The following is a 72089-nucleotide window of genomic DNA, read 5'->3' on the forward strand; positions in this document are numbered from 1 at the left end:
CCTCCTCTGATCCTGCTACAAGCGCAGTGTCGTCAGCAAACAACAACTGGCTCATTTCCCACTTTTCTCCATTTTCTTTAACCATCTCCAATCCCTGACCCACTACCCTTGCATTCACCTCTCGCACCACCCCATCCATGTATAGATTGAACAGCCAGGGCGACATAACACATCCCTGATGAAGTCCCACCTTTACCTCAAACCATTCACTCTCTCCATTTCCAATCCTAACACAAGCTCTACTACTCTCGTAAAAACTCTTGACTGCTCTTAACAGCTTTCCTCCTATCCCATATATCTGCAGTACCTCCCACAGTGCGTTCATGTCTACCCTGTTGTTAGCCTTTTCCAGATCCATAAAAGCCCAAAAAACATCCTTACCTTTTCCTATAGCTTTCTCACATATCTGTCTTACCACAAAAATCTGATCTACACAACCCCTACCTATCCTAAAACCACACTGTTCCTCACCAATTACTCCCTCTGTTCCTCTCCTAATCCTCTCAATCAAGACCCTCCCATAAGCCTTCCCAACTACACTCAACAAGCTGATCCCTCCGAAATTACTACTCACACTTGTCCCCCTTTTCCTTCTACATACATACATCTACCACGGCTTTTTCCCCTTCCAAGGGAGGTAGCCAAAAAGGGAAAGACATAAAAACACTCCCACCCATTTCATCCCTAAATACCCTCCACACCCCTCCCACCCTTCCTCTCATCTGAGCACCTTTTCCTTGTAATAATAATAATTGTTGCCCAAAGTTACCTAATAAGAAATCTGCATCCCTACAGTTTTAGGTCAGTCCTTAAGCCATCCTAAAGATATCCTCAAGAGGATACTTTGGACTGCCATTTGTTTCTGTTATTGGCTCAACATAGGAGCGGAACAATTTTAAATGGTCAACTCTCTATAAACGACAATGTGGGAAAAAACCACCAATGTTAAGAGAGAAAGATCTCATGCCCAGTCTGGAGACCAAGTATCAGGCCCTCATGCCTACATCTGGCTAGAGAAAGGGGAAAATATATACTTCTCTCCAGGTGATTAGGAAAGAGCCTTACATCCATATTTGGATCAAGAGGCCTTATATAATTCTATTAACCTCTTCAATACAAGTCAAATTCTCATGGGCAGCATCAGTTGCCAGATGTACAATGATGCATCACAATATTCGTGTTATAAAATATAAAGTTACAGCTGTATTACTCATTCTCTTTCACTCTCAATATTAATAACCAAAGAAAATATGATCAAGCCAGTTCATTCAGCTACAACTACAAAATGAATATAATCAAGACACCAATGCTGGCATCTTCATATACCCATTTGCACTTCATGACGCTTACGTAGGTGCCACTATATGGAAGGGGTTAACTTCCTGTGTTAAGTAGAAGAGAATGAAAAGGGCAGCCATGAGCCAATTGAGTTAGGTTGGTCTTGATTCATCAGCCTTGGGTACCATTGTTGAAGCAAGAAGAAGGTAAGGTTAGTACCGGTAGTTAGAAGAAAAGGGACAAATGGTTCATCAAGAGTAGAGACAGGGGTCTTTCAACAACACCCAATCTTTCAACAGGCTATCTCATCTTGTGTTATATGGGTGTGGAATATGAAAAGTTTTCACTGGTGTAGGGTTTTTGTTTGCATATTAGCCCAGGTTTAGCAGCTAAGAATAAGAGACATGATTCCAGCATCACAGATCCTTTCCTGTGTACTACAATTAGGTAAATGCATCACCGCATTAGCATTTCCTGTAAATTACAATTAGGCAAATACATTGTTTTCTTGAAAAATAATGTATTTACCTGATTGTAAGGAGACAGGGATGACCCTTTATCCCTGAGGAGCTAAGATGAGAGGAATACAATTGGGTCGTGGATTGGGGTGAAACAGGTGAAAGTCTGTGTGTGCCTTGGCTGACTACCTTGATGTGTGTGTGTGTGTATATATATATATATATATATATAAATACATAGTTACTTATCAAAGTATTTAAGTAACAAAGATCACAATCTTCCTTATAATGGGGTAGTCAAATGAAAACACACCAAGCCACCAAAATTCTTACTCTCATGACCCCTCCCATATTAGTACCCAGGGAATAATGGGATGCCTGCCCTTGTCACAATGTGTAGGTCAACTGCAGTGGAGTGAAGACAAATCAATGATGAGGTGGTTGGTATACAGGAAAACTGAACAAGGAATGACTAACAGTGTGGAAAACAGAAATAGAGTGAACCAAAAGGAAGACCTAGAATTGACGTATGGATGGGGTGGAAAGAACTTCAGATGTAACTAATCTGTGAATGGTTCCTTCTTCTCTTCTACAACCTTCTTTGCTTCCTCATCCCACCATTCACTACCCTTCCATCCTCCTTATTCCACACACCATCTCTGCACACCTTGCGACTCCCTCCTTGAAACATCCCCATTCCTCCTCCACTCCTAGTTCTACTTTATCCTTCACTCCCACTCCTCTCTCAGCTTCTTATTGTACTCCTTTTTTTTTCATTTAATCAGTTCCCTTTAAGCACCTCCCAACCTTCTGTTCTTTTCCTCTTTCTCCATCTATCCTCCACTCTCAACTTACCTTCCAGCAAAAAATTATCTGATATTCCCCCACTCTCTCCCCTTAGAATATGCACATCCTTAATTTTTCCTACTGTTCTCCTCATCACCACTATATAGTCCATTAATGCTCTATTTACCACCCTCTCCCATGTATACTTATGCTTGACTTCCTAAACACTGTATTTGCTATCATCAACTCTCTAGACACATCTCCAACTCTCCACTATGAATTTTTCCTGGAACTCCACACTTCCCAACCACTCCATCTATTGGTTCATTTCCTACCCTAGCATTAAATATCCACACAACTGACTTACAAGTGCCTTCAATACAGTATAAGGTCTTAATAATAAAAACAACTTGCCTGAAATTTCATACATATATACATATACCAAGGCTTTTTCCCCCTTACAAGGGGGGTAGCCAAAAAGAAAAAGGCATAAAATCATTCCCACCCATTCCATCCCTGAATACACTCCACACCCCTGCCTCCCCATATATTTCTCTGGACTTTGCCTCTTGTATTAATATGGGACAATTTCTCTTATCAGCTTACTGTTGTAGAAGGGAACCAACAGCCAACTGTCAGCTCTTTATGTGAAAAGATAGAGGAAATACAGTTTGAACTGAGGGAGGAGCGGTTAGACCTGGCCTTGGGACAGTGTCTACCCTTTTGAGCGACAGCACCAGATTGAGGAGAGGATATGGATAGATTTTCATGATGGGTGGCAGGGAAATGATGCTTTCTGATTTTTAAGGATCATCCCTAGAAGATACTGTACCTGTCATCAAAAGGTTCAAAAGCTAGAATTAATTCCTTAAAGTAAGAAACTCACAAGAAGATAATATGATTTGTGTAGGGCTAACAACCTACCAACTTGGCCTCAGCCAATTACTGTGATTGGCAGTTCACCCCATTTTCGATTACTAACCAGCTCCAACCCACTTTTTAAGAATGATTGATTTATGGTATTTTTGGCTCGAAGGCCAAGCACCGGAGCCGGTAGGCCATTCAGCGCACTTTTTAAGAATGGACAGAATCAAACTTTACTTTCAGAGACTGCCTGTGATTTCATGCCAGTCTGTGAAGAATAACTTGTGAGCCATGGATTTATTACTGTACAGTCTTACCTATATGGCAAAACTGAAATAGATAGCCATGTACACAAGTATGGACTGGTTTGGCCATGATTTTGCAAACGTTTCATTTGCATTTTCTTATAATTCTGTTTTTCAGTCCTTTTGGCAGTACTTTATGTGATACGACACAGCAAATAAGAATCAGACCGGGGATTTAGAGATGATTAATTCTAATACATCTGAAATTAAGGTGGGGAATAATATGAACAAAGTCACATTTTTTTTCATGATCCAAAGAGTTTACTATAGTAATTTCTATATACTGTCCTAGACTGATAACTTCATAAAGGATTGGAACAAGACAATTATATATACAATAACAAAGCACCAAAGATAATATACAAGACAATTATATATACAATAACAAAGCACCAAAGATAAGATATAAAAAGTTCCACTTGGTCACTGTAAAAATCCAGAATGTCCATGTCAATCCATCTGGATCACAAAGATGAAAAATATTCCGAGTAAGCACCATGTCCATTTTGATCCCGATAGAATACAAATATGATAGAATTATAGACCAAGCAGCTGACCAAGTCAGTAAGAAAACAGGCAGAGTTGGCCTGTGAAGATACGATTCTGCCTCAGCCTAGTAAAACTAGTCAGGGGTATTTGGAGCACAGAGGAAAAGAGCAGGTTTAGAAATGCAGAGGATGTGTGGAACTCAGGTTCAACTTGAAGCAAATAAGCTAGTAGTACAAATAAGGAGGGTAAAAGACTTAAGTGATACCTGTGGACTTTGAAAAGAAAGTAAACAGGAATGATGTGAACAGTTTTCGAGATGCATAATGAGAAGAAAGCTGTATTTACCTAGTTGTACCCAATTGTATTATACTGAAAGGGAGCTATGCTCATGATGACCTGTCTTTGTATCTTTCAGCATCAAGTTTTTTCTTAAAATCTTGAATAGTAATTGCACACAGTTTCTTTATCTAATTTGTTCCAGGTATCTGTCGCTCTGTGGATGTGCTGTGTCATGTGACACTGCTTCTGACCCAGGGCAGTGGACAGGACGCAGGGATGACCCGTCATCCAGGAGGTGCCATGATAGGAGGGAGGGAGAAGGGTGGAGGGGAGTGGAATATATGGGAAATGAAATGGGTGGGAGTGATTTCTATGCCTTTTTCTTTTTGGCTACCCCCCGTGTAAGGGGGAAAAAGCCTTTGGTATATGTATGTATGTATCTGTCACTCTGTGTGGGAAGCTTTTTTCCTCTTCCAGATCTCTTCTGTAATTGTCTTTTTTGAGTTTCTTTTTGTGTCCTCTTGTTTTTTCATTGTCCCATTTCAATAAATCATTCTTATCTAAGATTTCCATTCCTTTCATAATTCTATAGATAGTAGGTCTCCTTTTTCCCTTCTTTGTTCCAGAGTTGGTAATTCTAATTTGGACAGTCTTTGTTCATATGTCATTTTGGAAAGAGTTGGTGCCAGTTTTGTTGTTGCTCTTTGTATTCTTTCTAATTTTTTTATATTCTTTTTGGTACTGGGTGTCCATAGTGTTGCTGCATACTCGAGTTTTGGTCTTATTAGTGTAGTTAAGATTTTTTTTATCATTTCCTCATCCAAATAGACAAATGCCACTTTTATTGACCTCAATAAATTGTAGGTTTCTCTGACTATTTTATTAATATGTTTGTCCAGAGTCATGTCTTTGCTGATCATCACTCCAAGGTCTTTTTCCGAGTTTACTTTTTTTTACCTCTTCTTTACCAATTTTGTTAATCTCTTGATATTTGATTTTTACTTTTTTCCAAATTCCATTATACTACATTTCTTGATAATGAATTTAACTTTCCACTTTTGAGTCCATTTCCAGATCTTGTCCAAGTCTTGTTGTAATGAGTTGCAATCCTCCTCTGTTCTTAATTACTTTAGTATTTTTGCGTCGAAACCACTCCCACCCATTCCATTTCCTATATATTCCACTCCCCTCCCTCCCTCTTATCTTGGCACCTCCTGGATGATGGGTCATCCTTGCATCCTGTCCACTGCTCCCAAGACACAGCACATCCACAGCAAGGCTGCTTCATAAATTCGGCAACCACCCCCTCTTCATCCCCTCATCCAGAAAAGGAGAAGACAGGGAGAAATCCCTTCAGGCTGCATCAAATTATTTCTCATACATACTTCCTCACTCCTCATCCTCCACCCACTCTCCCTTATGCATCACAGCCTCATCTATACACAACCCTTCTCCATTCACCCATCTTCTGTCCTCTCCCATCCTTCCTCAACAGACATTCCTCTCTTTTGTAAAGCCCCTTTCACCCCATCCATCCATCTCATCCTAGGATGCCTCCTCATATTCACTCCTTCCACATTTCTTTACTAATCTTTCTTCACTTATTCTTTCCATGTGTCTAAACCATCCTAACACTCTTTCATCAACCCTATCTCCCACCTCCCTTTCCATCCCTGTTCTCCTCCTCACCTCCTCATTTCTCACTCTATCTAGCCTAGTAACCCCTATCATACTTCTCAGACACCTCATCTCAAACGCATTCAAACTCCTCTCTTCCTCTCTCATGTTCCATGTTTCTGCCCTGTACAGTCCTGTTGGTATAATCACTCCTTCATATAGCCTCCTCTTAGCATCCATTCCCAGATGTCTATTTCTCATTACACTTTTAATCCGCCAAGGCATTTATTCGCTTCTCTCAATCTACATTCTACCTCCACCCCCACTCCTCCCTTTCCTGCCACATTGGCACCCAAGTATCTAAAACTATCCACTTCCTCCAGTCTCTCACACTTAATGCTCACTTCCAGCCTGCTGTCACTCTCTCCCCTTGTACATCTCATCACCTTACTTTTGCCCACATTTATCTTCAGCTTCCTTCTTTCACACACCTTCTCAAACTGTCACTAACTTCCTCAATCCCTCCTCTCATCCTGCTCCTTTTAATTTATTTAATTCCTTTTTTAAGTCATCTATCCCCCTATAATTATTCTCATTGGCTTCCCTTAGCATAGCTACTTCTTTGTACATTATTTTATACTCACTTTTGAGCTCTATTAATTCATCCAAAATGTCATTAATATCTCTACTTCTCGATATATTTCTATACCTGGGCTCTCTATCCATTTCTAACCCTCTATGCATAATATTTCCTTCACCTTCAACCCCTCCCCCACCAAAAAAAACCTCATTCAAACTTTTGTTACTCCCTTGGTGTTTGAGAAAGACACGTCTTCTTTCGAAGGACACCAAGTGGAGTCTCTATTCTGCTTTCTTCCAAGCATCTTTTTGCTGGTTCTTTCCATTTTTTATATAAATAAATAAATAAATAAATAAATAAAAAAAATAAAATAAAATGGAGATACACAAGATGTCTACATTCTGGTCACAGCGAATACATTTCTCCCTTTACCTTATCTTTGTAAACAACTAGGCCTGCTTTCAAATTCGTTCGTTTGTGAATCGCTAAACAGCAGGTTCAGTGTGTTTGTTCTGGCACGTCTTGCTTTGACTGCGGTTGCCGATTGTGTGGAGGGCAATGTTTGCTATCATGAGGATGGAGGTATATGATTGGGTATGTAAAGAACAGATTGAATAGTTCAGAGTGGTGAAAAGGTCAAGACAAAGATGTGTTGTGTCACCATGTATACATGGTGACACTGTTCAACATGTACATGGATTTACTTCTAAACCCTACTAAACAAACAAATTAATTAAATAGTTTCAATATTAATCATCACAGTACAACTACTGGGAAAGACTGCAACTACTGGGACTCTACTCTCTCCAGCAAAGACGCGAAAGATACATAATAATATACGTCTGGAAGATTCTGGAGCATCTGGTACCAAATGTGGGCCTGAAGGTGAACTACCACCCAAGAAGAGGTCGCCTGTGCTATGTGAGGAGAACTGAGGGGACGTCACAAAGGGTGAAGAACATAGTACACCACAGCTTCACCTATATTGGGGCACACCTCTTCAACTCTGTCCCACAGAAATTGCGAAACCAGACAGGCACTTCACCAGAGAGTTTCAAAAACAAACTGGATAAGTGGCTGGCCACAATTATGGACCAACCACCTACACCGGGATACACCAGCTCCAATAACAACTCCCTCCATTCACTGACCTGTAACTCAGAGTGGAGGAGCTGCCTGAGTACAGCAGACGTCCACGTTAGCTGAATCGGTCAAGATGAAATCGGACAAAGGTAGACAAAGGTAGGTAAGGTCACTGTGAGAAAGCTTTATCATGAACATGTTATTATCTACTTGGATATTGGGCAAAACTGCAATGTGAAACCATTTACTTACTTTTGTGTCATGCTTGAAGTTTGGATCCTGATCTTCACATTCAACCCATAAATACCAGTAGAAATAATTTGCAAGAGATGAATTTTCACATGCCCTCTGGATTAAGAATGATGCCAAATCACATTCTTCTGATGGATCTGAAGGTAGTTTAAGTTCTCCAAGAAGTTCAGGAGAAGTTATATTTTCATTCTGGTCCTGTGAAGTAGATTCTTCTAAACCCTCTTCAATTCCACTACCAATTACAGATGACATGGGAGATCGCTTTAAGGTTGGTGCTTCACTTTGGTCCTGTGATGAAGAGTTTGACCGGGTCAGATCTTGACCAGATGATGTCATGGATCCTGTCAGTGGTGTTGGGATATTGGCATTGGTATCTGGTTGGTCACTTAGGGAAGTGTTGTGGGTATCACTAGGGTCAGTACTTAGATCACTTTCTGAGGAATAATGGGAGACTGCAAGAAGGCTCATGTTATCTTCATCCCATGATTCATATCTTAAGGCTTGAACTAGCTGTAGTAAATACAAGACCAAGTCTTCATCAGGAGCTTGTTTGAGCCTAGTAACTGCATAGCGTCTCACTGCAGGATGTATGGAGCCTGGACCTAAGAGTTCTAAGGCATCACCAACATCTGGTGGTGTCCAGCGACTCAACAAGTCTAAAGCTTGTTTAGTTTCGCCAGGAAGCTTCCAGTTGACACACTTCAAGAACTTTGTTAAGGCCTTTTTCTGTGTGCTCAGATAGAACCTGTATTTCCAAACTTGATCCTGTTCATCACTTGTAAGTTGTTTGGTGGGTGGATATTCTATGATTGTATGCAGGGCATCTCGTACTGCAGCATTGGGCTTAAGGTCACGATCGGTTACACCAGACCGTAATGATCTGGCTAGACGATGATGTTTACTTTCTTGAAGATTCTCGAGGGCAATTTCAGTGTCTGGCAACCGAACCACTTGGCCATGTGTGCAGCACTCGTGTATAATGTGTCCATCTCTTTCCCAGTATACTATGGAGTAAATTACTCCTTCATACTCAACACGAGGAAACTCAACCATCAAATACATAAAATTTGAGGTTCTCTTCTCTCTTTCATTTATCATTTCAATTTCACGAAAAGTGAGACGATCTAGCCAGTCCACCTTAACCATGTGACCATTCCGATGTTTCTTGGCAAGCTTACCAAGACGCTGCATTTGATCCTTTCCATCATCATGTCCCTTACCAGGTGTACTTGAGGGGTTGTTCACGCCGTCAGCTGCTCGGTTTGTCCACACACGAAGGTCATGCATACCTTGGCGAAACACTCCATGTTTACCGAAGAAGGATACTGTCGTGCCACCAATTGGCTCAGTTCGGCGAGGTCCGAAACAATCATAAATAGTGAGAGCTAAAACGGCGTTCCCTGGGAGATCACAGAAGCGTATCGGCAAAGTTAGCCACTCATTCCAACTCCAACGTTTATCGAAAGGCTTGTACGATGTTCTGACCGGCAGTGTATGAGGTCTGCCATCGGCATATACTTGACAGGTTACGTACAAATCGGAGCAGTCTTTCTGGTGCAAGCCAGAATACTTTAACAATGGGTCTTTCAATAAAGCTTCGTAATTCAGCTTCTCGCGTTTTCCATCCAAAGTTCCTATCTTGACTTGAATATTCACATCTAAATCACAACTATGAACATACCAAAACTTATCATAATTAGGCTCCATTGCAGGATTAAGGGAAGTCACATACTACCCATGAATTCCCATTGGGGTCCTATGTGCGTCTTCCACCTATTTCAACGATTGACTGTCAGTGTTTTCCCAAGTCAGCTGATACGACATCAACAGTGCATTTCAAAGATACACGGAGATAAATTTTCTTACCATACTCTTAATGTATGTCATATATAAAGATATAAAAATATTACAATTAAAATTTCAATATTTGATTTTGATTAATAAATAGTTTTATGTTTTGAAATGTGTCAACAACATGCTCAAAAAACTGATGCCGAAGACCGTGCTGTAAGGAAATTTGGGTACCGAGTTGTCACAATTACTTATGGAAACGCTGTCTTGTTTGATGATATATTTTCATTAGGGTTCTCAGTATTTCATTAGGAAACTCAGAAAGTGTATCCAGAACTTGTGGTTTTGATATCAGCCCAAACAATTTTGAAGAATCGGAATGAATCGTGGAAAACATTCAGTAGGATGTTGATTTTATAGGATAGGATATTCCATTGGAATGGACAATACATTTGATAAGAAATATATACGCATTCTTTGAATACCTTGATCAGATTTTATGAATCCCTGTAGTAGCAATATACAACTATTTTTCAGATCTGGTGTACATTATGGCCGTTGTCCTGCAAAGTAAGTATAATTATAACTATAATTATAATATATAATTAATATGCAATGGACACTTTGATTTTTTCTGGCCACTGCCAGGTGATTTAACTTAACCTAGGGAAATCTCCAGTACAGTGAAAAGCTTAGCCTTAGAATTATCTCTGTAATATCTGTCATTAAGTGGTTCAAGCTGTAGGAAATGTGATATTTTTTCAGTTTTATTCCATTATTACACACATTTTTCACTACTCTGATAATTGTGAAGTTTCATTTCACCTACTTGTACAGTTATTTGTATATTTTATAAATCTATATCACAACAAATTTAAAAAAATTCATAGTAAGTAAGTAGTAATGTTTCTTATGCAAATTAATATATATTAACCACTTCAATACAAGTCAAATTCTCACACACAGTATTGGCTGCCACATGTACGATACATCACACTATTCATATTATAAAATATAAAGTCACTGCTGTATTAATGAGCCTCTTTTACTCTGAGTAATAATAAATAGAAAATGTGATCAAACCAGTACACAGAATCCAGGGGTAACTCATGTACAAGTACAAAAAATATATGATCAAGATACCGATGCCAGCTTCCTTGTGTACCCACTTGCACCTCATGATGCCTGTGTAGGCGTCATTGTACTAAAGTGGTGAAAGGATAATAAAAAACAACTGTAACTTTCATAATACATGCCATTTTGTCTCACCTGCTTGTACAGTAATTTGTATATTTTTTGCATTTAAGGAGAGAGAGTGGGGGATTATCAGAATAATGTAAGTGGAGTATGAATATTTTTTGGTGGAAGGTAAATTGACAGAGTATAGATAAAGAAAGAGGAAAAGGATAGAAGGTAGGGAGGTGCTTAGAGTAAAAGGCTTAAATGAGCAAGAAAAGGAGAAGTACAAGAAGTTAAAAGAAGATTGGGAGGGAGTGAAGGATAAAGTTAAACTTGGAGTGGAGGAGGAATGAGGATGTTTCAAGGAGGGAGTCACAAAGTGTGCAAAGATATGTGGAACAAGGAGGATGGGAGGAAACGGAGGGAAGGTTAGTGAGTGGTGGAATTATGAAGCAAAGAAGTTTGTAGAAGAGAAGAAATGAGCATTCTCAGATTGGTTACTAATTAGGACAAGAGAATTATATGTGAAGGACAAAGAAAAGAGAAGAGCAAGCATAGGAAATAGACACAAAGAGGAGAGCAGATGTGAAATGGGTTAAGAGTATGACAGAAAATTTTGAAAGTAATAAAAAGATGTTTTGGAAGGAAATTAAGAGAGAAAGAGGAGGCAAATCAAGTAGAGAAGACAAGGTAAAAGGTGCAGATGGAGAGATGATAATGGAAGAGATGGGCAGAGTATTTTAGGGAGTTGTTAAATGTAAAGGAGAATAGGGAAGGAAAGGTAATTGCAGTGGGAAATGCTAAAAAAAATGACTGATGAATGAGGAAAATGGAAGAGAAATAAAGAAACATGTAGTGAAAGCAGTCATTAAAATCGTAAGAGCAGTTAAGGCACCTGGGTTAGATGGGTTTCATGTGGAGTGTCTAAAAAAGGGAGGTATAGTGATGGTGGAGTGGCTGGTGTGATTGTTTAATGTCTAAAAGAGGGTAGAGTGCCAAAGGACTGGAAGAGTGCCTGTATAGTTCCACTTGCAAGGGAAAAGGGGAAAGGTGTGAGTGTAGTAGTTTCAGAGGGATAGGTTTGTTGAGTGTAGTTGGGAAGGCTTATGGGTGGGTTTTGATTGAGAAGATTAGGAGAGGATCAGAGGGAGTAATTGGTGAGGAACAGTGTGGGATTAGGACAGGTAGGGGTTGTGTGAATTAGATTTTTGTGATATGGCCGATGTGTGAGAAAGCTTTAGGAAAAGGTAAGGATGTTTTTTGGATTTGGAAAAGGCTTATGTCAGAGTAGATAGGAAGGCACTGTGGAAGGTATTGCAGATATATGGGATAAGAGGAAAGCTGGTAAGAGTAGTCAAGAGTTTTTATGAGAGTAGTAGAGCCTGTGTTAGAATTAGAAATGGAGAAAGTGGTTTCAGGTAAAGGTGGGACTTCGCAAGGGATGTGTAATGTTGCCTTGGCTGTTCAATTTATACATGGATGGGGTGGTGCGAGAGGTAAATGCAAGGGTAATGTGCCATGGATTGGAGATGGTTAGAGAAAATGGGAGATAATCCAGTTGTTGTTTGCTGACAACACTGCTTGTAGCAGGATTGGAGGAGGTATTAAGAATGTTAGTGACAGAGTTTGGGAAGAGATGTGGAAGAAGGGAGTTGAAGATAAATGTGAGTAAAAGTAAGGTGATAAGATGTACAAGGGGAGATCATGGTAGCAAATTGGAAGTGAGTATCAAGGGAGAGAGACTGGAGGAAGTAGGTAACTTTAAATACTTGGGTGCAAATGTGGCAGGAAAGGGAGGATTAAAGGTGGAGGTAGAATGTATGTTGAGAGAAACAAGTAAATGCCTTTGAAGATTAAAAAGTGTAATGAGAAATAGACATTTGGGAATGGATGCTAAGAGGAGATTGTAGGAGTGATTGTGCTGACAGCACTGTATGGGGGCAGAAACATGGAACATAAGAGAAGAAGAAATAGTTTAAATGTGAGATGAAATGCATTAGAAGTATTGTAGGGGTTACTAGGCTGGATAGAATGAGAAACATGGAGGTGAGGAGGAGAGTAGGGATGGAAAGGGAATTGAGAGATAGGGTTGATGAAAGAGTATTGGGGTGGTTTGGGCACATGGTGGAAAGAATGAGTGAAGAAAGGTAAGTAAAAGAGGTGTGGAAGGCAGAGGTAAAAAGAGTGAAGATGAGGGGGCGATCAAGGATGAGATTAATGGTTGGGGTAAAAGGGGCATTGGGAAGGAGAGGAATATCTGTTGAGGAAGGACGGGAGAGGACAGAAGATAGGGGTGAATGGAGAATGGTTGTGTATGGAAGATGCTGTGATGCATGAGGAGGAGTGGGCTGGGGATGAGGGAGTATGTGTGAATGATATTTTGATGCAGCCTGAAGGGATTTCTCCTCATCTTTTCTTTTTCTGCATTAGGGGACAGAGATTGTGGTTGCTAATGAAGTGAAGTGGCCTTGCTGTGGATGTGCTGTGTCTTGCTGCATTGCTTTTGACCCAGGGGTGTGGGAGAGATGCAGGAATGACCCATTATCCAGGTGGAGCCAAGAAAAGAGGGAGGGAGGGATGGTGAATGGGAGTGGAGTAATGGAGATGAAATGGGTGGGAGTGCATTTATGCCTTTGACTGGCTACCTCCCTTTTAAGGGTGAAAAAGCCATTGTTATATGTATGTATATTATGAGAAGTCCAACAACTTTTCTTAGTAATGTTTTTCCCTCAAATTTATATTAAGGGATAATGAAAAAACAATTCTCATAACCTCCCTGCCACCCACATGTCAGAGTGGTGTTACAGCCATCCAAAGTGCAAAATGTATATATAAATGACATGGATGAAGGTGTGGAATGTTATATGAACTTTGCAGATGAAGCAAAAATACTAAAGAAAGTAAGTACAGAGGAAGATTGTGAATCACTACTGAAAGACCTAGATAAAATCTGAAAATGGGAGTCAAAAGTGGGAAGTGAACTTTAAGATCAAGAAATGTAGTATAATGGAGTTTGGAAAAAGTAAAAATAGAATATCAAGGAAATATGAAATTGGTGAAGAAGTAAAAAAAAAATGAGCTCAGAAAGGGACCTAGTAGTAATTATGAGCAAAGACATGTCACCAGACAAGCATATCAATAAAATAGTTGGAGAAACCTTCAATTTACTAGGGTCAATGAAAGTGGCTTTTGACTATTTGGATGAGGAAGTGGTAAAGAAAATATTAGTTACACTAATAAGACCAAGATTGGAGTACACTGCAACACTATGGACACCCAGTACTAAAAAGAATATAAAAAAATTAGAATACAAAGAGCAATGACAAAGATGACCAACACACTCCAAATTGATATAAGAACAAAGATTGTCTAAACTGGAACTACCAACCCTGAAACAAAAGAAGAGAAAGAGGAGATCTACTGGCTATTTACAGAATCATGGAAGTCCTTGACAGAGAAGACTTATTAAAGTGGGATAAAAGAAAAACAAGAGGACATGAAAAGAAACTCAAAAAGGATAGTTATAGAAGAGATATGAAAAAGAATAGCTTTACACACAGAGTGGTGGATATCTTGAATAAATTAGATGAGGCAACATTGTGTGCAAATACTATTCAAGAATTTAAGAACAAACATAATGCTGAAAGATACAAAGACGGGTCACTGCGAGCATAGCTCCCTTCCCTTTTAATACTAGGTAAAAAAGCCTCCCTTTCCTTGACACTTCTCACTACCAGATCCATATACACTTACAAAGACCTACATCTCCCTAGTTTCATCTTCATCCAAATTAACCTTGAAAAAAAAAAAAAGACAAAAAACATATTTAGCAAAAAGTTGTAGAAAGATAATTATTGAAAAAACAAAACAAAAAACACATGTACAGTGAGGTGATAGGCCGGATGAACTGACCTCTTGGGCTGACTCTGGCCCAAGGGCCATAGTTTGGTGACATTTAAAGACTTTCCTTCAGCTCTATTTAATTTTAAACCATGTGACTCTAAATCCACAAATAACTTACTACCAGGTATTGTTGAATAGGATGTAAAAATTAAGGATTTGCTGTACTTTAATGATATGCTCCCTCATCTTGCCTATGATAAACAGCATCAACCAATGCACAGGTGTCTTAATAACCATCGTATTTTAAAGGGAATGATATGTATTGTATTAAGTTGAGAGATGCAGATCGAATTATGTAAATAATTCTTCAGAAATGTTATTATTTTCTCAGTGTCTATTTATTCTAATATTTTATTTCATTGGCAGAATTACTCTAAATTCTACATTGTTTTTGATTTCAGATGCCATATTAAAGAGTCTAACTCATAAATGTTTGGTGCCATTGGTGTGTGTGCGTGCAGGATTAGAGACATCATCTGTACTTGAAGCTGCCAGAAAGGGAACTCGTGCTAAAGCAGAGGCTAAGAAGAAGGCTGCCAAAAAGGAAGCAGTAAAGAAAGAATTTATTCCATACAGGGAGCGACTTGAGCAGAGGTAGAAAATATTGTATTAAAAAGTTGGGTGACTTGTGACATGACTACCTCCCTTCTAAGGGGCAATAAGCCCTTGATATAAAGATAAATAGGAAAAGTTGTGTGAAATTAACTGTAAATAAAGTTTTTATTGCAGCTTGTTAATTGCATTGATTACTTTATTGTTAGACGAACAGGTATCAAGTCCCCTAGGCGAGTGGAGGACCATTTAAAAACACCCATTGATGATGTTTGGATAACCAAATTCTACAAATGGAAGGTATATGACAAATTTGCTAACTTTTCACACTCAAATAGGATTTAACCCTAATAGATTTGTTTATTAGTCTTAACAAGTTAATTATTCCATGAATGTTGGGATAGAAATAACTGTATACTTTATTTTTTATATTTGTGTATATAATATTCAATTTGCAGGTTTATGAGGCTGCAGAAGCGATAGCTATGCATCGAGAATCTCATCACCCAACAATTCTGAACAGTTTTGATTCATTGATTACAGCCAAGGTGGAACTTGATATATCACTTGATAAAAAGGTATTTGATTTTTTACAATATTGCTATTTCTCCCTGTCTGTGGTATTGGCTGCATGTTATTATGGGGTTAAAAGCTGTTCAGTAGCAAGCAGAGCTGATACTTTAGGGTCTATATGGGGTGCCCCTACAGACTAGAGCTACACATCATTTTGCCTATGATAGAGGAAATATCTATTCACACACAAATTTGCTACTTTATTATACTGTGACTGCCCCTCTGTTATGCTGTCCCCCACTTTTAATACTGTCCATTACCACTTTTCTGAATATTCATTTCCTTTTTTGCCAAACCCTGTGATAAGGGAGAAAGAATACTGCCACTCAGTTTCCCAATTGAGTCATAAAAGGTGACAAAAACAGGACAGGGATAAAACTAGGTATCCTACTCTCTGTAGCTGTGAAGGGGACATTCCTTAATCCATATGTCGCTGGGCAAATGTTGTATATACTAAACCCCCCCCCCCCCAAACGTTGGAGCCTAATTTTTTTTTTTTTTTTTTTTTATTGCTTAAATCAACTCAAAATGATGTAAAACCAACAAATCTTGCTTATTTTAATTCACCTTAGCCTAGAAGTGGAGAAAATGTGTCGATTTTGTCCAGATATGTATGTGAAAGCTTGGTAGACACTCTATAGACTTTCTATCGCTCCTCACGCATGTTGAACGAGGTCATATTTTTTCGGGGAAACTTTGTTAGAATTTCAGAGTGAAGGAATTTGACATTTATGATGTTTCAAGTCAATGTACAGTTGCCCATAATAGTCTGGCACTTACGGAAAACATTTTTACAAATAGTTTTTGTGGATTTTTTGGCAAATATTTATCACTTTGTTATGTGGTAAATTTTTTTTTTTTTTTCATTTGTTTTTTTATTTCTATTTTTTTTTATAATTTCATGGAGGATAGATGATTGTGGTGTTTCTTATTGTATAGGTAAATGTTTTAGTAAGCATCCATCACACCATTATTGATCGGCCACATTACGCATATTACGCATTTATTATGAAAATTGGCAGTGTGAAATTGCCAGTTCTATACATCTGAAAACGTACTAAATAGCACCTGTCTAACTGTCGAAATACAACTTCACCTCCTTGTACTTCATTTTGTATACCACAATCGCCTAAATTATGTCCTGAAGGCCGATTTTATACCCCAAGTTACCCACGAAAAATTGCTGACAGAGTTGCCAGTTTTGTCAGTAAATGAAAATTTTTGGGTGTCTTTTATATAAACCCAATGGATAGGGCTACTTGGTCATTACCACAGATTTGACCCTCAATGTAATGCCTATTTTTGACAATTTTTTTAAATTGCAGTATACAATGTATATAGCTGATGCTCAATCCATAAAACAATTGCGGCATATGACGTATGCCGCTGACACTGTAGGGGTTAAAAAAGCAAAGGCATAAGGGTGTGGGGGGAGTTTTCTAACCAGAACCCTAAGGTTTGGGTCTTTTAATGTGTGTGTATGTGGTACAGATGAGAGTAAAAGGGAAGAAATAGGCAGTTTGTGAGAACAAAGATGGATGTGTTGGCACTGAATGAAACAAAGTTGAAAGGGAGGGGTGATTTTGAGTTTGGGAGGATGTCAGAAATAAAGAGAGGATGAGGGAGAGAAGGGATGGCTATACTAGTAAGTAAAGAGAAGGTAAGTGTGTGGTGGAGTGGAATGAGGATTCTTCAAGGTGAATGTAGATGAAGGTGAAACTGGGAAGAAAGATGTATTTACCTAGTTGTATTATACGGGAAGGGGAGCTATGCTTGTAGTGATCCGTCTTTGTATCTCTCAGTATCTAGTTTGTTCTTAAATTCTTGTATGTTTTTTTTTCATACAATTGCTTTGTCCAATTTGTTCCTGACATCCACCACTCTGTGTGGATTTTATTTATTTTTTTATTTTTTATTTTTTTGCAGGTCTTCAAACTATCCTATTTGAGTTTCTTTTCATGTCCTCTTGTTTTTCTTTTTATCCCACTTTAACCCCTACAGTGTCAGTGGCATACATTGTATGCCACAAATGAAAAAATTCACCAAAAATAGGCATTATGTCTATGGTCAAATATGTGGTAATGACCAAGTAGCCCTATCCATTGGCTGTAAAATAAAATAAATAGAATAAATGCATAGGGGTAGTTAAATAATAAACAAACATGTAAAGAGTAAATAATAAATTGACAGATAACTAATGATAAATGAAAATCAAGCAAATAATAATAGACGGACAATAACTGGTAAGGGGGAAAAAGCCTTGGTATATGTATGTATGTATAAACTAAATGGCAGTCATTACAGCATCTTGCTTAGGTGTTTATGTAAACAAATCTTAAAACTTTGAACTGAACTACATTGCACTGCCTCTGCAGGAATTTTATTCCATTCATTAAATACACAGTTGGCGAAGTTATTTCTACCCACTTCCAAATTAAATCTATTTCCTGACAGTTTGAGACCATTATTTTTTGTCAGATTCTCATTCATTGTGAAAATTGTGTCTTTTTTTATGTCGGTAATAAAATCTTAAAGACTTGTATCAAGTCACCTCTGAGTCTACACTTTTTTTAGGGAAAACAGATTCATATGTTTTAGTTGATTTTTGTATGATTTATAGTTGGTTTTTGTATGATTTATAGTCAATTTTTGTATGATTAAAGAAATTTTCCCAATTCACTTTTGAAATAATTTTCTAAGTTTCTCAAAATCCGTTTTGTTGTACATTAGTCTTCCCTTTCTGTCTTCCTCATTTCTTCACAAATAAATTTCCTTTTAGTTTGAGCTCAATTAGTATGTGGTCACTCTTTCCATTTGGCGTCTTGTATTACATTTTATCCACAATTTCAGGCTCCAACATAAATATCAAGTCTAGTCTCAACAGTACCTCATTATTTCTATGTCTAGTATTTTCTTTTACCCATTGAGTCATTGTGTATTCAATGGTCATATGCATATGGGCCTGGTAGTGAGAAGAGTGTAGAGGAAAGGGAGGCTTTTTGGATAGATTTAAATGAATGCATAGAGGGTTTAGGGAGAAATGTCAATGCAGTGGTATTGGGAGATCTCAATGCTAGGGTAGATGAACCAATAGACAGAGTGGTTGGTAAGTGTGGAGTTCCAGGAAAAAATCATAGTGGAGAGATGATGGTGGAGATGTGTCAAGAGAGTTGATGATAGCAAATACAGTGTTTAGGAAGGTCAAGCATAAGTACACATGGTAGAGAGTGGTGGATAGAAGGGTGATAGATAGGGAATGGACTATGTAGTGGTAACAAGGAAAAAAGTAGGAAGAGTTTTGGATGTCCATGTTCTTAGTGGAGAGAGTGGGGGAATATCAGATAATTTTTTGGTGGAAGGTAAATTGAGAAAGAGGAAAAGGACAGAACCTATCAATCCCCTGCACCTCCAAATGGAGGCGAGGGGATTGATAGGTTTTGAAAATGGGCGGCTTTGTTCTCCACCTTGAAGGATCACCACATACAGGTACCCATCATTGGCCCTAAGATACATTTACATGCAAATTATAATGTATTATATGTATATAGTATAAGAATTTTCATTGCAGAACATGGTAGAATTGTTTCAGTTGTTGGCACCTACCATGTGAAGGTATCTTAGATTTGTTTTTGTAATCAGATTGTTTTGAGTATATCACTGATTACTTATTGATTTTAATTCTACTTTTAGAACCGGTATTTGGATCGCATTAGTAATGTTATACGTCTACCATATGACTTCCCTCTTGAGCATAATAGAAGTATACTTGTTCTGACTCAAGATATTGATATGCAGCAGAAGGCAAGAGAATTAGGTGCAGATTTAGCAGTTGGGACTGAAATAATAAAAATGGTACAAGTAAGTATTTTTTTGTTTTAAGTCTGAATTTTATAGTAGATAATACTTTTTTATTTTTATTTTATTCATTTATAGATTTTTAAATTTTATTCTTATTTATTTATCTATTATATTATTTATTATTCATTTATAAATGTGAAGAAGGATAGGGAGGGAAAGGTAGTTGTATTGGGAAGCGCTAAGAAAATGAGAGTGATGAGTGAGAAAAATGGAGGAGAAATAGGGAAAGATGAAGTGAAAGCAGCTGTTAAGATGATGAGAGCAGGTAAAGCACCTGGTCTGGATGGATGCCATGCAGAATGTCTGAAGAAAGGAGGTACAGTTATGATGGTCTGGCTGGTGAGGTTATTTGATGTTTGTTTAACCACTTTACTCCGGGCCAAAATCTCGCGGGCAGCATTAGCTGCCAGACATATGATGTTGCGTCATAATACTCGCATTATGAAAAATAAAGTCACCGCTGTATCGATCGTTCCGTCTTTCACCTGTGAATTTTGATAACCATAGAAAATATGATGAAGCCAGTTTACAGAGTATGGGGGTCATGCAGGTACAACTACAATAAATATAATCAAGACGCTGATATGGCAGCCTCGCGTACCCACTTGCTCCTCATGATGCCTACATAGGCGTCACCATATGGAAGGGGTTAAGAGAGGGTAGAATGCTGGAGGACTGGAGGAGTGCCTGTATAGTTCCACTTTACAAGGGAAATGGGGACAAGTGTGAGTGTAGTAGTTTCAGAGGGATCAGCTTGTTGAGTGTAGTTGGGAAGGCTTATGGGAGGGTCTTTATTGAAAGGATTAGGAGAGGAACAGAGGGAGTAATCGGTGAGGAACAGTGTGGTTTTAGGACAGATAGGTGTTGTGTAGATCAGATTTTTGTGGTAAGACAGATATGTGAGAAAGCTATAGGAAAAGATAAGGATGTTTTTTTGGCTTTTATGGATCTGGAAAAGGCTTACGACAGGGTAGACGGGAAGGCACTGTGGGAGGTACTACGAGAGTGGTAGAGCTTGTGTTAGGATTAGAAATGGAGAGAGTGAATGGTTTGAGGTAAAGGTGGGACTTCGTCAGGGATGTGTTATGTTGCCCTGGCTGTTCAATCTATACATGGATGGGGTGGTGCGAGAGGTAAATGCAAGGGTAGTGGGTCAGGGGTTGGAGATGGTTAAAGAAAATGGAGAAAAGTGGGAAATAAGCCAGTTGCCTATGACACTGCGCTTGTAGCAGGATCAGAGGAGGGATTGAGGAAATTTGTGACAGAGTTTGAGAAGGTGTGTGAAAGAAGGAAGCTGAAGATAAATGTAGGCAAAAGTAAGGTGATGAGATGTACAAGGGGAGAGAGTGACAGCAGGCTGGAAGTGAGCATTAAGGGTGAGAGACTGGAGGAAGTGGATAGTTTTAGATATTTGGGTGCAAATGTGGCAGGAAAGGGAGGAGTGGGGGTGTAGGTAGAATGTAGATTGAGATAAGTGAGTAAATGCCTTGGTGGATTAAAAAGTGCAATGAGAAATAGACATCTGGGAATGGATGCTAGAGGAGGTTATATGAAGGAGTGATTGTACCAACAGCACTGTATGGGGCAAAAACATGGAACATAAGAGAGGAGTTTGAGTGTGTTTGAGATGAAATGTCTGAGAAGTATGATAGGGGTTACTAGGCTGGATAGAGTGAGAAATGAGGAGGTGAGGAGGAGAGTGGGGTTGGAAAGGGAGTTGGGAGATAGGGTTGATGAAAGAGTATTAGGATGGTTTGGACACATGGAAAGATTAGTAAAAGAGGTGTGGAAGGAGTGAATATGAGGAGGCGTCCTAGGATGAGATGGATGGATGGGGTGAAAGGGGCATTACAAAAGAGAGGAATATCTGTTGAGGAAGGACGGGAGAGGACAGAAGATAGGGGTGAATGGAGAAGGGTTGTGTATGGATGATGCTGTGATGCATGAGGGGGAGTGGGTGGGGGATGGAGGGTGAGGAAGTATATACGAGAAAGAATATGACACAGCCCAAACGGATTTCTCACTGTCTTCTCCTTTTCTGCATGAGGGGATGGAGAGGGGGTGTGCCAAATTTATGAAGCAGCCTTGCTGTGGATGTGCTGTGTCTTGTGAGATTGTTTCTGACCCAGAGCAGTGGACAGGATGCAAGGATGACCCGTCATCCAGGAGGTGCCAAGATAAGAGGGAGGGTGGAGGGGAGTGGGAATGGAATGGGTGGGAGTGGTTTCTATGCCTTTTTCTTTTTGGCCACCCCCTGTGTAAGGGGGAAAAAGTCTGGTATATGTATGTATTGGATTAAGTATTACAATGTGAAGTGGTATTTTACTAAGGACAAATAATTACTTTCAGTCTGGTGAATTCAGTTTACAAGATTTTCACCATGTGTTGGCTCATCCTGACCTGTTGCAAGACCTACTTTCTATTAAGGGAATGTTGAAGAGGAAGTTTCCAAATGTTAAAAGTGGTAAGACTATATTATATTTTTATGTGAACCCATGAACAGACCTCTAAAGTATCTTTTTAAATTTTTGAAAAAAACAAAAGATTCAGAAATATCATATTTTAGTTGCCATATCATATGAATAGATTTTTTCCCAATCTCTTTGTCATTTGTAGTAGTGGGAACAGTAAGGAAAATTATGACTGTGGTGGGAGAGGAAAATGATGAAGTGAGGCACCTGGGTTAAATGTTTGTTATGCTGGGTGTCTGACAAAGGGAGGAATGGATATGGTGGATTGGTATGTGAGGTTGTTTAATGTGAGCCTAAGAGAGGGGTGTGTGCCAGATGAGAAGGAGAAGGAGAAGGTAGGGGATATGTGTGAGTGGTGAATGGTTGTGTATGGATGATGTTTTGACACAGCCCAAAGTGAGAAAGTTTATAAGTGAAAAATTATCCCATATTTTTCTGTAATGTATATTGATTTTTTCTCTTTGTTTTTGTTTTTTCTAGGTACAGCAGGGGAAGACCTTGTACCCATCATTGAGCGCTTCACTTTAGGAGTCGATTATTCCTATACAAAACACAAGCATGATCCAAGCTATGCTCTGATAGAAGTACCATTTGGTTCAGTAAGTCATTATATAGTAAATTTAATCTAAGTGGGAAAAAAATTCTTGATCAGTTTTGTGCAGTTGATACTTGTGGGATTTTAGAGACATCCCTATGGCCCAGAGTGTCATTCAGCATTGCTTCATGGTTGGAGACTAATATCCACTCGGAGGAATGCTGATTATTTTTTACATCTACAATCTCCTGTGCCAAGATAAGAGGGAGGGAGGAGGGTGGAGGGGAGTGGAATATATAGGAAATGGAATGGGTGGGAGTGGTTTCTATGCCTTTTTCTTTTTGGCTACCCCCTGTGTAAGGGGGAAAAAGCCTTTGGTATATGTATGTATGTATAATCTCCTACTTTAATTTGCCATCCCTATGACTCCATCTCTTCATTTTTCCTCAGCCTCATATGGTGGGAGATAAGAGTACCATCACCATGTTCTCCTACATGTTGTAAAAGGCAGCTAAACAGGGGAGAAGAGTCTAAGGATTTTCTTTTCTTTCATGTAGTCATGGCAAAAAAGTATACTTTGACTTGCCTACCTCTCATATGAGGAGGACCTAGGCCTTTGTATATGAATGTACAAATTTAGAAGAATAATTATTGCCTCAAATTTTACTGAATGAAAATATGGAGACCCTGGTAACCTGTAAATCCTTCCTCATATAGATCTTTCTGGAAAGAAACATTGGATTTTTGTATTAATGTGGATCTGACTGTGTCACTGGTTAGCAGGGGGAGATGGATCAGGAGTAGGGTAGTGGTTTCCAATCATTTGCTCTCCTTGTGTGAAAAAGTGAGGGGGGAAAATGAACAAAGTTGATAAAGAGGCTTAGGATTGTTCCAGAGATTAAATGTCAGCTACATGAAGCTGCAAGGAGAGGAAGTTGTTGATAGGTTACTAAAATAATTTTAATATAAAATGTTAAGAAGAAACCTTGAGATCAGAAAAAATGCCTTTCCTTGTATTACCTAAGTATGTTAATCAGAGTGTTGCTTTAGGTCTCTTGTAGTCTCCTCCCTACCAAGATGGTAAATGAATACCTATATACATATACTAAAGGTTTTTTCACCCTTACAAAGGAGGTACTCAAAGTCAAGACATAAATCCACTCATACCCATTTCATCTCCACATATTCCAGCCCCATTCAACACCCCTCCCTCCCTCATTTCTTGGATTCTCCTGGATAATGGGTCATCCCTGGATCTTGTCTACTGCCTGGGTCAGAAACAATACAGCAAGATACAGCATCTCCACAGCAAGGCCACTTCACTTAATCAGTGGCCCTCACTCTCTGTCCCCTCATGCAGAAAAAGAGAAGATGGGGAGATATCCCTTTGGGTTGCATCAAAATGTTTTTCTTACATACTCCCTCACCCCTCTCTCCCCCACCCACTCCCTTCCATGCATCACAGCATCATCCACACAACCTTTCTCCACTCACCCCTATCTTCTACCCTCCTTCCTTCCTCACCAACCAGTCCACCATCACTGTATCTCCTCTTTTCAGACATTTTGCATGACATCCATCCAACCCAGGTGCCTTACCTGCTCTCGTCATCTTAACAACAGCCTACACTTCATCTTTCCCTATTTCTCCTCCATTTTCCTCACTCATCACAGTCATTTTCTTAGCACTTCCCACTGCAACTACCTTTCCCTCCCTATCCTCCTTCACATTTAGCAACTCCCTAAAATACTCTGCCCATCTTCCTCTTACTGCCATTTCTTCCATTATCATCTCTCCATCTGCACCTTTTACCTTTTCTTCTCTACTTGATTCGCCTCCTCTTCCTCTTTTAATTTCTTTCCAAAATATCTTTTTAATTACTTTCAAAATTTTGTCATACTCTTACCCCATTTTGCATCTGCTCTCTTCTTTGCCTCCTTTATATTATGCCTTACTTCTCTTTTCTTTTCATTGTACCTCTTATATGATTCCCTTGTCCTAATTTTTAATCAATCTCTGAAAGCTTGCTTCTTCTCTTCTACACCCTTCTTTGCTTCCTCATCCCACCACTCACTACCCTTCCTACTATTTCCTCCTGTCCTTGTTCCACACACCATCTTTGCACACTTTATGACTCCCTCCTTGAACCATCCCCATTCCTCCTCCATTCCTAGTTCTACTTTATCCTTCACCCCCTCCCACTCCTTTCAGAGGTTCTTGTACTCCTCCTTTTCTTTCTCATTTAAGCAGTTCACTCTAAATAAATAAATATATATATATATACATACATACATACATATACCAAGGCTTTTTCCCCCTTACAAGGGAGGTAGCTAAAAAGAAAAAGGCATAAACCATTCCCACCCAATCCATCCCTAAATACACTTCCACCCCCTCCACCCTCCCTCTTATCTTAGCACCTCTTGGATGATGGGTCATCCCTATGTCTGGGGTATTGGTTGCATGTTGCTATGGCAAAGTAGCAGGCAGTTGATACTTTAGGGTCTATATGGGGCACCCCTATGGACCAGAGTCACACATCATTTTGTCTGTATTTACGTAGTTGTGATAGAGGAACACTGCTCACAGAGAAATGATGAAACTTTCATTACTGCTATTGTCCCCCAACCCCTTGGTGCTGTCCTGTACCATTTCTCAGAATTTCATTTCCTTGTTTCACCTACCCTGTGGTGGGGAGAGAAAAATACTGCCCCCAAGTATTTCCACTTGGATCATAAGAGGTGAGAAAAATGGGACGGGGATTGGGACCAGCCATCCTTCTCCCTGTAGCCCCACAGGGGACATTCCTAAAAAAAAGTAAAGTAAAGGCATCTTCTCTTTTTCTGCATGATGGGACAGAGAGGGGTTGCTGATTAAATGTATATGGATGATGATGTGATGCAAGAGGTGGAATGGGTGAGGTAGTATGTGTGAGAAATATTTGATGCAGCCTGAAGGGATTTCTCCCTGTCATCTCCTTTTCTGCATGGTGGGATGGAGAGGGGGGGTGGGTCACCGATTTAATGAAGCAGTCTTGCTGTGGATGTGCTGTGTCTTGCAACACTGCTTCTGACCCAGGGCAGTGGACAAGATGCAAGGATGACCCGTCATCCAGGAGGTGCCAAGATAAGAGGGAGGGTAGAGGGTGGAAGAGAGTGGAGTGTATTAGGGATGGAATGGGTGGGAATAGTTTTTATGACTTTGTTTTTTGGCTACCTCCCTTGTAAGGGGGAAAAAGCCTTTGGTATATGTATTGTATGTATGTAATTTTACCAAAAGTTCCATTCCTCCTTAGAGGGGGATGGACACTTACAACTCATGCCATGCCCATTTGTTGCTCCAGTAAAACACCTCATGGGTGAAGGGGCTTCCCTGTCTTCTGCCACACTACTTGGGTTAGCAGCAGTGCACAGCCCAACAGCAAGAACTGGTTTACCCCCATTATATGGCAGCCCCCCCCCCTCACCCACTCATTTTATAGTGTATCTTTTTTCCAGTTCCACCTGTCTGATGAACAGTTGAAGGCAAATTTATCAACAATCCTCCAAGACATTGAATCACACAAATCAAATAGAAAATCTACTGATCTAATAACAATGGTAAGCTCATAGTTTATTATTGGATAAAGATGCACATTTTATTGGGTGCTGAATCCCTTGTGTAGGGCTTTAGGATTTTAATGATATTGTCTTAGTAAACTTGGTCATTTTGAAATGGTAAAACTTCAAAGATCTAGACTAATTGAGGGACCTTGTCTGGATCTTGAAAAATCCAGAACTTTCAGAAGTTATATAAAAGATCAACCTAATTCTTATCTAACCAAATAAATATTGCTTTTGTCTATAAGACACATGATGGGAGATTCAAGGTAGGGTAGGGGTGCATGGCTGTTATAACAACTTTATCCAATCAGTTACAAGTAAAATCTTTCACCCACCCAGTTTTTCATGACAAAATTAAAATTCTTTGTCAGATTTTAATTTTTAATTTTCGTATTCAAGAAAATTACTTAACTGTAAGCTAAACACTACATTGGAAATATTTCATGTACTTGACAAAAAAGAAAATTGTATTGAGGTATGGAAGGCAGATGTGGAGGGAGTGAACATGAGGGGACGTCCTAGGATGAGGTGGATGGATGGGGTGAAGGGGGCTTTGGGGAAGAGGGGAATGTCTGTTGAGGAAGGAAGGGAGAGGACGGAAGACAGAGGTGAGTGGAGAATGGTTGTATATGGATGATGTTGTGACTGCATGAGGGGTGGGGTAGTATGTGTGAGTAAATTTTGACGCAGCCCGAAGGGTTTTCTCCCCGTCCTCGCCTTATATGCAAAGGGGGACGGAGAGGGGGGGTCGCCGATTAAATGAAGCGGCCTTGCTGTGGATGTGCTGTGTCTTGCGACACTGCTTCTGACCCAGGGCGGTGGGCAGGGTGCAGGGATGACCCGTCATCCAGGAGGTGCTCAGATGAGAGGAAGGGTGGGAGGGGTGTGGAGGGTATTTAGGGATGAAATGGGTGGGAGTGTTTTTATGCCTTTCCCTTTTTGGCTACCTCCCTTGGAAGGGGGATAAAGCCTTGGTATATGTATGTATGTATGTATTGATGTTATGAGAACTGTAGGGTGGGTCAAAACTTTTGCTCATGATGGTACATTGCATTTACGTGTGTTCTGTAATTTAGTTATTGCAAATTTATTTTTGTGAAATTAGGTGTGGGATGGGTGGAAGGTGGGTGCCTTGGCTGGCTATCTCCATTGTGAGGGGTAAGAAGCCTTTTGATATATAGAAATGAGGTGAGAAGGAGAATAAGGGTGGAAAGGGAATTAGGAGATAGGGTTGATGCAGGAATGACTCTATGTCTCCCAACTCCCTTTCCAACTTCGCTCTCCTCCTCGCTTTTCACTCTATCCAGCCTAGTAACCCCTACCATACTTCTCAGGCATTTCATATCAAACACATTTAAACTCTTCCTCTCCTATGTTCCATATTTCTGCTCCATACAGTGCTATTGGCACAATCACTCCTTATAATCTCCTCATACCATCCATTCCCAAATGTCTATTTCTCATTACATTTTTTAATCACCCAAGACATTTACTTGCTTCTTTCAGTCTACATTCTACCTCCACTCCTTCCTTTCCCACTTAGTGGAGTCCCACAAGGATCAGTATTGGCTCCAATAATGTTTGCTATCTATGTGAACGACATGGATGAGGGTGTATTTACCTAGTTGCATTATACAGGAAGGGAGCTATGCTCATAGTGCCCATCTTTGTATCTTTCAGCATCTAGTTTGTTCTTTGTTCCAGACACCTATCACTCTGTGTGGGAAACTATTCTTTTTCAGATCTCTTCCATAACTATCCTTTTTAAGTTTCTTTTCATGTCCTCTTGTTTTTCTTATATCCCACTTTAATAAATCTTCTCTGTTAAGGAGCTTCTTTGCAGATGATGCAAAATTGTTAAAAAAAAAAAAAAAGTACTGAAATGAGGAAACAGTGCAAAAACTATACAGGAATTTAAGATCAAACTGGATGCTTATACAAAAACAGGTCACTACGAGCATAGCTCTCTTCCTGTAAAATACAAGGTAAATACACACAATTTCTTTTGGAGACTGCTGGACTTGAGGCTGAGAAAATGGTGTGTGTATGTATATATATATATATAAACATTATATATATATATATATTATATATATATATATATTATATATATATATATATTATATATATATATATATATATACAGTATATATATATACATACATACATACATACATATACTAAGGCTTTTCCCCCTTTCAAGGGAGGCAGCCAAAAAGGGAAAGGCATAAAAACACTTCCACCCATTTCATCCCTAAATACACTCCACACCCGTACCACCCTCCCTCTCATCTGAGCACCTCCTGGATGACGGGTCATCCCTGCACCTTGCCCACCGCCCTGGGTCAGGAGCAGTGTCGCAAGACACAGCACATCCACAGCAAGGCCGCTTCATTTAATCGGCGACCCCCCCTCTCCGTCCCCCCTTGCATATAAGGAGAGGATGGAGAGAAATCCCTTCGGGCTGCGTCAAAATTTGTATATATAAAAAAAAAAAAAAAAAAAAAAAACAGGAAACAGAAATTGAGGATAAAGAAAAAAATTAAAAGTAACGTATACCAACATAGATGGCATGATTTCAGGATTAAATATATTAAATGATTATCTGGTGGTAGAAAAAACAAATATAATGGAAATTGTAGAGATGAAATTAAAAGGTCCACTACCACCAAATGGTGTTGGACAAGGTTTATATAATCCCTGGATTAAAAATAGAGAGGAAAAACAGGTTGGAGGAATCATGTTTTTGACTAAGAAAAGATTAGATGTGACAAAGATTACAGAAGGAAATAATGTGGAATTGATTATGATAAAAGTTGAAAATAGTGATGTGAAAAGTAGAAAATTTGTAGATATGTGTGCCCCCAAAAACACATTCTTGGAAAGAGAATAACCATTCCAAAATGTTGGAAAACACAAGACATACATTAAATGAAATACTGAGAGGAAACTTAGTAATTATGGGTGACTTTAACTCATTTCTATGGTTGATATATGTTTGCCATTTTCCAGGTATCTATCTTTTCCAAGCTTTATCTCTTCTATCTTTTGCCTCACTGTATCTTGTGTTGAACCAGCATTTAATGTACAACTCTTGTTTCTGTCTTGGTATGTATTTATTCACTCCTTCATTATAGATTTCCATCAAGATTGTCCATTTCTCTTCCACTTTTCTCTTCAATGTAGAATTTTTCCCAATTTGCATTTTTGAAAGAATTTCTTAGTTTACCAAAGTCCATTTTGTTGTACATCAATCTTCCTTTTCTGTATTTTTCATATATATCCATATATATTAATTTAGTTCAGCCTCTATTAGTATGTGGTCACTTTTCCAAATGGTGTCTTGTATTCAGTTTTATCCACAATTTCAGGTTCTGTCGTAAATATTAAATCCAATCTCGACGGTTATTCATTACTTCTGTATCTAGTATTTTCATTTACCCATTGTGTCATTGTATGTCCTATGTGTGTCTCCCCGGCCTCGCCTTATCTGCACAGGGGGACGGAGAGGGGGGGTCGCCGATTAAATGAAGCGGCCTCGCTGTGGATGTACTGTGTCTTGCGACACTGCTTCTGACCCAGGGCGGTGGGCAGGGTACAGGGATGACCCGTCATCCAGGAGGTGCTCAGATGAGAGGAAGGGTGGGAGGGGTGTGGAGTGTATTTAGGGATGAAATGGGTGGGAGTGTTTTTATGCCTTTCCCTTTTTGGCTACCTCCCTTGGAAGGGGGAAAAAGCCTTGGTATATGTATGTATGTATGGTCATGTCAATACATTTCCCCATAGATCCTCTCCTCCTTTCACTGTCATCTCTTCCCAACATATTTCTTTGCAGTTAAAATCTCCCATAAGTACCAGGTTACTTCTCTCCTTCAGTATCTCATTTAATGAATGCCTTGAATCATCTAACATTTTTGAATGTTCACCCTCTTTCCAAGAGCCCATTTTTGGGGGCACATAGATCACCACAAACTTTCTACTTTTCATGTCACTGTCTTCAACTTTTATCATGATCATTTCCACACTGTTTTTACCCTCAGTAACCTTCGTCACATTTAAGTTTTTCTTGGCCAAGAACATAATTCCTCTGCCCTGTTTCTTGTTTGTTTTTAATCCAATAATTGTATAACCCATGTCCAACACTATTAGGTGGTAGTGGACCCCTTAATTTTGTCTCCACAATTCCCATTATGTCTGGTTTTTCATCTGACAGGTAATCATTTAGTTCAATCAATCCTAAGATTAATCCGTCTATGTTAGTATAGGCCACTTTTAATTTTTTCTTTCTCCATCCTGTTTTCTGTTCTTGTTTTGCTTATTTTGATGTACCATTTCTCAGCCTCATGTCTATAGCTCTCCTTGCTTTTGGCCTCTGTTCTCTTCATTTTTCCCCCTTAGTTTCACCTCCTAGTGTCTTCTCTCTTTCTATTTCCTCAACATTCATTTCTCCTTTTATCCATATATTGTTGTAATGTCACTCTTTGCTAACTTGCCTGCTTTTGCTAATATGTCCTCTACTACAATTTGTGATCCTTGTTTTATCTTTAGAGGTCGATTTCTTGAGAATGTTGTCCCATTCTATACACTTCTATATCTTTCTCTACTTCCTGGTCACCGTCTTGTATTTTAGAAATATTGCTATTACTTTTTCTCTCATGTACATCACCAGCCCATGTTTTTCCTTTAATCCATAACCACAATATACTTTTTCCTATCTACTGTATCTTTAACCCAATTTACTTTTTCTTTGATTACTTGAATAATTGTGTCCTTTGCATTTTCCTGCATCTGTTGTACTATTTCATTAAAAGCTATTTCTTCATTTTCTCTGTTTTCATTCCATTTCATAATCTTCTGCACATTTTCCTCATCTGAGTTTTCTTCAATTCAGACATTGTATTGATTTTCATATTTAACTTCCATTTAATCTCTTTTTAATCTCTAGCTCATTATTTAGTTCAGAATTTATTTTCTTAAGTATGTTGTGATGCATGAGGTGTATTGGTAGTGTGTGTGTGAGCAAAAATTTTTGACGCAGCCCGAAGGGATTTCTCCCCGTCCTCTCCTTTATATGGGGGGACGGAGAGGGGGGGGTCGCCGATTTAATGAAGCGGCCTTGCTGTGGATGTGCTGTGTCCTGCGACACTGCTTCTGACCCAGGGCAGTGGACAGGGTGCAGGGATGACCCGTCATCTAGGAGGTGCTAAGATGGGAGGGAGGGTGGAGGGGTGTGGAGTGTTTTCAGGGATGAAATGGGTGGGAATGTTTTTGTGCCTTGTCCTTTTTGGCTACCCCCCTGGTAAGGGGGAAAAAAGCCTTGGTATATGTATGTATGTACATCTCATTGTTAGCTTGAAAAAGTCCTTTTGTTAGATTTACAATCCCTTTCCTTAGTTCTGTGAATGCTTTCTCCCACAATACTCATCTCCCTTTCCATGTCTAAGATTGGACTCAAATTTCTGTCGTACTTACCAAACCAGAAAAAGTGTCTTTGTTATATAGTTGGAACATCCTTGGCGTTTCAAGGCCTCTATTTACATTTAATTTCAGCGTTGCTCCTCCAAAGGGCTCTGCATTTTAGTCGACATTCGGCTCAAAATCATAGTTTTTATTTTCATGCATTTTCTCTCATTAGATCAATTTAACACTTCAGATAAATAATTTTGGGTAACCACAAGTGCTCCCCCTCCCATTCAGTACAAACCAGACCTCTTGTTTTCCTTGCACTATTAAGAATTTTTGTCTTATTTAGCAGCCTTCGGAGCTCAAGTTTAGAGATGTGTGTGTGTGTGTTGTACTTACACCCAGATGAAGCAAATTCCTGTCTCATATTGCTACAGCAATAGGTTGACTCAGAGGGAAAGAGAAAGAGAATGATCTGGCAGGGAAAATAGCCTGTGTGAATACGCACACACACGTGCACTGTAGATCTTATTATTTATTTATGCAAGCTTGTCATAAACTAAAGAATGTTTACCAGTAAAAGTTGATTGTTACTACATGAAAGAACAAAGTTCTCCTTTTAGTCGCCTTGCCTTTTCATAACAATAATGATGTGATGATAATAATATTAATTACAATAATAATGATCATCGGTTTTGAGTTAGTGATACAAAGAGAGAGGTATGTACATATTGTGATGCATCATATAATCATTGTAGATTGGGGATCTTGCACGTGAGATGTGATGCATCATTGAATCATTGTACAACTGGCAACCCATGTTCACAAATACAATCATACCAAAGTGATAAAATCTTTCTCATGTATCTGCCTTACCACAAAAAACTGACCCACACAACTATCTTTCATAAACCCACACTGTTCTTCACCAATTACTCCCTTAGTTCCTCTCCCAATCCTCTAAATCAAAACCTTCCCATAAGCCTTCCCAATTACTCAACAAACTGATCCCTTTGAAACTATTATTCACACTTGTCATCTTTTCCCTTCTAAAGCAGAACTATACATGCACTCCTCCAGCACTCTACCCTCTTTTAGAGAAACATTAAACAACTTCACCAGCCAGTCCACCATAATTGTACCACCCCTTTTTATACACTGCACATGACACCCATCCAACCCAGGTGCCTTACTTGCTCTCATTTTAATAACCACCTTCATGTCACCTTTCCTTATTTCTCCTATTTTCATTGTTCATCACTGTAATTTTCTTAGCACCTCCCACTGCAACTACCCTTCCCTCCCTATCCTCCACATTTAGCAACTCCTTAAAATACTTTGCCCATCATCCTTACTGCCACCTATTCCATTATCATCTCCCCATCTGTACCTTTAACCTCTTCACTCCGGGGCACATCTGGCAGCATTAGCTGCCCGACGTGCGGTGTTGCGTCATAATAATCGCATTATAAAAAATATAGTCAGTGCTCAATCGTTCGTTCTCTTTCACCCGTGAATTTTGATAACCATAGAAAATATGATGAAGCCAGTTTAGAGAGAATGGAGGTTATGTAGGTACGACTACAATAGATGTAATCAAGATGCCAACATCGGCATCATCGCGTACCCACTTGCTCCTCATGCTGCCTACGTAGGAATCACCATATGGAAGTGGTTAACATTTACTTCTCTACTTGATTCACCCCTTCCTCTCTTAATAACTGCTTTCACCTCATCCTGCTATATTTTCCTCATTGATCACTGTCATTTTCTTTGTGCTTCCCACTGCAACTACCTTTCCCTCGCTATCCTTGACATTTAGCAACTCCCTAAAATACTCTGCCCAGCTTCCTCTTACTGCCGTTGCTTCCATCTAGCTGTACCTTTTCTTCTCTACTTGATTTACCTCCTCTTCCTCTCTTAATTCCCTTTCAAAACATTTTTTTTTTTTCAAAATTCGCTGTCGTACTCTTACCCCACCTCACATCTGCTCTCCTCATTGCCTCCTTTATCTTATGTTTTACTTCTCTTTTCTTTGTACCTCTCATATGATTCTCTCATCCTATTTTGTAACCAATCTGTGAATGCTCATTTCTTCTCTTCTACAACCTTCTATGCTTCATCATCCCACCATTCCTTCTATTTCCTCCTTGTTCCACACACATCTTTGCACACCTTGCAACTCCCTCCTTGAAACATCCTTATTTCTCCTCCAATCCTAGTTCTACTATATATCTCAGCTTCTTGTACTCCCTTTCTTTCTCATTTAATCAGTTTACTCTAAGCACTTCCCTACCTTCTCTCCTTTTCCTCCAGTTTCAGCTTGCCTTCCATCTAAAAATTATCTGATATTCCCCCACTCTCTCCCCTGAGAACATGTACATCCAAAACTCTTCTTACTCCTCTCCTGGTTACCACTATATAATCCATTAAAGCCCTATCTACCACCCTTTCCCTTGTGTACTTATGCTTGACTTTCTTCCTAAACACTGTATTTGCTATCATTAACTCACTAGACACATCTCCACCATTGTCTCTTCAGTAAGATTTTTTCCTGGAACTCCACACTTTCCAACCACTCTGCCTATAGGTTAATCTCCTACCCTAACATTGAGATCTCCAAGTATCACTACATTGACATTTCCTCTACATAGGTAAAACTTTTAATTTTTGTGAAATTTTACTAGAAAACCATTGTACTAATGAATGTAAAGGCACCAATTTACTATTTAGACTGTTTCTTCAACAGGTGTGTTTAACTGCAAGACCCAGTTCTGAATCATTCAAGATTGATCACAAAGCTTTATTGGAGGAAAGTGAAGATGTAAAAATTGCAGCAAGAGCTTAGTATTATATAGCAGTAGTGTCCCAAGGAAGAAAAAAAATAGTGTACATATGGTATTAAATGTAATAATTTTCAAAGTGTAACATTTCCCTCCTAAACCAACATTTTGGGTATTGAATGAAATAATAGCTTTGGTACACTTTATTTAAGCTTACTATATTAGATAAATGTCTTATTCTGTACTGTTGGAATGAAAGTGAACACTAAAACAGCTGTTCTAAAAATTGTTAAACAAGGCAAAGAAAATACAGAGGAAATTGACATAATTTGAGAATCTATTTACACACCTAACATTGCTACATACAAATTTTCTAACTCAAATAACACTGTAATTACAGTAGTTTACTAAAGCTACTAAATGACAGACTCACAAATTACTCCTATTTGTTGATTATACTTCACCTAAACATATCAAATAAGCAATACTGAAGTCTTAATATAAAGTGATTATTCTTAAAAAGAATAATCACTACTAAACCATTTCTAGAGAGCCAAATTAAAGGATCCTAACTGCATATTGTAAATGCAGTTTGGTCTGTATATGCAAATGAAGAGAATCCCAAACTATCACTTTGAAGCATGATGTGTTTTCTTTTACCCCATGTCCTCAACACCATTAACAATATTCATAAGGAGCTACCCCTGGAATATCACTGGGCCACAAGTAAGGCAATTGCATTAAACCTTTTCAGATTATTCATGCTGTGTCAGATCTTCTGTTTTACAAACCATATTTTCGTGCATCAGAGCTTCTTCACCTGTCATTACTGTGCCACCAAAGTCAAACCCAGCTAAATTTCTGTCCATTGGTGCCTCTAACCGAGGTTCCTCAGGTGGACTTGTGACTGGCAAAGTTGAATGAGATCGTGCCTCTGCTATCAATGTCTTCACTCCAACCATCCAGGGAGAACACATGCCCGTGTAATCTACAATCAACCTTTGGTGTAAAGACCATGCAAAATCATAGTCTTCAGTTTTAAGGGCTGCAATACAAAAGAAAGGCTACTATAATGGAGAAAATCATTACAAGCATTATAATGTACACATATGGATTGAAACATGAACAAAATAACTGAAGTGAATAATAAAATAATAGCACCTGGCATCTACTTGTTTGTAATACACAGGCATGCACACACACACACACACGCTGTGGTTAGAGCTCTGGCCTGCCACTACGGAGGTCCGGGTTCGACCCTTGCCCGGGGCTGAAATAATATCAGTATCGCAGCGCTGAGGGGTGTTACTCCAACTCTCGTGGGCGGGGAGTTGGGGGTGTGTGTGTGTGCAAGGTCATAGCATTAACCCTAGATCGGACCGACGAGCTCTGAGCTCTCTTCCAGGAGGGAAATAGCTGTCGATCACGAGTCCAACACGTGATCCAAAGACCAATTGGATAAACACACACATACACATTTACAGAATATGAAAGGGATGGAAATCCTCGATAGAGACGACTTATTAAAATGGAACGGAAAAGAGACAAGAGGACATGAAAAGAAGGTAAAGAAGGACAGTTACAGAAGAGACCTGAAAAAGAATAGGCATTTTTGCATGAGGGAACAGGGGGGTTGCCGATTTAATGAAGTGGCCTTCCTGTGGATGTGCTGTGTCTTGTGACACCACTTCTGACCCAGGGCAATGGCAAGATGCAGGGATGACCAGTTATCCAGGAGGAGCCAAGATAAGAGGGAGGGCGGGGGTGAATGGGAGTGGAGTGTGTGAGGATAGAATGGGTGGGAGTGGATTTTATGCCTTTGTTTTTTGGCTACCTCCCTTGTAAAGGGGAAAAAGTCTGGTGTGTATGTATGTATGTATGTATGTATATATATATATATATATATATATATATATATATATATATATATATATATATATATATATATATATATATATATATATACAGGAATACCTCACTATACGACCAAGTGCTATAAAGTAGGTAAAACAAATGTTGGGTGTATGCGAAAGCCCCAGGCAGAAATTGAGGAGGGGTTGACAGGGTCCGTGAACACAACCCCCTATTTACCTGTAAAACCCACCTCGATATACAAATTTTTGGATTGCGACCAGTCAGCTGGGAACACAACTCTGTTGTATAGTGAAGTATTCCTGTACATATATATATATATATATATATATATATATATATATATATATATATATATATATATATATACATGGAGGGGTGGTGAGTGTGTGTGAAAGATATTTCGATGCAGCCTGAAGAGATTTATCTGTCTTTTATGTTTCTGCATGAGGGGATCTTCAATTAAATGAAACAGGTTTGTTGTGGATGTGCTGTGTTTTGCTGCATTGCTTCAGACCCGGGGCAGTGGCCGGGATGTGAGGATGATCCGTCATCCAGGAGACTAGAGGGAGGTGAATGGGAGTGGAGTGTGGGGGGATGGAATGGATTTTATGCCTTTGTTTTTGGCTACCTCCCTTGTATGGGGAAAAAACCATTGGTATATGTATTTACCTAGCTGTATTTTATGGGAAGGGGAGCTAAGCTCATGGTGTCCCGTCTTTGTATCTCTCCATATCTAGTTTGCTCTTAAATCTTTGTATTGTTTTTGCACATACTGTTCTTTTGTCTTATGTGTTCAATCCATCCACCACTCTGGGGAAAGCTCTTCTGAATTTGTCCTTTTTAAGCTTCTATCCATGTCCTCTTGTGTTTCTCCTATCCCAATTTAGTAAGTCTTCTCTATCACACACACACACCAAAAAGAATATAAAGAAAATTGAAAGAATCCAGAGAGCAACTAAAACGAAGATGGTCCCAGCACTTTCAAACCTGTCACATCAGGAGAGATTGTCAAAACTGAATTTACCAACTTTCTTTTCCTTTTCTGCATGAGGGGTTGGAGAGGGGGGATCACCGATTTAATGAAATGGCCTTGCTGTGGATGTGCTGTGTCTTGCAGCACTGCTTCTGACCCAGGGCAGTGGACAAGATGCAGGGATGATCCATCATCCAGGAGGTGCCAAGATAAGAGGGAGGGAAGAGGATAGAGGGGAGTGGAGTATGTAGGGGATGGAATGGGTGTGAAAACAATGTTTTTTTTTTTCAGTTTTTCAAAGGGAAAGGGGCTCAATAGGAAAAGTTATGGATACAGAAAAACTAGGTTTAGCAGAGTTCTAAGGAATTGAGACATCAACAACTTGATGGAGGAATTAATAGATCTAAAAATAGATTATAGAGCCTTGCACAAAGAAATGTCAAATTTATGTAAATCTAATGAGGAAATAATCAGAGTTGAATGATCTAAAAAGTGAACTAAGTATGATTAAAAGAGAAAACAAAAGAAAGGAAAATGAGGATAGAAACAAAAATGAAGAACTGAAGAAAGAGGTCAAAGAGCAAATACAAGCAGTGACCAAAAAAGTGGGAGAATCAATCAAAGAGACAGATCTAATGGAAATAAAAAATCAGTGGAAACAGGAATGTGAAAATCAAAAAATCTCTTTCAAAGAAATAGTACAACAGGTAGAGGAGAATGCAAAAGAAACAGTAATTAAGGTAATCAAAGAAAAGGAAAACTGGGTGAGAGACACAGTGGATAAAAAGAAATGCATTGTGGTTTATGGTATCAAAGAAAAACATAATGTATACAAATACCAAAGAGAAAAAGAGAAAGAAATTGTGAAGGAAATACTGAAAGTGGTTCAGGACGAGGGTCAAGATCTGGATAAAGAAATTGATGAGGTGCATAGAATGGGCACATACTCTAGAGAAAAACACTATAGGCCAATGAAAATCAAACTAAGGACTCAAATGATAGCTGAAGAGATACTATTGAAAGCGGCAAAACTAGCTAACAGTGAAAATTACAAAAATGTGTGGATAAAAAGGAATTGAGCAATGAGGAAATAGAGAAAGATAAGGGCACTAAAAATTGAAACTAATGAAGAAAATGAGAGAACGGAAACTTTTTTGAGAGAGAGGCTAAGAAAATTAAAAAAAAAAAAAAAAAAAAAAGCGAGAGAGAAGAAAAAATTAAAAATGGCACACACAAACATGGATGTCATGATTTCTGGAATAAATGAACTAAACGACTATTTGTTAATAGAGAAACCAGACATAATGAACTGCAGAGACAAAAGTGAAAGGTCCTATATCATCAAGTATGTTGGGACAAGGTCTATACAACCAATGGGTGAAAAATAGAATGGATAAATGGGGGGAGTCATGTTATTGACTAGAAAGGGCTTAAATGTGGCAAAGATAACAGAAGGAAAAGATACTGTGGAAATTATGATTAAAGTTGTAAATAGTAATAAGAAAAGTAGAAAATTTACAGTACTATATGTGCCCCCAAAAACACAGGCTTGGCCTGATAGTGATCATTCCAAATTACTGGAAGACGCAAAGAATGCATTATCTGAGTTACTGATAGATGGAAGAAATATAGTAATTATGGGGGATTTTAACACAAAGTAAATCGGGAAGAAATGACAGTAAAAGGTGGAGAGGAACTCTGGGACAACACTACTGGATATGACCATTGATTATACATTGACTCAATGGGTCAAGGAAAATACCAGACATAGAAACAATAAAGAACCATTAACCACTTCAGTACGGGACTTAAATCTCGCGGGCAGCAGCCAATGCCAGCCGTATGACGTCAAGTAATAATATTCGCATCATAAAATATAGTCACCGCTTATATCGATCGTTCTCTCTTTCACCCGCGAATTTTGAAAACCACAGAGAATGGGATTCAGGGCGCATTTGGGAGAATGTAAAAACACAGGGGCGACTACAATAAATATAATCAAGACGCCGATATGGCAGCGTCGCGAATCCACTTGCTCCTCATGACGCCTACGTGTGCGGCACCGTATGGAAGGGGTTAAGACTAGATTTATTATTCACACCTGAGCCTGAAATCGTGGGCAAAATTAATTACAAGACACCAATTGGGAAGAGTGATCACATACTAATAGAGTTTGAACTTAAAGAACAAAATGATGCGAGAAGAAATGAGAAACATAGAGAAGGAAGATTAATGTACAACAAAATAGACTTTGTAAAATTTAGAAAAAAAATTCAAAATGCTAACTGGGAAAAAATTTCAAGTGAAGAAACAAAGATGGAAGAGAAATGGACCATGTTTAAAGAAAAATACAAGGAGGGAACAGATAAATATGTACCAAAGAAACAAAAAAGGGTTTACATAAAGTGTTGGTATAACAAAAAATGTAGTGATGCTACTGATAGAAGAGACAAACCCTGGAAGAAAAAAAGGCAAACATATATCAAACTGAGAAACAAATATGTAGATATACGCAGGGAGGAAAAAAAAACTACGAAAAAGATATAATAGATAAATGTAAAGACCAACCTAAGCTATTTTACAAATATGTAAATGATAAACTAAAAGACAACACGAAATAGTGAAAATGCGCTTATGGAAACTGTAATAGAGGATTTTAAAGAAGATAAAGAAGAAAACTCTTTTTTTAGGGGGGGGGGACAGCATAACAGAGGGATAGCCATAGTATAAAAGTGTCATAATTTCTCTATGAACAGAGTTTTCCTCTATCACAGACAAAATGTGTGGCTCTGGTCCATAGGGGCGCCCCATATAGACCCAAAAGTATCAACTGCATGCTACTTTGCCACAATAACATGCACCCAATACCCCAGACGGTGCCAAGATAAGAGGGAGGGAGGAGGAGAGTGGAATATATAGGAAATGGAATGGGTGGGGGTGGTTTCTATGCCCTTTTCTTTTTGGCTACCCCCCCATGTAGGGGAAAAAAGCCTTTGGTATATGTATATAAAGAAGAAAACTATAAGAACAGAATAATAGCTTATGCAGATGATATAGCTGAATGGAGCACAGATAGGGAAGAGATCTAAGAAGACATAAAAAGGTGGAATGAGTGCTTTATAAGGAAAGGCATGAAAATGAATGTAGAAAAGACAGAGATACTGACTGTTAGCAGAAGAAAAGAACACAGATTCAGCATCACCACAGGAAATAAGATGGTAAAAAATACAAACATCTTCAAATTTCTTGGAAGTGTAGTCACTAAGGAGGGTGGAAATAAGAGGGATATTTCAGAAAGAATAAATATAGTGCAAATGTTGGAGCTCTCTGGCCAATAATAAAGGAAAAACATGTACCTTTAGAAGTGAAAAGGATTATTTTCAATACTGTCTTGACATCTACCCTAACATATGGTTCAGAAAGTTGGGTAATGACAAAAGTAGACATGAGCAGGATTCAGGCAGCAGAAATGAGACCATTGAGAGCCATAGTTGGAAAGATGAGGAGAGATAAACTAAAAAGAAAAAAAAATATATATATATATATATATATATATATATATATATATATATATATATATATATATATATATATATATATATAAGTAAAACCATTGGTGTCTGTTCCATGCTATGCAAAATAGATGCTGCCCAGTTAAGACAGTTAGGACATTTAGAAAGAATGTATGAAGAGAGAATTGCAAGGGGATGCTGGGAGTGGATGCTGGACAGAAGAAGGCCAAGAGGAAGACCGAGAAAGAGATGGAAAGAAAATGTTGAAGAAGCCCACATCAAAACTGAGGAAGGGGCCTTCCAAGATAGAGCCAGATGGAGGAACATGCTGGGACCACTGACAGGCATAATGCCTACTACTGGGAGCTGAAGTATAAGAGAGAGAGAGAAAGAGAGAGAGAGAGAGAGAGAGAGGAAGGGAAAAAAAAAAAAAAAATGAAAACTCACAAATTTGGGATGAAGAACAGTGAGGAAGATCCCCCAAAATGAAAGAAATAACAAGGACACAGAAAGAAATAAGGGAACAAATAAAAAACCTTGATGCCAGAAAGTCACATGGGCTGGATGGAATTGCGAACTGGATATCGAGAATGTATAGATGAACTAATGGACAAAATGCACAAGATAATTGACTTCTCACTCAAAGAAAGAAAAGTACCACAAGATTGGAAAAATGCAAATATTGTACAATATACAAATACAAAGAAAATCCAACAAATTACAGACCAGTATCCCTTACAAGCACAGTAGCAAAAATATGTGAAAAAGTTATTATGAATAAATGGATTAAACACTTGGAAGAGAACAAAATACTAAATCCAAAATAGTTTGGTTTTAGAAGTGGAAGATCATGTACCACAAACTTAATATGCCTTTAGTCAAGATTAATAGAAATAATACAAGAAAGAGACGGATGGGCAGATTGTGCTTTCTTGGACTTACAAAAGGCTTTTGAAAAAGTACCTCACAAAAAGCTACTAAGAAAAATTGAAATAATAGGTGGAATACAAGGAAAATTATTGGAATGGATGAAAGATTTCTTGAACGGGAGAAAAATGAGGGGGGTACTTAGAGACAAGAACTTGTACAGCCGCGACAAGTCACGTGGCAGGGAACATGACTGATGTCCACGACCTGACGCTTCTCTGCCAGCGCGACCCTGCTTGACCCGACCTAACCCAGTGCAATTACCTAATTACGCACCACGGGTAACTTGCCCACGCAGTATATATATCGGCTTTCGCCGCATGTAAAATTAGTTCACTCGTACCTTACAATAAAGGAAACGAACTCACCAAAACCTCTTTCTCTTCACCAATAGTAGCATCGCTACACTGGTGACCATTCGGAGTGACAATGAACCCATCTACCGCCCCCACCCCCAACGCCATGCTGCCCGCTACCAACACTGTCTCCTTGAAGCTGCCGTCTTTTTCTACGGTCGACGCCCCCTCCTGGTTTTGACAAATGGAGATTCAGTTCCGCCTGCGCAATATCAGCGCATCCCAAATGAAGGCAGAATATGTTCTTGAGGCAATCCCCAAGGATGTGTTCCCGCTCATCTCCCAATGGCTTATCATGACAGCACTATCCAGTATGACATTCTGAAACAGTACCTGCTTCAGGAATTCATGCCGTCAGCAGCCTCCAGTGCCACAAAAATCCTCCAACTCTCCCAACAGCCACTCGGGGACATTAAATCAAGTACTGCATACCTCGAGATGATGTCCATCACCCACCTCCCACCCATAGCCAACAGAACCAGCAGGAATATCAATATGTTTCGTCAATTGTGGCTCATGTGCCTCCCAGCGCCCATCCGATCCACCCTTGACAATGCCAAGGAAACGATCACTGATGAAGTTTCACGGTAGGCAGACCATCTCGGTGATGCCCACACTGCCCCAGCAAGGGGTCAGGATGTCTGTGCTACAGATGACATCACGGACGAAATTTTTGCCGCAGCAGCATCGCCAGCCAACAGGCGCCAACAACACCAGCAAAGACAGCAATGCTGGACCACCCTCGCTCTGCACCTGTGCTACTACCACACGAAATTCGGCGCCTTCACCATGATATGCCACCCAGGATGTACCTGGACAAAAAATGCCTAAATGGGTCACCGTCCATCATGGTGGCCCCTACAGGCACAACGGGCCTCTACATCTACGACAAGGCCTCTAAATGTCAACACTGGTGCTTGCAGGTCCATATTTCCTGTATCCACAGCAGAACGCCAGGTCCCCAAGGACGTTGGCATTAGGCTCGTCGCAGCTAACGGCACTACCATAGCTACCTACGGGTGGAAACGCCTGAACCTCACCTTTGGGAGTTGCCACTACTCATGGAACTTCATCCTGGCAAACATCAAGATGCCCCTTCTCGGTGCTGACTTCCTCGCTCGTTACAGGTTACTGGTCGACGTCGCCAACAGCCGCCTAGTCTGCACAACCGCATCCGTCTTGACGCCCTTGCAAATCGCGCCACAGCCAACCACAGTCGCCACCATTGATGCTAGAATGCCCTATGCCCACCTGCTCATGGAATTCCCCGACGTCTTCAAGCCTGAGCTGCGACAGACACCACAGATGCCAGCTAAACATGGCATGTACCACTACATCAAGACGTCTGGGCCCCCGGTATTTGCCAAATACCGCTGCCTACCGCCCGAGAAACTCGCCGTCGCCAAGAAAACCTTCCAAGAGATGGAGAGACTAGGCCTATGCCAAAAGGCCTCCAGCCCTTGGTTCTCACCTCTCCACCTCGTCAAGAAGAACGATGGTTCCTGGCGCCCCTGTAGAGACTACCGGCGGCTGAACATGATGACGGAACCTGACTACTACCTGACATGCACCCACCCAACACCCATTTGTTTTCCCTTTTACCTATGCTCCTTGTAAATAAAGTTATCCATGCTCCCCCCAACTGACCAGATCAAAAGCATTGCAACAAGACACATCACCTTCACAGCAGGGCCCAACAGCTGAAACTGGTTTACCATTACTGTTTCATTTACATGGCAACCCTCCCTCCTTGTCCATTCATAAGTAGAAATGATGATGAGAAATCCTATTGGGCTGTATGAATTGAATTGTAATTGGATCTTATAATACATACATCCACCAATGGCTTTTTCCTCCTTGCAAGGCATAAAATCCACTCCTACCCATTCCATCCCCATATACTCAAATGCCCATTCATCACTCTCCCTCCCTCTTATCTTGGCTCTTCCTGGATGATGGGTCATTCCTGCATCTCGCCCATTGCCCTGGGTCAGAAGCAATGTAGAAAAATGCACCACCATATCCACAGTAAGGCCACTTTATTTAATCAGTGACCCCTTCCCTCATGCAGAAAAAGAAAAGACAGAGAAATCCCTTTGGGCTGTGTCAAAATATAATTCACACTCCCCTCCATGTATCATGGTATCATCCATACACAACCATTCTCCACTCACCTTTATCTTCTGTCTTCTCCCTTCCTTCCTCAACATCCATTCCCCTCTTTACCCCATCCACCCATCACATCCTTGGTCACCCCTCATGTTCACTCTTTTACATATATTAAGGCACAAGGGAGGTAGCCAAAGTCAAAATACATAATTCCACTCCCACCCACTACACTCCTCCCTCCCGCCCACTGCTCTGGATCAGAAGCAATGCAGCAAAACACAACACATCCATGGTAAGGCCGCTTCATTTAATTGGTGAACCACCCCTTTATCCCCTCCTGCAGAAAAAGATCTTATATCCAACTTAAGGAGGGAGGGAGGGAGGGAGGGAGGGAGGGAGGGAGGGAGGGAGGGAGAGAGAGAGAGAGAGAGAGAGAGAGAGAGAGAGAGAGAGAGAGAGAGAGAGAGAGAGAGAGAGAGAGAGAGAGAGAGAGAGAGAGAGAGAGAGAGAGAGAGAGAGAGAGAGAGAGAGAGAGAGAGAGGAGAGAGAGAGGAGAGAGAGGAGAGAGAGAGAGAGAGGAGAGAGAGGAGAAATGAGAGGAGGAGAGAATTAGAGGAGGGAAAAAAAAAAAAGCAACACATCCACACAAAACATGTTTACACTCAGATCACAAAACATTTCAACAGACTACAAAACTCCCTACCCCACTGGATTCCTCCAGACAACCCCTCAGAATAATCACCTCCCAAGATAAACAAGAACCACACTAGCATGACTACATTCAAGTCACCATCCAGCAATAAAATATTACCAACACAGTCCTAGCCACATAAACTGCAGTAGATACAACAATCACACAGGAGACCAAACACATCAAAACTGCCCCACCCTAGCCATACCCAAGCAAAAGCCTAAGGTGCTTAGCTTTTTGTAATCACTAACATTATGACCCCTGATGCAACCCAATCCAATGCAAAAGTCAAGATTCATGTCTATAAAATAATATGGAATATAAGCTTTACATACCATTAACAAGGTGATACATTCTACTCTGAACTTCACTGTTTAATTTTCCTTCCATCCAGTAATTTCTCATTATTCCCAATCTCTTGTTTATATCTTCTTGTATACCAGGCTGTAATAAAAGAACAGGAATTATGCAGACAACTGGAATTCATAAATACATACATATACCAAAGGCTTTTTCCCCCTTACATGGGGGGTAGCCAAAAAGAAAAAGGCAAAGAAATCACTCCCACCCATTTCATTTCCCATATATTCCACTCCCCTCCCTCCCTCCTAATTTGGCACCTCCTGGATGACGGTAATGATGGTAATAATCCGGTTTAATGATGCCAAACCTCCCTAACAGGTGGTTAGGATGGTGCCCGTTTCAGAAAACTTTGTAGAGTGGAATTTAATGAACCGTGCCTTTGGTTCAACTTGCTAGAGCAGAGTTGTGCTGTCATCACCTTGATCTCCATCTCAAGTAGCAACACCATAACCCACTCGTCTAGTGAACATACATTTCATATGTACACACTTATTACCATCACCCATTATAATACAATGTCTTATTAAGCTTTGTATTATAGGCAGACCTCACTATATAGCTGTGTTTTAAGGAAAACCCATTGCAAATTGATCAATCATATAACAATCAACAATCTTTAGGTAAAATAGGGTCATGACCACAGATGATCAAAAATAATTGTGAAAATAAAATACTCTCATTTCCATTAATATTTCATTAAAATAAAATGTAGGAGACAATTTTCAAGTTTTACTTTCAGAGATACTTTGCACAACAGAGCATCACCACAGATGTTGAATGCATGCATGCTTGGACTCTGACACACCCAATTACAGGAGAAAGGGCCCTTGGTATCTGTATTATTATTATAGAATGAATTCAAATGTACCTATAGTCATTGCAACAAATGTGTTAGAATATATAGAGAGAACATTAAAACTTTCCACAGAGGGAGGGAGAGAGAGCAGTGGGAAGGAGAGGGAGAGATAGAGAGGGAGAAAAAATACACATGCCCTTGTATTTCTTGATTTTTTCCCCACTATCCATTTCTATCCAAAATGTGTCATCTTCACCTGCATTTTGTCTGTGAGTGATGCAAGAGTGTCAGTTAGTCCTCTGTCCACTTCTTGTAAGATTTCCTGCGGCAACAATCTCACTTCTTCAGCTTCCTTTCTCTCTACTTTGGTCTTCACACGCATACCAGGAGGTGCAACAGCAGTCGGAGGTGGGCCAAATAAGTGGAAATTCAACACTGGAGGTGGACCAACTACTGGATGTCCTACTAACTGTGATGGGGGAACACCTTGTGGTGGACCAATCGGAGGGGAACCAACTGAAAGGGGACCTATAGGTGGCCCTTGGCTAGGTCCCATGTAAGGCACGTTCTCTCTGTAAGAGAAATTATACTTCAGGATATTACCATTTATCAATATGTATATATAGAAAAAATCACTCATTTCCACACTAATTTGGACAGAGCACATCCTTAAATGAAATTAATCTAAGAAGAGGTATAATAATTGGAAATTGAGATGCAGGACCCTATGATTGTAGATCCCTTCTTTCCACCCTACCCACTGACCCCTGACCAAATGACAACGAGGTTACTGAAGAGAAGCAATCCAAGTCCACTTTCAGCACCATTCCTCAACCCCAAGTCAAAACAGTCAGCCCAGGTTCCTTGCAGATCTCCATGCCCGGTCACACAATGCCATTCACTATAGGCAACACTTAAAGATTTTTGGGGAAGGGGGAAATATACGCATGCTAGCCATCATGTACAAGATGAATAGAAATTACTACTACAGAAAAAACACAAGTTTTATGCACAGGTAAAAATATATTCATATGCATTCTTACATCAGTGGAGTGTAGAGAAATGATAATTGTTGCCTTGAGTTTCACTAATTCGAAACTTGTAGCCCTATTACATGTGGTAAAATTCAAGGCCCTCCCACAGAGAACCACTGAGCTCTTATTTGTAATGTTTCAGTGTCACAAGCTTATAGGAGTAATAGGAGGGAAGCAGTCACCAGTTCTCAGCTCTCCTCATGTGAAAAGGAGGAAGAAATACAGTAAAATTTAACTATAGAACTTGGGCCCAATCTGAAGACTCCCAGATCAAAGTGAGGGTATTAAAGGATTTTTGAAGACAAGTGTTATGAAAATTACTCTCTAACATCCATCTTGCAAGATCACCACTTGCTGGGAATTCGTTATTGGTCCCAGCATTGGCAAATATGTAACATAGTAAGTCATGAGAACCATGGTACAAACAACCATGTTGCAATCCCTCTCAGTCAGATAGTTCTGATACCAGTAACAAATAAGTTCTAACTGAGATAAGATGCATGACCAAATATAGTGGTTTGCTGCAATAAGTCTAGAGCTCCCTATTTACTAGCTGTAAATTCACTAATCATTGAAATATATAGCATCCAGAAATAACAACACAATACCAAACCTATGGAACAAAGGCAGGACCAGTTTGTTGTGTATTAGTTGGTCTTAGTAAGTGTGGTAGATATCAGGTGGATACAGGATTTGCACTGGACCGATATGAGTAACTGATGAGGCACATACATATTGGGCATGTGTATGGTTCTGGGCTTGTTTCAATGTCATCAGCTAAGTGTGAAAGGTCAGGTACCAGTGCACTGTCTTCCTTTCATGAAATAAGAACTTGTGAATGTACAAAGGAAGTTGAGCATGAAAGAGCGAGTGAATTTTGGGCCTGTTACAAAGACCAGGAATGTAACCCGTATACAATAAGTACAATTAAGTAAAATGTACTGGCAATCCACTGACTATACAAATATAACATCCTTGGGTCACTCATCAGGGATATGATTTACAATGCCATTATCATGAGTGTAACAAGTCAAAAACACCACCAAGACTATACTAAATACTGCAATGGCACATTGACTCATACTTGATGATATGGTTTAATGTCACAAACTCCCCTTACTGGGAGGCTAGGATGGTGCCCCTTACAGAGGACATTGTAGTGTAGAATCTAATGAACCATGCTCTTGGTTCAACTTTGCTGGTGGTGCAGTTCAAACCAGCTTCCCTTTGACCTTCCCTGCGTGTAACAATGCCCTAACCTGCTCTTATTTAGTCCGGATAAAGGTGTAATCTGGATACGAGTTATTTTTCTGTACACCATTATATAATGTACAAAAAAGTGCAACAATAATGATAGCATCAATAATAATAATGAGGGGAAATTATGTAAATGTAAAAGCATTTTATAATTCAGAACATGACAAACCCTGGCAATGCAGTGATGGAATATGGTGACCCACATGGCACCGGTACTCTCTTGTTCATTAAACGTCGCCGTGCATCATTCCCTGCACTGGCACCCATACCTCCACCAGCAGTAAATGCAAACTGAGGAGGGTCATTCCAAGCACGGTCATAATTTCCTGAAAAGAGGGATAAAAACCTAGAGCAAAACCACATTTGATAAAAATCAATGTCGACAATGAATACTATTTTCATATCAATCCGTTGCCTGGTCTCTCATGCAGAAGACCTGCAGCCACATCTTCATATTGTTGTTTATTGTTCTTATCATTTATCTGGTTTTACTCTGCCAGAGTGCTCTACAGGACCAACAATTTTTCTTTTACATACATGTATTAGCATAATGTTATGCTCATGCACATTACAGAATTTATATTAGAGACCCATTAGTGTAAAAATAAGAAATTATATATATATATATATACATAAAAAATAGGCAAATAAAAGGAGATACAGAAAATCATACTAGACACTGATGCCACCCCTCCAAAGGTGTGGAAGGACTAATAGAGAATATTAAAAACTTCTAAACAGAAGACCCAGATAAGATCTCAGACATCTAAAACAACTAGGTTCAAATATAAAGACCTGACTGATACTTTCAACCACTCCTGGTTGTACAACAAAATCCTAAACATATGGAGAAGAGTATACTAAACTTTACGAGTCAATCTCATTACTATCCACAACACCTAGGTCAATCCAACACTCACCAATTGCCACTTGTATTGATGTTTGGGCCCAGGTCATAGACCTACTTCAAGAACTGGCCCAGGGCATAAACCCACTTTGGGAATTGGCATAGGACGTAAAATATCACCAATTCCCAAAGTGGGTTTATGTCTTGGGCCCAAATGTCTGCACGAGTGGTGGTTGGCAAGTGTTGAATTAAGAGACCTATGTGTATATCCAAACTGATTACTAAAAGGAACATTACTAATCAGATTATAATCTGACCACCTCACCTATCCAACATGGATTCAAAGAGGGTGGGATGATCTAATGAGTATTTAAATGGGTCAAGGGCTTTAACAGGGTGATGCATATTAAGAAAATAGGGAAAGACTCACAGTAATGGATTCAAATTAGAAAAATTTAGGTTTAGGAAGTAAACAGGCAAGAACTGGCTCACCAACGGAGTAGTTAATAAATGGAATAGACTTAGTAACTATGTAGTAAGAATTGAAACAACTGGTGGTCTTCAGAGAAGATTAGATAACTTTATGGACAGGGACAACAGATGGTAAGGGACATGGAACTGCCTAGTGTAGGCCTCATTGTCTCTTGCAGTCTTCTCCATTCTTATGTTCTTATATAATAACACATTTCTCAAGCATAATACAAATGTTGCAGGGATTTAATAAAACATTAGAAAGAACAGTTATGGTGGCAACAGACATAAGAAATTTGCTGAAGTTCACACCACATATTAAAAAAATCAGTGACATCCACAATAATTACAATAAATGGTTAACAGACTTCTTGACTAGCAGACTGTACAATAACCAGTTTTCCTCTGCTGATATATATATATATATACATATACAGTGAGTCCTCCTTATACGGTAATTCTTTATCTGGTAAATTCACAGTTACGCTATTTGGTAATTACTACCCTCGATTCTATTTACGGTAAGAAAAATTCACAGATACGGTATCCGCTTGTGTTTTGTTTACACTGTACTGTAGCGCCACCACGCTGTGCGGCCACCACAACAATCAGCCTCTTCCCACGTTTCCCTTTGAACACAAGTTAAATCCTTACGGTGTGTTTTTTGTGGATATTATTATCACGACACAAAGTGACGCACCCATAATGGCCACAAAACGTTCTGCAGACACCGCTAGAGTTGAAAAGGCAAAGCAAAAGAGGAGTAGTCTGACATTGGAGGTAAAACTAGATACTTTGAAGAGGAAAGAGCAGGGAGAAGGTACGTCTGTCATAAGTCGAAACTTGGGCCTAGCCCAGTTGACAGTCTGGACGGTGTTGAAGAATCGTGAGGCTATAAAAAAAGCTGGGGAGAATGCAATGCATCTGCAGAGCAAACTGCTAAAAAAACACTGAGCCAATAATGGATAAGATGGTAAGGTTGCTCAAAATGTGGATCGACGACCAGAATCATCAAAATATGGCTCTGCCTTTGAATTTAATCTGTCAGAAAGCATTGTCCATTATTGAAAGACTGAAGGTAGAAATGGGAGTGGAAGACTTTGAATTTAAAGCAAGCAAAGGGTGGTTTGATAAATTCAGGCGATGTTCAGCTCTCCATAATATCAAGGTCACAGGTGAGACTGCTAGTGCTGACAAAGAGGCTGCAGACAAATTCAAGCCAGAATTAGAAAAGTGCATTGAAGAGAAAGGGTACAGCAAGAAACAAGTTATAAATTATGATGAAACATGACTTCACTGGAAGAGGATGACCAGTAAGACCTATATTGACAAGGAAGAAAAAAGTGCGAAGGGGTTTAAAGCCTCTAAGGACTGGTTAACCTTGTTACTTGGAGGCAATGCAGAAGGGTATTTGAAGCTAAAGCCACTTCTCATATACCACTCAGAAAACCCGAGAGCACTCAAGAGGTTACTGAAACAATACTTACCTGTGGTATGGAAATCAAATCCGAAGGCATGGCTGACCACTTCAATTCACCAGGACTATTTTACATCATATCCGTCTCCAACTCTCAAGGACTTTGCATCAACTAACAACATTGCCAACCGATTCCTACTGATAGTTGACAATGCTTCCAGCCACCCAAGGGCTATGGAAGACTGGGTGGATAATATCGAGGTGATGTTCCTCCCCCCAAATACCAAAGCTCTGATCCAACCAATGGATCAAGCAGTTATCCAGACATTCAAAGCTTATTACCGGTGGCGAACCATGAAGCAACTGATAAAGGGCACAGATGGGCCTGGCAAGCCCACTATCAGAGAATGGTGGAAGTCTTATAACATTCAGCATACCTTAGACAACATCAAATCATCTTGAGACGAAGTGAAGAACTCTACCATGAACTTGGCGTGGAGTAAAGTATGGCCAGAATGTGTGCATAACTTCCCAGGCTTCGCTGAAGACAACATCGATGTGATCAGAGATGATATCGTAAATCTGTGCCATAAGGCTGGCTTTGATGGAGTTGATGATGATGATGTTCAAGATCTTTTGGAAAGCCATGGTAAACCTCTCACAAATGATGAACTTATAGAGCTAGACAAGGCATTACAGGAGGCAGAAAAAGAGGGAAATGAGGAAGAAGAACCTGTGCGTGGCCTGGACATCAAAACTCTTAGAGAATGTCTCAGAAGTATTGAAAAAGCCCTGGAAACCCTGAAGGAACATGACCCAAATCCTACCAGGAGTAGCAAAGTGGCTCATGCCATAGAGAAAAGTGTCAAAATTTATCAAGAAATCTATGATGAAAAAAGAAGAGACACCAAACAGTCCTCCATCTTCTCGTTCTTCAAGCCAGTCAGACCTGCCGTCCCTGCTACAGCTGGTCCTTCCTCCATATCTTCCTTCTTCAAACCAGTCAAATGTGCTGACCCTGCTACAGCTGGCCCTTCCACATCTGCTTCCGACAGTGCAGACGATGAAGTGTTTGAGGGTTTTCAGCCTCCTGCCTCACCTTCATCTTCGTCTGCCCACTCAGCAAAAGATGGGCAAGGGCTGAGATCCCTACTGTCCCTTAGGCTCGGGAGGGACATCATCTGATAGAATACGTGGTGAGTGAAAGGTAAATAAAAATGTTTTCTGTTTATTTCTTTTGCGCAGTACTTTACATTTTCTTTTGTGACTATTTTCATGTATTTTCATGTCTGTAGGGGTGATTTTCAACGTGCTGGAACACATATGCTATTATTACATGTTATAATGGGTTCGGTATATGGTAATTTCAATTTGCGGTAAGGTTTTCAGGAACGCATATTTACCGTATAACGAGGACTTACTATAGTAATAATAATTATTGACTCTAAGTTTTCATGGCTGGAAATCCTTAGGTTCTACAGTTCTCCCTATGAAGTAATGGGCTGTTACAATGGTAAAACTAGTGATAAAGCATGCAGACAGATGATGGTGCTACAGCAGCCATCTGTAGGTTTTTGTAATGAAAGAATGGAGAGAGAGAGAAAAAAAAAAGCAAGTTTGTTTCTGTCACTTGCTGGTAGGACACAGTTTCTGATTATCTGCTATTATCACATAAAAGGCAGAGAATTTTTTTTTGAAGTTAATAAAAAGACCTTGGTCTTGGTCCAATGATCAAGTGCCGGCCCAAACTTCAGTCTGAGGTAAAGGTATTGATGGGATATGAAGATGAACAATGAAGTTATCATTCTTTCAGTTGGTCATGCAGGACCATCTTATGCAGACTCCAGAAAAAATTGTAAAGAATTTAATAAACCATATGGACTTATAATGCCCTTTAGTAAATAATTTCACTAACATGTGGGTATAATCTCATCCACAGTACTTACAACAATATATTACATTTTAATATGAGTAAAGTATTAATTCTATTATTTCAAAGATTCAATAATATTAATATTTAAGGAAACATTTTATTTTTTTCTAAGAACCTTATAAGGCAAAGTTAAAGATGTGAAAATCCCTTGCAAATTATAAAATAAAAATCAACTATAACATAAGAAACTATTCTGATGCTATACCTACAAAAACAAAGCCATGTTTACTTTGGAAAAAATTGACCATCTATAAATGTGGAATAAACTTTCTACAGTGGATTGTTTCAAAGCTAAATCTAACCATATGTACCATCATACCATGTGTCCACAGCCAGTGTCATTATAAGTACATTTCCAATATTCTTTAAATCTTTAACCTTAAAATCTAACTGACAATTCTTGTGCAACTACATTTACTATCATTCCTTGCAACTTCCATCATTATTTTGATATGCATAGTGAGAAAATCTAAACTGAAAAAACAACTACACATTTCTGGTAGCAGCACAGCTTATCTTCAACATTTGCCAATTTTGGCAATCTCTTGTACCTACATTACATCATTTAACCCAGCCAGCAATTACCACAGCAAATAAAATTCAAATTACATTCAAATTCTATCCAGTATTCATGTCAACCCTTTCAATAACTTCCCTAATTTGTATTCTTGCGCCATCGCCTTGCATACAAACCATGCCTTCTGCAAATGGCCAAGGCCAAGGTTACTGCAAAACATGGTACGAGTTTATGGACATGGTCATATTTTTCAACTAATTCGTTTGATTGAGTCTCATTTACTAAGATTCTGAGAACACGAATTAAATATCCTTCCTCATAAGCAACTTCATAAAATGAAAACCAATAAACACATCATAATAAAAATCTACGGTAGTGCGAAAACCATTGGACAAAGGCCATTGTTGCGAAGCAATGATGTTGAGTAATGACATGTCTGTTGCAACATTAGCAACATCAGACCTTCCTCAAGTGATTTTTTACCTTATAAAACTACTAAAGACCTTTAAGTAACCACAACTTGAATATAAGTTACTCATTATCATACCAGTTTACAAAAGGGAACACATCATACCTGGTCCAATTTCTTCTGACATATCTGAGCTTGCAATAATAAAGGCAGTAACCAACGACTCCCGAACCAATTCACGTCAGCTGTTAGACTGTCACTCCATCTCTCTTACACAGAAAACGGGAAAACGTGATTATTGAGATTTCGCTATCTTATGCTATATGAAAATCGCAAACTTTTATCAAGATTTTATCTAAGTCAGCAGCTTAAAGTATAGTGATTGTTATCAAACTTAGATAACCAATTTACAGTACTTGACACGAAACCCACTCTTACCGGGTATTCATAATTCTTAGTGTCTGTTAAATTGAATGCCTTGTTCTTCACCCATGATACACTAATCCAATTTTGCCTCAATACAATTGTTGGGTGGTTGCAAGTTTACGAACATAAATCATTAGAATATTTATGGACCTGGATTATTTGAATGATTACTGGTTACAAAATTAAGCTATACCCACAAATGTCACGAAATGCATAATATAAGATGATAAAAAGAACACATCTAACATTACTCAATAACATTCTTTCCAACAAGTCCTCGTAACATGTGTAGAAGATATTCTCAGATTCTGCTACAGAAACAGAAGATGAAATAAATTCTTTTGAACTATGGAAGGCAATAATTTGGGGATATATATTGCAAACAAGCCGGTTTTGTTTTAAACACATTTAATTTTATTTGTGTAATATCATGTATGTCAATACTAAGATTTTACACTATGTGAACAACTGTCTGACTATTCAAAATTTCCCGCTATGATGCATCATTCATGCCCTCCACCGAATGCCGTGTTTGGGCACTATACATTACTTCTACATTAAAACAAGTTTTGTTTTCACATCTCCTTGACACTTATGACTTAAGACTTGATCAACCGGTTTAAACTGCCAAGGTTTTGGAGAGTGGCAATTAGACATGGTGCATGTATTATTCACTGCAGTAACAACAAATGACAGACTCGAATATATGCTTCTCTACCATCACATTTTTCTCACGAAGTAGCCTACCTCTATAGGTACTTGGAACAAATGCTCTTGGTTATTTACACAAATATCCTAGTTACCACTAAATTTATGTTTATGTATTCCAAAATAAGTATAATACAACCACTGCAGCATACCCAATTTATTTCCTTTCTTACTCTCTAGCTGCTTTGGTCCGCGTCCTTTCTTTTCTTTGTTTTATTTCTTATGGTTGGCGCATCAGCAGTGTATGGCTTCCGTTGACCCCTCCTGAACGGATATGGGTCTGGGAAGTCTACCAGGCAAGAATTGCAGATCAGAAAGCACTTTGCATCAGTTTAGATGAAGGTTGTGATCCAAAAATAGTGGTTATTTTGTTTTTTTCAGCGGCAGTGGAAAATCAGTGCACAAGACACTTCAATAGAATATACATCTTCTCTCGTTAGCTCATATACTTTTTTTTTAACTTCTGGAGAGTGAAAGGTTTCAACCAGCTGCATGGAAATACCTGGTAGTAGACAGTATAATTTTAAAATGCAAGACTGAGTATTTGGAGTAGGTTTTCATAAGATATTTCCCAAATTTATCTACTGAAAATTTCTCGTAATACTGCATGTTAACATCATTGCGTTTTACGAATGTAGTATTCATTCCAATTGTCACTAAGCAATTTCATTCAACCAAGGGAAAAGTCTTCCGCGGGGGGAAAGCTAATATATTTATGGCTATAGTTCCATCCACGTTCCCTGTGCATTGATATTCTTGAATAGTTGTATCAATTAATCTTGGTGTAATTTCCTGCTCTCCCACAAACACAGAAGTGCTCCTTAGTTGGCCTTGCACATTTTTTTAAATTCTCATTTTCACTGTTCAGTTTCCAAGTTCTTGGTAGCATCTCTAAATTTGAAAAAATAAGATGTCTTTCATTTTCAATCAAATACACATTTTTACTAGAAACCATGGTGGGGTGGGAATAAAATTGAAACTAAGTATCATTCACCTCAAATTATAATTCCTTGAAAAAGTATGTAGCTAACTTATGTTATTGTAGGTTAACATTAAAGTTACACCATAAAACATCAACGTATCTTAGACATTGTGGCAAAAGTATAACGCATACTATGTATTTGCTATATACTAATAGGCTTCTTCCCTCTTATGAGGTGGTAAGACAAAGAATGCACCCACCTCTAACCATCCCATTCCCCCGAGTCAATCATTTCCCTATCATCTTAGCTCCTTGTGGATGAAAGGTCATCCATACCGCTGCCCACTGCCCGGGTTAGAGGCAATATAACAAACCACAGCACATCCACAGTAGAAACCCTTCGGGCTGAGTCAATTTATAATCCAATCACAACCATTCTTCACCCATACCTATCCCTTGCCTTCTCCCTTTCTTGCTCAACAGACATTTCCATTTTACTCAAAGTCCCTTTCACCCCATCCATCCACCATTTTATTTTTGGTCTACCACACAGGTTCACCCCATCCACCTCTACACTCTACTTTCTATTTGTTATTCTTTCTTCATTTATTCTTTCCATCTGCTCAATCCATCCCAGTAATCTTTCATCAGCCCTATCTGCCAGCTCCCTTTACATCACGCTCTCTTCTCCATTTCTCATCCTATCCATCCTCGTAACACTCATTATACTTATCAAGCAGTTCATCTCAAACACATTCAAAATTCCTTTCTGGATACCTTAAATTCCAAGTCTCTGTCCCATATAATGTCGTAGGCACAATCACCCCTTCATACAGTCTTCTCTTCACATCCATCCTCCAGATAAACATTGCACATGATAATTCTCATTCTTCCAAGACATTTACATGCTTTTCTTACTCTACAGCCACTCCTTCATCCCCTGCTACATGTGAGGGACATGGACTTTACTGTAGAACAGTGGTTCTTAACCCCTGGGTCGCGACCCAAATTTGGGTCGCCAAGCCATTTTATTGGGTCGCTAAGGGTTTGCAGAAAATAATAATTTTCCCACTACAAATATATTATAATTATATACTGTAATAATTAAAATACATGATGCCTAGTTTTAGGATTCTAAGCAGACCATGATTAAATAAAAACTCCAAAGCAGAAAATTTATTTGAAGTGTTTTGAAATTTCAATGTAAAACCGACAATATCTATGTAGGCTTGGGTCGCAATGCTTGATTTGTGCAAAATTTTGGGTCGCTACCAAAAAAGGTTAAGATCCACTGCTGTAGAATTTCCCCCCGACACGATCACCGGGTGAGATCAACTGAGGAGTTTCCACCCCAACTGCGTTCAACTGAAGAATCTCCTCCCCCCGGGTGGGTCGGGGGGGGGGGGGATTCTTCAGTTGATCCATGTATATATATATATATATATATATATATATATATATATATATATATATATATATATATATATATATATATATATATATATATATACATATATATATAAGGCAACAAATCACTCATTGCAGTGAACTCTTTCAATCAAATCCTGCCGTCGCGAAGCTTTGATCCGGGGCCCGTAAGTTGTCGAATCCTGCATGTTACCGTATCTATCTATATACCAAGGGCTCCCCCCCTCCCCCTTACAAGATAGGTGGCAAAGTCAAAATGCAAGTATCCATTCCACTCCCATCCACCACCCTTTCCTCTCTCATCTCAGCCCTTCGTGGATGACGGGTCATCCCTGTATCCCTGCCCTGGGTATACCACCCACACCCACACCCACCCCCACCCCCACCCCCACACCCACCCACCCACACACACACACACACACACACACACACACACACACACACACACACACACACACACACACACACACACACATATATATATATATATATATATATATATATATATATATATATATGTGTGTGTGTGTGTGTGTGTGTGTGTTTGTGATTCACCTGTTGCACTCGTGATCGACAGCTATTTCCCTCCCGGAAGAGAGCTCAGAGCTCGTATGACCGATCTATGCGTAATGCTATGACCTTACACGCACACACACCTCTAACTCCCCACCCACGAGAGTTGGAGTAACGATTCGAAGCGCAGCGATACTGAAATGATTTCAGCCTTGGGCAGGAGTCGAATCAGGTACCACCGGCACCCCCGTACTGACACTCTGAGTATGTGTGTGTGTTTTTACCTAGTTGTATCTTACGGGAAGGGTATCTATGCTCGTGATGTCCCGTCGCTGTATCTCGCAGTATCAAAATTGTTCTTAAATTCGTGTATGGTTTTTGCACACTATCATTTCATCCTGTATGTTCCATACATCCGCCACTCTAAGGGGAAAGCTGTTCTTTTTCAGGTCTCCTCTATTACTGCCTTTTTTGTGTGTATGTTTGGGTAGGAGGTTTTCCTGTAAATTTTTTGGTTGAATAATACAGGTGTTCCTGCATAAATGATCTTCTTGCTGAGATTTTCTACTTTTTTATTGCTAAAACATAGTGAAACACAGCTGATGGTTCTTCTCTAATCACGACGTTTCGTGCACATTGTACACTATCAAGTGTTAGATGCATTACAAATGGATGGCATAAATATACATAGGGGGAGGTCACACAGTGTTCAAATTTTAATGAGGGTGGGTGTGCGGGGGGGGGGGGGATATCCTGGTTGTGGTATCCCACGGAGTGAATCACGACGATGGAATTATGTCAAACTCTCTTGTTTGTAAATTTAGACTTTAGGAGTTTGGTCTTTGGTTAAAAGTGTTTCCAATATTTGTAGACTTTTCTATTCTGGAACTTGGATTATTGTTTTGGTGTTATCTTCCATCTAGTCTAGTGGGTGTTGTGGCAAGTGTTAGTGTGATATTTAGGTGCGCCATTGTAGGTACAGTGTGATGCGTCTACTAAGTCTAGTGGTCGTGGAACGGGGAGGGATGCACAATTCCCTATTTTACAAGTATATTCATACATATGATGGCTTTTATGTAGGTCAGGTGTATGTTTCATTGGCTTGTTGTTCATGATGAGAGTGGAGGTTGTTTTATTTTTGTAACATGACGAGGTCGATTTTATCTTGAGGTCTAGTAGGGTTGACATGACTTTTTATTATTTCCTTCATTATCCTTTCGTTTTTATCAGTCGGAATGTACGATTGGTTTTTATCTTTTGGCCTTCCTGGGCTGAGGTTTCTGCTGTGTGGTGATGCTATTAGTCTAATTCTCTATTTATTACCCATTTAATATCCTTGTTAGAGTATCCTTTGTTGACGAGTATTTGTGTGGCGCTTTCGATTTCTAAATGAGTGTCGTGTCAGTTGCTATAGTGAGTGAGGGCACTTCTAATGTAGGCCCTAACAGTGGAATCTTTGTATCGAAGGGGGCATTTGCTTTGTCCAATGTATTCTTCAACCACACACACACACACACACACATAGTTGGAACAAGTTAGATGAGAAGTTGGAACAAGTTAGATGAGAAAGTGGTGTGTGCAAAAACAATACATGAATTTAAAAATAGTTTAGATAAAATGAGATATGAAGACGGGACCCCACGAGCATAGCTCCCCTTCCCGTAAAATACAACTAGGTAAATACACACACACACACACACACTTCAACGAACGGACGGCTTAGAAGACGTTCTGAAGAAAATTGAAGTATTGTGGATCCCAACGCAAAGAGAAGTGCCTATTGTATTTACAGGGTGGGGGGGAAATTGCTCGTGGGGTAGTAGGAAAGTAGGGAAAGAGGAGAAGGGGAGGGATTACTGAGGGAAATGGAAGGAAATGAGGAAGGAGTAGACTTGGCCCAGGCAGACAGGCGAAAGGTAAACAAACGGCCCCCCGACGACGATGAAATGTCTAATAAAAATGTAAAGATTAGAAGTATAGATAAGAGCAATACAGTAGAAAGTGATGAGAATATTTTCCAGGGATTTAAAGAGGGTGTGACCTTACACGAACACACACACCCGACTCCCCGCCCACGAGAGTTGGATTAACGACTCGAAGCGCAGCGATACTGAAATAATTTCAGCCCTGGGCAGGATTCGAACCCGGTACCGCCGTACTGACAGTCTGGGACTGTACCAACCGCGCCACAGAGTCGTGTGTGTGTGTGTGTGTGTGTGTGTGTGTGTGTGTGTGTGTGTGCGTGTTTGTGTGCGTGCGTGTGTGTTTACCTAGTTGTATTTTACGGGAAGGGGAGCTACGCTCGTGATGTCCCGCCTTTGTATCTCGCAGTGTCTAGTTTGCTCTTAAATTCATGAATGGTTTTTGCACACACTATTTTTTTGTTCAGTTTGTTCCAAGTGTCCACCACTCTATGTGGAAAACTGTTCTTCTTCAGATCTCTTCTATAACTATGTTTTTTGAGTTTCTTTCCATGTCCTGTGTTTCTCTTGTCCCAGTTTAACAAGTCCTCTCTATCAAGTATTTCTGTGCCCTTCATGATTCTATAGAGGGTCAGTAGGTCGCCTCTCTCTTCTTTGCTCCAGAGTTGGTAACTCCAATTTAGTCAGTCTCTCTTCATATGACAAGTTTGAAAGTGCAGGGGCCATTTTTGTGGCTGCTCTCTGGATTCTTTCTATTTTCTTTATATTCTTTTTGGAACTGGGTGACCACAATATCGCCGCATATTCTAGTCTAGACCTTATCAGTGTGACTAATTTTTTTTTTTTTATAATTTCTACGTCCAAATATGTAAATGCCACTGTAATTGGTTGTTACAGATGTAGAATATTGTAGTATATCATTAATGATCCTACTCTGATATAGTACTCACTCATACATGTTGATACAGATGTAGAAAAATGCAGTATATTATTAATGGTACTACTCCGATATAGTACTCACTCATACTGTTTTGTTACAGTTTAACATTATTTTGTTGTTCCTTTGCACCATCCAAAAGGAACATTGCATTAACAATGTTCCTTTTGGATGGTGCTCAAATATTTGGACTCAATGTTCCTATGTGTACAAACATTTCAGTAATATTAGCAAAACTATAACAATGTTTATGTGTCATATGTGTACTGACTGGTATTACTCATGAGTGTCTCTGGTCCCCTCAACCCCCTATGTATGTTTGTCCGTGTGACTTAATGTAGAATAATAACCTGATGAGGACCACAATGGAAATAAGCGTTCATGCTTTTTGTGTTATCCTCGGCAATTTACATTTATTATTTCGAACTATGTGTTCTTGTCATTATTTGCACTTCATGTACATTGATTTATTGCCAAATAAAGTCTATCTATCTATCTATCTATCTATCTATCGCAAGTTATAGGATTCTCCGACAATTTTGTTTATTTGTTTATCAGAGGACAAGTCGTTTCAGATAATTACTCCTAGATCTTTTTCAGATCCCACTTTCTTTACCTCCTTAGTTCCAATTCTATATTGTCCTGATATTCTATTTTTACTTTTTCCAAACTCCATTATGCTACACTTGTTAATATTGAAGTCCACTTCCCATTTCTGACTCCAGTTCCATACCTTATTCAGGTCTTCCTGTAGTGATTCGCAATCCATTTCGGTTTTTACTTTCCTTAACAATTTAGCGTCGTCTGCAAAGAAGCTCATGTAACATTGCACATCATCATCCATGTCATTCACATAAATAGCAAACATTATTGGAGCCAATACAGATCCTTGCGGAACTCCACTGATCACCTCCTTCCAACCTGAATATTTTTCTCTGAGTACTACTCTCATCTTTCTACCAATCAGGAAGTCCTCCATCCATTTTAGTAGGTTCCCTTGTATCCCTCCTATATGTTCCATTAAAAAAAAAAAAAAAAATTGGTGTGTGTGTTGCATGACAAATCACATGAACTCGTGATTCTAAATATGCAGAAAAAAACAAGGAAAATAATAAATTGATGACCGAGCACTTTCGTCTATTTTGACATCCTCAGGGCACATACAATAATGAAACAAACATGAATATATATATATATATATATATATATATATATATATATATATATATATATATATATATATATATATTAATTTCATTCATCACCCGTGCAATTTCCTCTCCCGTCCCCGTCTTCAGCTCTCGCCAGCTAGCGAAGCGTCCCGGGCCGCAATCAACCATCGATAAGCACATGTCCCGCCGATAGTGGGTTGAACCTCTTTCCTAGTTATATTCGGGTCAACTTTCGCGCATAGGGATCATTCGGCACACACTTCAACCTTCTCGTCCTGTTCTTCCGGCACTTTCAGCCAATTTTTCTTCATTCTGGTCAGCGCGTCCGTTTTGTTCATTCCCGATGGCACCTGAGTTACGCTCACCTTCACGCTGAACTCGTCTATTAACTCCCTCAGGATCCCAAGGCACCGCTTCACAATGACCTCTGTTGGCCCTTTCGTGCGTATTCTTTTCTCAGCCGTCAGCATTGAGCTCATCCACCCCGCTACCGTGGCTAGGTCAGTCCTGGTTTCGATCTCGCGTATCCCCCCTTTCGGCGCCAAATTGACTCATTTTACAACCGCATCCAACTCCATAACGTTAATGTGATAGTAGTCATCCTCTTTTCGTTGTCACGCCCCATCTTCGACTACCACACCTCCTATCTCCAAGACTACGCCGGTTGCTATGCTGCTAGCATCACACCATACTACACCTATGCCCTGTTGTGGTGCATTCCACTGTCCTCTCACTGGATCATCGTGTCTCACCCGTCGTACGACGTCACGTATCATCGTGAGCGTGCCCTCATCAACCTTCTCTCCCCAGTCCTTCGACCCTGACCGCCTCTTAATATAACTGCACGCTACACGGAGCCAACCGGCGATCGGGTAGTGACCAACCAATTTGCCACACAGGGAGAAGAGCTCTCGTCTGCTCATCTCGTCCGTTACGTTCGGGATCTCGTTGCCTCTCCTGAACAGCAGGTTTCCGGTCCCGTCTCTCTCTAGTCGCAGTCCCAACACCGTTCCTCCTTCCATCGGTTCCGGCTCCTTCGAGACCAATCCAAACCGAGCTAAGTGTTCCACTACGTCCAACACCGGTACCACAGTATCATCCACCAGTATGTCATTGAGGTATGAGTTCGTGTCCTTCTTCATCGTCTCAGTCTTCTCCAGTACTGTCTTTAAGATCCTTGTCGTTATCTTCGGGGCTGAGCACAGCCCATATTCCAGTCTGGTTAAGCAATATGTTTTACCTTTATATCTTATTAGTTGGTATTTCCAAAGTTTCTTCCCCACGTGAATTTGTAGGTAAGCCTGTAGTTCTACAATCGTGGACGCCCCCCTCATTTGGAGCCATTTGTGTAGTCTCGTTACATATGTCTACAAAATCATCGCCAGTATGACACCTTACGAACTGGTTCAGCTCTCGGAAATCCAACACCGGTCACACTTTGTTCTTGGTTGGCTGCACCTCTGCCATCATAGGCAAGATTTCTACCAAGGACTCAAAATTCCCTTATCAATCCACCGTTCTACTTTGATGTCAAATTCATTCCTCATCCCCTCTCCGAGAGTCCGTTCGCAGTAGTGTACCCATTACTAACTTACTAACCATCACCCACCACGCACGTGATCCACATGCTTGCAACAGAGCGAGACTTCCTCTTGCTTACCTTGCGTTTCCCACAACATGCACCTAACGCAGCACATTTGAAGACAAACAAGATATAGATGCCCAGTGTCACCAGACTAACCTATCATAAATCCTTTTATTATAACTGCCCTAGTATATTAAGCATAAACTAACATATATATATATATATATATATATATATATATATATATATATATATATATATATATATATATAATATACCAAACAATATCCACCAATTATAGGACTAACCCTCTTACATAGAACAGACCCCATGCAATGAATAACAAGACTAACACCCTTGCTTGAAACCACTAACACTCCTATAAAATGTTTAACACCCATGTCACGTAGCCGGAGCTGGGGTAGGTGAAGAACCTACCGCCAGAGGCTGGGTAGGTCACGAACCTACCGGCCAGAGGTCAGAGCTATTGTGCCCTAGGTCAAGGCCTGGCACTTATTGTATTTAGCCCAAAGGGCCATTTCCATTTGTAGTTTAACCTGAATCCCTTGTTTTAATAAATATAAGAAAACTCCCGCTTTGGAGTCTATCTCGCCGCATTAAGACCTCCCTACGTAACCATATAACCTACCATAACGGTTACACTGGTGGCAAGCGGTTCGCACACGCAACACAACCTATCATAATGGTTAAACACAACCATACCATAACGGTTACAGTAGTCGACTTTGTTTTTCAATAAAGGTGAACATTCTTTCAGGTATCACTCTACCTCCCATTTCTAGCCATCAAATTTCACCCGGAAGTCTTTGTCCTCAATCGTACAAGGCGCCGCCTTCTCGTCAAAGTCAAGCTTCGCGGCGATACTGCCCTTCATGACCCTCACTGTCATTCCTATGTCCTTTTCCGGCCTCAGGCGGCTCCTCCCTCTCCCTTCCGTACTCGAGTCGCGTATCGCTCCAATCCTCACTTGTCCGGCGACAAATATGACTTTTCCAAGCTGCGCAATTGCATCCATTCCCAACACCACGTCAATTCCCTCTATGACCGTTCTAACAACAAGACTTCTTAGTCGTATCGGAATGCCCACCGTCATTTCAACTTCCTGGCCGCCCTCGCACTTTGTCTCCCTTCCGTCAACTGTCATCAGGGTTATATCTTCCTGTCTGAATTCTTAAATCAAGTCGGCTGTTACAATCGTTGTTGAACAGCCTGAATCTACTAGTGCTATTGCGCGTCTTCCTCTCAGACAGACATCTACAATCGGCGTACAGTTGGATAGCGTCCTTACATTTCTTTGGTTGCCACTTGCGTAGCAGCCGCCCCTCGTCCGTTTCCCTGCTCGCAGTGTCGAGCAATATATCCGTACTCATTACATTCTTAACATATGGGCCCCATCTCTACAATTCTTCGCGAAGTGATCGGGGCACCGACACGCATAACAAAAGGGGAGTCCAGGAGTGACCACAGCGGATGGAGGATCCGCTGTGGTCACTCCTGGACTCCCTTGTTTTTCCTCTTCCATTGCCCGGCGGAAGGCCTCGCTCTGCTCGCTCTCCCTTCTATCCATAAGAGTCATCAGGCTAGCATCTCGGCTGTGGGTCTCTCGTAGGGCCTTGTGGTTTCTCTGTCGCCATAGCGGCAAAAGGCCCATCCTTCTATGTCCTTGTGAGAAGCCTAGCACGGACTATCAACACGTCCATACTCGTCGACACGGAATCATTTACTTCTTTTAGTTCAGCAGATACGCGATCTGGAAAGCCATTCACAAACACCATTCTAACGAGTTGCTCTAAGCCTTCGCCTTTGAATGTCGACAGTCCAGCCGACCTCCTAATTTCGTTGGGAAAAACGTCGACCTGTTCACCAGCCAAGCGTATTCCTTGCAGCCGATTAAACGATTCGAACGGACTCTCGGCGGAAGCCTCACTGATTTTTTTCTCACTTTTCCTCATGTGCTTGATCACTACCTTCAGTTTCTAGGTAGATGGCCAATGTATCGCCCTCCAGGTTAAGGGCAATATAGCTCGCGACCTCAGTGACTCCGGTTACTTTTGCCACTAATACTGCCTTTTTGAGCCACCCGGCGACGTCTCCATTGGCATCAAATGGCTTTAAGGTGATATTGTTCATCTTGAATGGTTCCCTTGTGATCACCGTCTCGGCCTAGATAGCTTGCAATACTTGTAGCCCACTTACCTAATTTTTGCAATTTCCTGGTTCTTCGGTTGCTTCTGTTTGTTTCACTCTTCAATGCTCCGACCCACTTTTCTCTACAATCTACCTTACCTAAAACTACCAGCTCTGCTAATTCTATCAAGGTTACACTTACGGCTGCTTGTTCCACACACACACTGACTCACTCTCCTTCCTCGCCCACTCATGAGTAGAGAGGACAAAGAGAAATTCATTCAGATATTGAATTATCATCCAATTAAAACTGCTCTCCATTCACACTTTTCTGGTCAACAGAGATTCCCCTAATACTCAAGGCCCCCTTCATCCCATCCATCTCATTCTCGGTCTTCCCAATCGTGTTCACATCATCCACCTCTACCTTCCACTTGTTGGTCTTTCTTCATTCTTTCCATATGCTTAAAACATCCCAGTATTCTTTCAGGAACCCTATCAAGCACAACTGAAAAAAACTGGAGCATACTACTAAAAAATCTACAACCTATCACCTACATCATACAACATATTCAATAAAAAACATATATTCAGAAAAAAAAAATAAACACTAAGATTGACCCCCAAGCTCCATTCTACAGCTAACTCCCTCTAACATTAGCCTAACAAAGAAATCCCTCCTATGATGGCCAAAAACCACACTGACATAGATTCAGTGGCCATTGCTGGTTGCTTGGGAGTTGTAGGTTTCCTGTGAGGACCTGGGGGTTATGGATTCTTTGATTATATAAAATTTTCTTTTTATTTTGTTTCTCTTCTTATTATAGAGGTTTCCTGGTGTGTAGTTTGGTTTATATCTATATTCTGTAGCCTCTAGGTATATGCTTCTAACTTACTTTTAGTGTGTTGTAAGTCATCCTTTCTGTTGTGTTAGTGGATAGTTATTGAGGTACGTCAGTTTATGCTTAGTCTTTTTCTTATCTTCAGTGAATTCTGGTCAGCTTACTTTCCTGTAGTTTACATATGCTTTTCATGAATGGGTTTATTTTTTCTGCAAATTCTATGGTGATTTTTATGGGGAGGTGATCTGAAGGGAGGTCATGAATGTTTTCCCATGACATCTGTTTTGGAGAGAGGGTGAACACAGAATGTCAGGGGAAGTTGCTTGTGTTAACAAAGTTGTCTAGTTGGTTATTTACTGGAGTTTAACCCTTCCATATGATGATGCCTATGTAGGCATCATGAGGTGGAAGTGGGTATATGAGGATGCCAGCATTGGCATCTTGATTACATTTATTTTGTAGTTGTAGCTGAGTGACCCCCATTATCTGTGAACTGGCTTGATCATATTTTCTGTGGATGTTAATATTCAGAGTAAAATAGAATAAGTAATGCAGCTGTAACTTTATATTCTATAATGTGAGTGTTGTGTGCATCTTCCAGTCTTGTACATCAGGCAGCTAATGCTGCCTGTGAGAATTTGGCTCGTATTGAAGAGGTGAATATATTTAGGTTGGGGAGTTGGTTTAGGATTTTGCTTCCTTGTTGTCTACAGTTTATGTGTGTAGTCATATGGGGTAGTGAATATTCACATCATCTACCAATATGTGGTATGTTATGTCATGAGTGGTTGGAGTTGAAGTGTGTCACCTTGGGGCATTGACATGGTAGGTGGTATGTAGATGTTTATGATATGTTTTGTTTGGATGCTCCCTAATGGATTTGGAAGCGATGATTACATCAAGGTACATAAACACTGAATGACCTATAAGACCTGCAAGGACTGTGTGCATTAGTCAGGTGAACACTGAAGATGCTGAAAACGAAACCCATGGCTAGTTGTTTGAAGTGATAATGACCTGTAGGCATACTAAAAGCTGTCAGAGGCCTAGACTCTGGAACAAGGGGAATCTGGAAATATCCTGACATGAGGTCCAAGATTGTGAACACTACATTCTTTTCACTGATGGAGTGCAAGAGGTCCTGTAATACAGGGAAGGGGTGTAAGCTTATTTAATTCTCTGAAGTCTACAACTGGGTGGAAAGAACCATCCTGTTTAGGGACAACAGAGGGAAATTACATTCACTGATTGATAGTTCAATGATGTCTTGCACAATCATGTCTTAGATAGGGTTATCTACAATCATGCATTTACTGGGTGGCATTCTGTATGCGGGAATGTAATGTGGTTTAGAGTTCTCATGAAGGGGTATATAATGCTGAATGAGATTATTAACTCCAAAGGGTTTACCTGGGGTGGCAATAGTATGTCTGAACAGGATACAAAGTGCAAGCAAGTATGTTTGTGCATCAGAGAAATCTATGGGGTTGAAATGTGATGCATTATTGGGTTCCTGTGCTGTGGGCACATTGGAAATTGTGGTACAAACTTAGGTGGCAGGGAACTGGTCATCCATGACTTTGATGCATGAGGGATATACAGTACTTCGAAATCACAAATGTTTGTACCAACTGTGAAATGGAGTGATGTATTAGTATTATTGGCAATGAAAATGCAAGTATGACTTTTCTCTGACAGAGCAGATGGCTGAAAGGAGGGAAATACCATTGACATGGCAAGTTCTGGCATACAGAGTACATTGGTGTCTTGTGCTTGAAAAACTCATAGGTGTATTTTTGTATACTCATGAGAGAGCAGTGTCTTTGGGCTGATAAGCACTGTGCGAGTGTGTTTAAATGTAGATTACACTTCTGAGACTGGGGTGGATTTGTTGTTGAATTCCTCTAAGAGGGGCAAGAAAGTGTCCTCAGGCAGTGAAAAAACAATGGTATTTAATGGGTGTTTTGTCCTGAGTTTTGCTGGTTTGGACATGCAGGAGGTAGCGTGTCTGTTATGTTTAGAAAGCACGTTCACAGCTTTTACAAAGGATTACAAAGGCGGAGCATGCCGACAGGAGACCTTTTGATCCATATCTAGGTCGGATGCAATAAAAAATTCATATTAATACTAAAACAATAAATAAAAACTATAATAATGTAAATAACAAATAAAATACATAAATAAATGCATAGGTATAGTTAAATAATAAACAAACAGGTAAATAGTAAATAATAATAAATTGACATATAACTAATAATAAATGAAAATCAGACAGACAAATTATAACAAAACAAAAACAAATAATATAAGATAAATTATAATCATTACAGCATCTTACTTAGGTATTTATCTAACTGATTCTTAAAGCTTCGAACTGAACTACATTGCACTACCTGTGCAGGAAGTTTATTCCATTCATTTACTACACAGTTGACAAAGTTGTTTCTACCTACTTCCAAATTGAATCTATTTCTGGACAGTTTGAGACCATTGTTTCTTGTCTGATTCTCATTCAATGTGAAAATCTGGTCACTTTTGATGTTGTCAATTCCCTTTAAAATCTTAAAGACCTGTATCAAGTCACCTCTGAGTCTACGCTTTTTTAGGGAAAACAGATTCATGTGTTTTAGTCGATTTTCGTATGATTTATTTTTGATATTTGGAATCAGTTTTGTGGCTCACCGTTGTACTTTTTCCAGTCTGTCAATGTCTTTAATGAGATTCGGTGACCATACGGAAACAGCATATTCCAAATGTGGACGAACTAACGATTTATATAGCTTGTTAATGAGTGATGGACTTTTGAAATCAAAAGATCGCGCAATCAATCCCAGAATCTTATTTACTTTCTCAGAGGCTGAAATACACTGCTTGAATGATTTGAGGTCGTTACTGATAATTACGCCGAGATCTTTTTCACTATCCACTTTTGTTAATGAATTACCAAATAACTTGTAATTGTACTTACTGTTATTTTTACCTATGTGCATTACCTTGCATTTACTTGTGTTAAATTTCATTAGCCACTTTTCAGACCATTGCTGTAATTTATCTAAATCTACTTGAATATCTAATTGGTTTGAGTGATCATTTGCCACTCCGCACAGTTTTGTATCATCAGCAAATTTGGAAACAGTAGATTTTAGTCCATGGTCTATATCATTTATATATACTATGAATAGAAGTGGCCCAAGAACAGAACCCTGAGGAACTCCACTTGCAACACTTTTCCATCCAGAAGTTTTTCCATTTAAAACAACTCTCTGTTTTCGACCATTCAACCAATTACTAGTCCAACCTAATAGGCTACCACTTATTCCATGCAAAGCTAATTTAGTAAGTAGTCTTTCGTGTGGGACGGTATCAAAAGCTTTTGCAAAGTCTAGATATATTAAATCTATATTGTTTCTTTTGTCATAATTCGAGATAACTGTGTTGTAGAATTCGAGTAAGTTAGTCACACAAGAACGTTTCCGTCTGAAACCATGCTGGCTATCATTTATCAAACGGTTACTTTCTAAATGATGTTCGATAGCATCTCTGATGATAGTTTCCATTATTTTTCCTACAATTGAAGTCAAACTTATAGGCCTATAGTTATTTGGTTTCTTTTTGTCACCTTTTTTGAATATGGGAGTAATGTTAGCTAGCTTCCATTCTCTTGGGACATCTCCGAATATGATGGATTTCTTGAAAATAATTTCTAATGGAACAACAATCTCATTTTTCATTTCCTTTAAGATTCTTGGATGCCAACCGTCAGGCCCTGGTGTTTTATTAACTTTGAGTTTGTCTATACACCTTTTAATTTTTTCTTTTGTTATATTTACCGTAGTAAGTTTACCCCAGACTTTTCACAGGTTTCAGTTTGGAATTCACTTTGAGGTGTTTCGTTTACGAATACCGAGCTAAAATAATTGTTTAATTAAGATATTACACATTCCTTCATTTGAATATTCAAGCTGACCGTCAGCAGATAATAGTGGACCAATGCGATTCCTAACAACCTTTTTATCTCTAATGTAACTATAGAATTCTTTGGTATTCTCTTTGGATTTATCAGCGATGTTCATTTCGTATTGTCGTTTTCTTTTCCTTGTCTTTTTTAAATCTCTCTGTATTGATACATAACTTTCATAGTCATTAGATGCACCCGAGCACTTATATTTCTTATAAGCCTGTCTCTTTTTAGCAATACTTTTTTCAGTTTCTTTGTCGAGCCACTTTGGGCGAGCCTGATTTGGGGGACGTCTGTCCTTAAAAGGAATGCAAGTTTGAATCATCTTAGTGAGCGTATTTTGAAATATTTCCCACATCTGATCTACAGGTCTTTCATTTAATTTTGCCTCCCAATCTGTAAGCTGAAGCTCCTGACGTAGTCCTATGAACCGAGCTTTACTGAAATTGGGTATTTTAGAAACACAAGTATCTATTCTAAAATTGTTTAGGAGTTTGAATCTAACTAAGTTGTGATCGCTATTTGCAACAGCTGTCAGTAAAGTAGAAGAGTTAGATTCCTGGGAAGGGGTTGGAGTGGTTGATCACTGGGAACTCTGTTGTATGAAGGTACATACATATACCAACAGCTTTTTCTCCCTTACAAGGGAGGTAGGAAAAAAAAAAAAAATCCATTCCCACATACTCCACTCCCATTCACCCCCCTCCCTCTCTTATCTTGGCTCCTCCTAGATGACAAATCATCCCTGCATATTGCCCACTGCCCTGGGTCACAGGCAATGTAGCAAGACACAGCAAGGCTGCTTCATTTAATTGGCGACCTCCCCTCTCTGTCCTCTCATGCAGAAAGAGACAAAAACATCATTCAAACATACTCCCACCCATCCCCCCACCAACTCCCTTCCATGCATCTCAACATCACTCATACACAACCATTCTCCACTCACCCCTATCTTCTCCTTTCCTTCCTCAACAGACATTATTCTCTTTCCGAATGCCCCTTTTACCCCATCCTTGGTTGCCCCCTCATGTTCACTTCTTTCACCTCTGCTTTCCACACATCTTTTACTAATTTTTCTTCACTCATTTTTTTCATGTGTCCAAACCATCCCAATACTCTTTCATCCTATCTTCCAAATCCCTTTCCACCCCCGACTCTTCTCATTTCTCACTCTATCCAGCATAGTAACCCCTATCATACTTCTCATGCATTTCATCTCAAATACATTCAAAACTTCTTGTAGTTCACTCTTAAATGTTAAAGCAATTTTGACAGTTTTCTCTCTGGTGTGGTGTGGACCATGATTGTAAGTTCTAGTCAGAGTATAGGGGAGAAAGTGATCCATGTGGCTCAAATGATGCAAAGGACTTTTTAAAGTGCTCTATAAAATCATAATAGGA

The 72089-nt window shown here is 39.6% G+C and overlaps 3 protein-coding genes across 7 annotated transcripts; 1 reads left to right on the forward strand and 2 right to left on the reverse strand.

Annotated features, from left to right (window-relative positions):
* Nucleotides 1–7541: 7541 nt before the first annotated feature.
* Nucleotides 7542–9799, reverse strand: LOC143032393 (phosphatidylinositol 3-kinase catalytic subunit type 3-like). Its single transcript, XM_076197095.1, has 2 exons — nt 7992–9799; nt 7542–7858 (listed from the first exon to the last, which is right to left on the reverse strand). Exons 1-2 carry the CDS (start codon nt 9696–9698, stop codon nt 7637–7639), a joined length of 1929 nt encoding a protein of 642 aa, XP_076053210.1. The 5' UTR covers nt 9699–9799; the 3' UTR covers nt 7542–7636.
* A 110-nt stretch (nt 9800–9909) lies between these two features.
* On the forward strand, nt 9910–34969 carry LOC143032394 (large ribosomal subunit protein uL1-like). Of its 5 annotated transcripts, none has more exons than XM_076197096.1 (10): nt 9910–9998; nt 10320–10352; nt 15266–15458; nt 15626–15716; nt 15875–15994; nt 19680–19847; nt 22197–22311; nt 22799–22917; nt 26351–26452; nt 34608–34969. In XM_076197096.1, exons 2-10 carry the CDS (start codon nt 10334–10336, stop codon nt 34704–34706), a joined length of 1026 nt encoding a protein of 341 aa, XP_076053211.1. In that variant the 5' UTR covers nt 9910–9998; nt 10320–10333; the 3' UTR covers nt 34707–34969. The 5 variants fall into 5 exon arrangements, with proteins under 5 accessions (XP_076053211.1, XP_076053214.1, XP_076053216.1 ...); XM_076197099.1 differs by having other exon boundaries at nt 9975–10012; XM_076197101.1 differs by having other exon boundaries at nt 9978–10029.
* LOC143032395 (steroid receptor RNA activator 1-like) lies at nt 34830–54412 on the reverse strand. The gene is made up of 5 exons (XM_076197102.1): nt 54294–54412; nt 48704–48860; nt 46500–46815; nt 45420–45528; nt 34830–35686 (listed from the first exon to the last, which is right to left on the reverse strand). The coding sequence occupies exons 1-5, from the start codon at nt 54313–54315 to the stop codon at nt 35397–35399; spliced, it is 894 nt and encodes a 297-aa protein (XP_076053217.1). The 5' UTR covers nt 54316–54412; the 3' UTR covers nt 34830–35396.
* Nucleotides 54413–72089: the final 17677 nt, after the last annotated feature.

Source organism: Oratosquilla oratoria, chromosome 13, assembly GCF_046742065.1.
Source record: "Oratosquilla oratoria isolate Oo_2021 chromosome 13, ASM4674206v1, whole genome shotgun sequence".
Classification (NCBI taxonomy): Eukaryota; Metazoa; Arthropoda; class Malacostraca; order Stomatopoda; family Squillidae; genus Oratosquilla; species Oratosquilla oratoria.

Bases quoted from the DNA above. Each gene is read 5' to 3' on its own strand.
- LOC143032393 (XM_076197095.1), bottom strand. From the start codon at position 9,698: ATGGAGCCTAATTATGATAAGTTTTGGTATGTTCATAGTTGTGATTTA. The intron at 7,859-7,991 runs GTAAGTAAATGG...TGACCGATTCAG, and splicing joins ACTTCAAGCATGACACAAAA to CTAACGTGGACGTCTGCTGT.
- LOC143032394 (XM_076197096.1), top strand. The intron at 15,995-19,679 runs GTATTTGATTTT...TTCTACTTTTAG, and splicing joins ATATATCACTTGATAAAAAG to AACCGGTATTTGGATCGCAT. The intron at 26,453-34,607 runs GTAAGCTCATAG...TTTCTTCAACAG, and splicing joins CTACTGATCTAATAACAATG to GTGTGTTTAACTGCAAGACC.
- LOC143032395 (XM_076197102.1), bottom strand. From the start codon at position 54,315: ATGTCAGAAGAAATTGGACCAG. The intron at 45,529-46,499 runs GTGAAGATGACA...CTTTTATTACAG, and splicing joins CACTCACAGACAAAATGCAG to CCTGGTATACAAGAAGATAT. The intron at 35,687-45,419 runs GTATGTAAAGCT...TTTGTATTGCAG, and splicing joins AATGTATCACCTTGTTAATG to CCCTTAAAACTGAAGACTAT.